The sequence below is a fragment of the Rhipicephalus sanguineus genome, chromosome 10 (assembly GCF_013339695.2).
Source record: "Rhipicephalus sanguineus isolate Rsan-2018 chromosome 10, BIME_Rsan_1.4, whole genome shotgun sequence".
In the NCBI taxonomy this organism is placed as follows: domain Eukaryota; kingdom Metazoa; phylum Arthropoda; class Arachnida; order Ixodida; family Ixodidae; genus Rhipicephalus; species Rhipicephalus sanguineus.
In genome coordinates, this window is record NC_051185.1 from 129,835,818 (window position 1) to 129,906,939 (window position 71,122).

Consider the following 71,122-nt stretch of genomic DNA (forward strand, 5'->3'; position numbering starts at 1 on the left):
GACCAACTGATAGCTGTAGGCCGCCAGCTTCAAGGCCCATCGTACCACTCGAGGTAATGCCTGCACGAGGATCGCCTTGTCTGGCCCAGTAGCCCCAGCAGTGGTTTGTGGTCCGTGACTGCCTCGAACTTTCGGCCCCACCGATACTGTGAAAGCGGCTCGACGCCAACATGAGGGGCGAGCTAGTCGAGGCCCTTCGTTGTCCAGCTGGCTGTAACGCTGCTCTGCTGCGTGAAGACGCCGAGAAGCAACGACACCGGGCGTTTCTGGCCATCCCTTGTCTCGGTGCGCTAGGACGGCTCCTACACCGTAGATGATGATCTACGGTAAGGACGACAGGCGTGGCTGGATCAAAGTGCACCAGCACCGGTGCCTTGGTTGATTAGCCTCTTACTGTGCTGAAAGGCCACGTCCTGCTCCTTATTCCACGCCAATGCTGACCATGTCGAAGCAGGATGTGCAGTGGCTGTAGATGTGCCGACAGGGTTGGCAGGGAACCTCCTGTAGAAATTGATGAGACCAAGGTACCTTTGCAGCTCTTTCTTGTTTCGGGGCTTCAGCGCCTTCAGCACAGCCTTCAACTTTGCAGGGGGCCGCAGTCAGGCTGCCCTGGGAGATGACGTGTCCCAGGTATTCTACACTGCGAACCATGACACGCACTTTTCCCGCTTGAGCTTGAGACCAGCATCCTGAAGTCGGGCCAGAACGTTGTGCAGATTCTGCATGTGGTCCACTGTCGCAATACCGGTGACAAGGATGTCGTCCAAGTACACTACCACGTGCCTCATGCCCCTGAAAAGGTTGTCCAATCTCTCTCTGAGAGATGGCTTGATGCCAAGGCCACGCCGAATGGTAAACGTGTGTACTGGAAAAGCCCCATAGTTGTCGATATTGTGACATACTTCCGTGAGGCCTCCTGGAGCACCAGCTGCTGGTAAGCGTCTCTGAGGCCGAGCTTCATGAACTTCTGTCCACCAGACAATGCCGACCAGAGATCTTCAATCCGAGGCAGTGGGTACTTTTCAACGGTAGTGACGGGGTTGATCGTAACCTTGAAATCCCCACAGATTCTGACACTACCGTCTCGCTTGGGGACTGGAACAGTGGGTGTGGTCCACTCCGCAGTCTTGACTGGTACCAGGATGCCTTCTCGCTGCAACCGTTGCAGCTCCTGGGTGACCCCGTCCTTCAGTGCGAACGGCAGTGGGCGAGGCTTGAAAAACCGAGGCCAGACTCCCTCGGGTACATGGATGCCAGCAATCGTACCGGCGAATGTGCCCACCCCTAGCTGGAACAGTGACTGGAAATCTGTTGGACGGCTCGGGATGTCTTCTACGACATGCAGGGCTGCTTCCTGGCCTTCTGGCAGCCGAACACCCAGTGCGCAAATCCAATTTCTGCCGAGCAGCGTCGGTGACGACCCCTTGGTCAAATAAAGAGGAAGGGTTGCTTCCCTGTTGCCAAAACGAACGCTGACCTATGAAGACTGCCTTCATAGCACCAGACGGCCTCTTTGAGTTCAAGGTCATGCCCTTCGGTCTTTGCTTGGCGCCTGCGACTTTCCAACGCGTTCTGGATACAGTACTGGCAGGCTTGAGGTGGCAAACTTGCCTCGTGTACTTGGACGACATCATTGGGTTTGCCTCAACCTTCGACGAGCATCTGCAGCTCCTTGAGGCTGTAATTCAAGCAATCAAAACCTCTGGACTCACCCTGAAGCCAGAAAAGTGCCGCTTCGCGTATGAGGAGCTCTTGTTCTTGGGCCACGTGATTAACAAGTCTGGAGTTCACCCGGACCCACGGAAAACAGCTGCCATCGCTGCCTTTCCGCCGCCCACCGACAAGATGGCCGTACGCCGATTTCTGGGCTTGTGCGCCTATTATAGGCGCTTCGTCAAAGGATCTTCAAGGATCGCAAAGCCGCTAACGCACCCCACGAAAAGCAACGTGGAATTCAAGTGGGGAACGGCACATGTCGAAGCATTTCAAGAACTGAAACAATGCCTGCAGACGCCGCCGATACTTGCGCACTTCGACGAATACGCCGACACAGAAATCCACACTGATGCAAGCAGTGTAGGGCTCGGAGCCGTCCTAATGCAGAGGACTGACGGACTAGAAAAGGTTGTCAGTTATGCTAGCCGGTCACTATCTAAGGCGGAAGCAAACTATTCCACAACAGAAAAAGAGTGCCTTGCCATCATCTGGGCTACATCAAAGTTCCGCCCCTATCTTTACGGGAGGCCTTTCAAAGTTGTGAGCGACCACCACGCCTTGTGTTGGCTAGCTAACTTGAAGGACCCTTCAGGTCGACTCGCACGGTGGAGTCTGCGACTTCAGGAATTCGACATTACCGTTGTTTACAAGTCCGAACGAAAGCACTCCGACGCCGACTGCCTGTCCCGTGCCCCCGTTGACCCACTGTCACACGACGACCAGGATGATGACTACTTCTTGGGAACCTTCGGTGCTGATGACTTCGCTGAACAACAGCGAGCCGACCCGGAACTCAGGGGTCTTGTGGAATACCTTGAGGGCAAGGCCACCATTGTTCCACAGGTATTCAAGCGAAGACTGGCGTCGTTTTTCTTGCGAAATGACATTCTCCTAAAGAAAAACTTCTTGCCACTCCGGGCCAACTACCTCCTCGTAGTACCTTCATCCTTACGTGCAGAGGTTCTGGAAGCTTTACACAACAACCCGACGGCTGGACACCTCGGTGTTTCCCGCACGCTCGCGAGAATACAAGAAAAGTACTACTGGCCTCGCCTCACTGCCGACGTCACCCACTACGTAAAGACTTGCCGAGACTGTCAGCGACGGAAGACACCGCCGACAAGGCCAGCCGGACTTCTTCAGCCGATCGAGCCACCTCGCCGGCCATTCCGGCAAATCAGGATGGACTTACTGAGGCCGTTCCCGACGTCGACTTCCGGAAACAAATGGATCATCGTAGCTACCGACTACCTCACCCGCTATGCCGAGACAATGGCCCTGCCCAAAGGCAGTGCCGCCGAGGTGGCCAAGTTTTTCGTTGAGAACATCGTCCTGCATCATGGCGCCCCAGAGGTCCTATTACTGACAGAGGTGCCGCCTTTACTGCGGAGCTAACTCAGGCGATCTTGAGATACAGCCAGACAAGTCACCACCAGACCACCGCCTACCACCCTCAGACCAATGGCCTCCACCGCCTATGCTGGCCACCCTCGAGCACAAGACGTGGGACCAATGGCCTCACAGAGCGTCTACCAAACAAGACTATCGCCGCAACATGCCGAAGAAGCTCGACAGCTCGCCCGCCTGCGTATCAGGAACCAGCAGAGGTCGACAGCCGTCACTATAATCTTTGGCGACGCCACACGAATACCAGCCCGGTGACCCTATTTGGGTCTGGACTCCGATACGCCGACGTGGACTCAGTGAAAAACTTCTTCGGCGATACTTCGGGCCATACAGGTCTTTCGACGCTCTAGACTACGATCATCTCAGACGGCTACGAACTCGCAGGCCGTGCACGACAGTCATCCATGTCGGCAAGCCGTTTTTTACGCGTTCAACCTGTGGGCTCTACTCTTTGCTTTTCTGTTGTAACTTATTTGCGTAGACACTTGTTTTTACCCCTTCTATGTTCTGTCACAAGCATCGGGCGATGCATTTTCAGAGGGGGGCAATGCCACGCGCGCTTCTTTTGCTATGTTTTTGTAACTTGTCGTTGCACGGAATCGCTGTCTTGCGCGGAGCCCGGCTGGGAAACGACTGTAGTAGCATTTTGTCAACGCATGAGGTGAATAGTCAAGATTATGCTTGCGCGACCACCAGCTGGAAACGATGCATGATGTGTAAAAGACCGTGTCCCACATGATGAGTTTTAAGACGCTCTGTTTGCCGCATCATCAGTGTGTATTCTATAGATGTCGCCAGTTCGGCCTTATTTACAACATGCCGAAGTATAAGTTAAAACTCAAACTAACAAAACCCTCGACAGTCTAAAGAAGAAATTTGTATCGCCCGCTACCTAAGGCAGTGTTGTTGTCAATCCGAATAACAAAACAGGAAACAAAACCAGCTGAAATTAATAAGAGGATCGCCTTTTTTTACACGTTACTCACATGCACAGAACAGTGGACTCAACAGTCGCACTGTTACGTAACAGGTGGTACTACGGGTGGCGGTGGTTTATTCCCGTCAGTGCTCCCACAGGAACACTACTGTGTGCTTTCATTAATTCATGATTTATGCGACAGATGACCCTGATCATCTCGCAACTTTCGTGCTCGCCCTGCTCGGAAAATCGTTGCATTCGTTCTTCCCTTGCATTTCGGCTGCATGTCATATTTCATGTGACTGTCTACCTGGCCTCCCTTGCCTGGACCACATACGTGAGGCTCAACGTTCGGTAAATCTGACTACACTTTTCTCACAAGGATGTGTGGGTTAGCAACAAAAACAATGCTGTGGTAGATTTTGGGTGTGTCTGTTACAGTTTAAGTTTTCGAAGGACTGAAAAACCCCCTTCCCGATTTAACAAAGTAATTCGAACGTGGTGATGACTTTGTGGGATGCCGTATAGATGGAAGGACGCATCCCAACATAAAACGTAACGACTGTTTATTAGCGTAGTAGCAGCAGCGGGGCGAGCATACTGACGCTGCGCTCAGTCGGGTAGCGAAGGAATGAGAGCTTCCGAGCTTGGCAGCTTGGGTTTATAGCCACCATCGGTGACGCAAGCCTCCGATGACGCTGCGGTGGCGCTGTCCCTTATCGGAGGCGTGGTGCAGCATGCAGCCGTGTCACGCCGGGCTAGCTAGTGACGAGGTGGAGGCTGCGCTGGTTTGTGCGCAGTGTCACCACAACTTCATTAAATTGAGTTCTAACTGTATAAGTGCGATACCTTAAGTCAGTATTTGAAACATTGTCACAGTAAAGAAAAACAGAAATGCAGCTCCACTCAGAGTATCTACCAAATCTTTCCAAATTCCCTGACTTTTCCATGATGATTCTAAGCAAATTACATGACTGGTAAGTCTGCTTGTAAAACTCTGTGCACTGGAAACAAACCCTCGAGTGGTTTCAAAAAAGATGGAGCACTCAGGTAAACTGCAAGCCATGCCGCTTTATTACATTGGCTGAAAGCATCCTTTACAATAAACAAAATATTTAAAAACAATAACTGTATCTACAAACAGAAAAGCTGGTTTATTTGCATTGGCAATGGTTTTACTGTCAAAGATTCAAGCTCTTGCTGCACCATAGAGTCTTGAAGTCGTGTGTCTTCTATCAGCTTTAGCATCTTACGATTCAATCTCGTTCACAAGAGCCAGTTATCTTCTTTCTTTCAACATCTGATAAGTCCAAACTGTTCCTTCAATTTCCTCTCCATGTCTCCTTTCCATCCGATACTGGCACTTCAAACCATGTCGATCATCTTGTCTGTTATGTCAACTTCTGCAACACCACCTCATGTACAGTCGCCTTTATGCTCAAGCGACTCCTTAATATTTTCCATAAGACGTTCCTTGCTTACTGAAAATTCCCACTCCACGGAAGAATTTCAATGTGAAAGGCAATGTGCCATCTTCACAACGGCATTAGTTCAACAAGGTGTGGGTTCGAGCTAGGTGGTACTCCATGATCAACACTTCTTGCGCCCGTCTGTCTGTTTCGTCCGTTGTCTAAGGAATTTTTGCCCAAGAAGTGTTGAGCATTAGTTATTTATGAGAACTTTACCATAGTTACACCCACAGTGTCACTAAGAGCTCTCTTGTGCAATCAAACTTTCACAAACGCAGGGGTGAGATGGCTGAAATTGATTTGGGAGCAGATTTGAGCAGCAAAATTTCGATTTTAGAGCAGAAGAACCCTGATTTGGAGCAGTTAACGGAATTTTTTTATGTCATCTCAGGAGCTTGAAAAACAGATTTGTAGCAACTTGGGGGGGACAAGTACATATTTAAGTTGGCCTAGGATAAACGTAACACAGAAGCAGCCTTTGGAGAATGTATCGCCAGTTATGAACTATACTACCTCTTTAAATACTATGCGACCTATCTAGCCCGGGCAAGAAACGCATGAAAAAGGTCTGCAAACTAGGTTCACTTCATAAAAACGTGAAAAAAGAAAAAAAATGTGATTGCACAAGAATTGCAATTACATAGCAGTAGGCCTTTTTAAGATCAGTGATACAATTTAGCAGATTACTGCTTTGGCTTTTATTTTGATAGCAATTATATGGACATTCTGAACAGGTTTTTGCCGTCGGCATCGCAGTCATGTTCCGTGCAAAGTCCAAATCGATAACATCCCGCGCGCATCATATGTCTTTACCCTTGGGTAAGAGCGTGCGAGCGAGGGCGACGAACGTGGCTGAGGCAGAGATGTAAAGAGCCGACCATTCCCACTCATGCAGAGAGGAAACGCGCCGCCCGTCTTGAAGGAGCACGAAGGAACGCGAGGGGGGGGGTGTCCCTCAAGCAGCAACTGTAGACTTCGACTGTAAGGGCGCGGTCGCGATCTCGGCTGGCATCACAAATGGCTCGTATACCCTTCTAAGTGCTGTGATCTCAACCCTTCTCTCCTTTGAGCAGCCGTATTCTCTTACACCAGCGTTTTGTAGTTACGCGAGATCGGATCCATAAGTGTTGGTTAGCTGCCAGCCTTACTTTGTATAATATTACAATATGATGCTATCGCATTCATTGCTTCACTAGCGGTGGAATTGATTTTATTGCGATAGCTATTATATGGACACCCTCGGCTGATTTTTGCAGTCGCCGTCTGTCGACGCCGTCATGTCCCGGATATGTATATGTATATATAAAAAAGGCACAAAGAAAAATAAAGCAGAAAAGTTCTGAAGTACCGGACCGCGGATTCAAACCAGCAACCCCTCGCTCCCCAGTGTGCTGCGTTAGACAACTCAGCCACACGCCACGTATGCGCCGGCGAAATAACGGCGAGCTATTTATATATGTACCGCTGGTGGTAAGCAAATCTCGGAGGAGCGTGAGCGTGTTTTCTATCACGCAACGCTCCTAATTTTCTTTCAATTTGAAAACTGCCCTTGAGTCGCGCACGACAAAGTGGCCTTTTCTGTACCCACTCGTGATGAGGAAGAAAAAAAAAAAAAAAAAGAACACCGGGAACACCTTGCATCAGACGCCCCCGTGTGGCTGGAGACGCACGGGGTAACTCCACGCGCCACAGTTTAAAAGGAAAAGAAATATCTAAGAGTGTCTGATTCTCGATTGTCGACACTTGCAGAAGCAGCGCTCCTAATTTTCTTTCATTTTGAATACTGCCCTTGAGACGCGCACGACAAAGTGGCCATTTTCTATACCCACTCGGGATGTGGAAGGAAAAAACAAAGACAAAGGACACCGGGTGCACCTTGCATCAGACGCCCCCTGTGGTAGGAGACGCAGAGGGTCACTCCACGCGCCGCAGTTTAAAAGAAGAAGAAATATCTAAGAGCGTCTAAATTCTAAATTTCCCCACTTATTAACCAACGGTTTCATGGCCAATCCCCCGTAGTGGGTAAGAGCCAAGAATTAAGGGTCAAGCAAGCAAGCGTCTGATTCTCCATTGTCGACACTTGCAGCGTGTTGATCAAGCACATAGAGGTAACAACTGTGACAGTTGTTAGTTCACGCTTGCCCTGTGCATGCCTGTGCGTTCATTTAGGGTGTCCTTCTTTGTGCTTCAGCAGCACGCTGCAAGTATCGAGCTGCTTCTGGTTCTTCGTGTGACATTTCGATTTCTTGCTATCGCATTCATTGCTTCGCCCTTGCGGCGAAACTGTGATTTTTTTTTTGTAGATCTGCTTATTTAGCTTTTCAAGCTTCTCCAGAGCTTCCTGTAGGTCAGTGTTTGTAAGGAGGACATCACAATAAGCGCCTTCAGCTTGGCCGTGCTGTTGGCGTAGCGTCAAACCTACTGCATGCTTTGAACAGGCCAGAACAAAGGCGCGCTACTGCCCCTCGTGCCCCCTCGTGCGGAACCGCCTTCGAGAGCGCGGCGCGGGCGCCAAGATACCTCGCCGCATTTACTATCTCATAAAGCTATCTCGCACTGACAATCGCGTACGGTACTGCGAGCATAGCGCCGTTGTAAGCATATTTCACACTTTTATTGGGGAACGACACGAAGGCGCTTCGCATCAGTTCGCTGCCAGCTTCGGCGTGAAAAACCGCCAGAGCATCTCGGAGACGCGCCGTATGCAGGAAGCTAGTTGTTGCCGCGTTGATGCAACAAGGGTGATGCCTCTCTTGTGCACGGTATGGGTCGTAACGGTACGAACACTCCCACAGCAAACGCGCACATAGGTGACCACACGCAGCAGCGTTGATGTGAATACCATTGTGACCGGAGGAGCACGCTACGCACAACGAAGAAACTGAGAGCCATTCCCACTACACATGCCACTTGATAGCGCCAGAAGACACAGCCTAGCGAGAAGCAGCAGCACGCTCGGGGCACGGCAGAACATTTTTGGGGCGCCACGTATATTTACAACTCAGAGGAGGTTATGGCGGTATCATGGGAGCCCTCATTAGAAAGGTGCATAGAAGCACGGTTGGGCGCGTCTACGCGTTTTGCGGACGTCTCATTTTCTTGGTATCCCAGTTGCTGCTCTAGGCGCAAATTGGAAAATCATGTTGTCAACTCTGCCTTTTTTCCCAACGAAGCTGACGTGGGCATAGAAATTCTGGCTTTCGAGGCTGTTTTGGAGCAGTTCGGCACAATTTTTGCGATTTTCATGCTTTTGGAGCAGCTTGGCGCAGGAAAACGGAATTGTATCAAAAATGCGCAATATGCGCAGCTGTCTCACCCCTGCAAATGCACTTTTGCAGTGCTGGTCAAGCACGCTTGCATGTATTGACCTCTGTAGTTTTGATGAACTTGTTGTTGGGCAAGTTGGTGCATCTTAACAAAAAGTAAAACCCTGTGCAACCGCACAACCCACACATGAGCACAGATTGTGTGTCTGGTATATGTGTTTTTGTGTTTTTTCTGTGGCGGCACAGAGGAATTTGTCATGCTGCAACACACGGTGGGGCAGCACCATTGCCGTATCAGGAGGCAACAGTTTCATTGCCACTGAATAAGCTTGACATGGCCTGGCGAGCCTCTGCTGATGGTACTTCTCGCCTAACCAGCATGCTTTCAAGCTGAGCCGAGATTATGACCAAGACAAGGATGCACAAACTTATTGGCGTGAGTAACGTCGTGCTTGGGATTTGAGAGATGCTCTGTGATCTGTAGAAGCAACAGTTATGCACTGTCTCTTTTTTTAGGGGCGAAGCTCCTTAAGGCGGGACCCGTTCGTCCCTCGTAGTTGTCGTAGTCGTAGTGCCTAACCAGTCGTAACGCTAGTACCAGATCTTGACCTCCAAGTTGGTGCCGGTGGGAGATTTTAGGGGCGAAGCTCCTTAAGGCGGCACCCGTTCGTCCCTCGTAGTCGTAGCGCGTAACCAGTCGTAACGCTAGTACCAGATCTTTACCTCCAAGGTGGGCCGGTGGGAGATTTTTCCTGTGCGTTGTTGAACAATAAAAAATTCGCAGCGTGCGCGTTAACTAAAAGCCGAATTCTTCTGTCTCTCATTCCCCATTAGCAGCCATTGGCATGTTCCAGTAGGAAACGTTAGTAGAAGTAAAAGTGTAAGTGTTAGCTAAAAGCCGACTTCTTCTGTCTCTCATTCCCATTAGCAGCCATTGTTTACCTCCAAGGTAGTGCCTGGTGAGATTTCTCCTGTGCGTGATTAAACAATAAAAATTTTGTTCAAAACGCCGTTGATTGATGAAATAAACCAACGAAAGACGCCAGATGTTTTCTAAAAGCAAAACGAAAGAACGCCAGATGTTTCTAAAGCAAAACGAAAAGACGCCAGCTGCTTAACGAAAGACGCCAGATGTTTTCTAAAGCAATGGTTTTCTAAGCAATGAAAATTCACAGCGTACATGTAAAATTAAAGTGAGCTGCAAGTCGTCATAACTCATCGAACCTTTAGTATAAACGCGCCCGATCTCACGTCGGTGATGATGTACTGGGCAGAATTCACGGAAGATTCAGGGTTTACCGATGAACCTCCGCAGCTTCGCCCACTCATCATCATTCACTCCGTGGATATGCTGTGATTTTTTTTTAACGCTTTTGCTTAGGTGTTCACTGTCACTGCAGCCAAAGGAGCGATTTTTCAAGCTCTGATAAAAGGTAAAGATTATTTCCATGACGGTCACACAGACTGCTGTCAGTTTCCATGACCTGGCCAGGTTTTTCAGAAATTCCATGACTAGTCCCTGACATTTCGAGATGTGTCCAAATTTCCTGACTTTTCCAGGTTGTTAGACACACTGTCCACTATTGTGAAACCTGAGGAAGTGCGTAGCACTAGGCACCCAACGATTCCCGTTGCGCTGTTATAGGGGGCATGCACTGAGCCTTGATCCGCAAGGTGGCAACACCATCGCCGTGCCATCTTGGAGGTCTGTTCGCATACGCCGTCCGTGCGTAGGCGTGCAGGAGGTGTTACGGAGGTTTCTAGTCATTTGTGCCATACGGATCTCTGACACAGCACATGCGGAGAGTGCGCGGACCGTCAAAATGGCAACCCCACCGCTAGCGCTCCTCGCGGATGACGTCAAGTGCATACCCCCTATTGTTATTGATGCTAACAATAGTTGTTGTTGCAATGTGGGTATTATGGTATCGTGAGGTTTTAATGTTATGTGCTGAGCGGTAATGTGTAATGACGATTAAATGCTGTTATAGTATGGTTGTATTGTTGCTGGTGTTGTTGCACACAGGAAAGGTGATTGAGTTATTCTGGCGCATGTGACATGCGTGGCAGCTACCTTCTCACGCACCATGGTTGAATTAGTCTGGTACTGTAGAAGTTTCACTTGTGCTTGCTTTACCTTGAGTTTAGGATCGGCTTGCCTGCACTGACGAGCCGCAGCGGTCCTAGCTTTAACGATGCCGGGGTTCTGTTGTCATCCCTTACCTTCTGCAGCTGCTCACTGGGAGTTCACACGGAGACGCAGTGGCTGTTGTTGCTCTTGTCAAATGGTGGCTGCTTGTGAGCCTTCACCTTAGAATTTGTCTGGCATCGACGCTGTCTTGCGCGAGCCAGTGCTCGCTGACGCTCGATGCACTCTTGCACAGCTGGATCCATACGGAGAGTTTAGGTGGAAAAGCGAGGAGTGGTTTATAAAGGTTCCGCGCAGGTGCGGTTGCAACACAGCACGTGCTAATTGGCCGCCAGAGTAGGTGCCAGTGGGAGGAGCCATCGCGCACTTGGCGAGGCGGCGGCGCTCTCTCTTGTGCAACGCCGGAGTCACTCGCATGTTTCCAAAATGTTTTTTGCCGTGTTAAAGTTAATTACAGCAATTACTTCTGTTGATTATATTATTTTAAAACTGGATCTTTCATTTTAACGTGGTTTTGAGCATTGCTAGCCTTTCTTTACTGTGGGCGTGACTACGCCACATGAGATGTATGGATGGACGACAAGCCGGGCCCCTAAAGTTCTCCGCACTTCAAATCATCATGTGGATGCCGTTTTTTAGTCCTTGAAAAACGTGCGACAGGCTCTTGAAATTCTTTGAATATCCTTGAATTTTCTTCTTTGAAACCTGTATGAACCCTGCGACCCTGCGGGCCCTAATTGTTGCTTGCGAGAGGTAAAGCCACATCGGCGAGGCATCTAGCAAGGGCTCTGTGTACCAGCCACATGGCTTTACCAAGATTTCTTGTCTACCAATGGTTGTGCCACAAACAGCAACTCGTTAATGCATTTAGCTGGGCTAGTTGGTACTGATTGAATGCTTCCATATTACTAGCAAACACGCACAAGGACTACAGAGAAAGACACAGGACAACCGCTAGAGGTGATTCGCTTCGTGGAATTCATGCGCAACAGTTGCGTCGTCCGCGATGCCTAGTCTTCTCTGCCTCTCGCCGATCGTCATGCCAAGATGGTTGCCTCGTCCGCCAAGCCGTGTACCTCTCACCGATCAAGGTTCGCTTTTCCGTGATGTACCCGTGCCCCTGGCCGATCGTGGCCCCGTCCCTGAACTCTGCTGACCGGACACCCCACTCTTTCCAATTATTCTTTTAACCCCTCCTTATCTTCCCCCTGAGAACTACTGCTGAGGTGTCATCCCAGAGATAGACAGTTGCAGGGCTCTTATTTTTCTTCCCTTCCTGCTTTTTTTTTATTATTAAGAATCACTCCCCCCCCCCTAACCGCTAGACTTCAACTGAGTTGAAGTCTAGCGGTTGTCTGCTATATACATGCTCTGGCTAGAATAGTTGGACTTTTATTTGTTTCGTTGCCGTGTGATTGTGTGCTTGCCTAGCACGACACTTTGCAAATATTGCATACTATATTTCTCTGGTCTTTCATGAATGCGAGTATAGGGAGGGCAGAAAACCTTTATATGTAATGTGTATCCCATATAAATACAGCAGCTGCTGTGAGGTACATGGTTCCTTGACTCAGCACCCTGATTCTTTGGGATAAATGGTGTTCAAGATATCTTGTATAAAAAGGAAATGTCACATCGAGAGAGTGAATGAATGTTAAAGCAAATCTGGGAAAGAAATAAAATATTATTGGCTGATTTGCAAAACTTCATGTCATTTAATTCTAGTTAAATGAAAATTTTATACTTGTTTTTGTTCTAGACACTTGCTTGCAGTAAAAAAAATGCCTCGTGATTTTCCTCACGAACAGTTGATCTCAAACGTTAGGCGCTTGATGCTCTATTAGGCAAGTGTCTCGTTATGACAGACTCCATGCCTTCAGGTAGTATGCAAGGGAGTTTTGGTCAGCTACCAGCTCGTAAAGAGCTCACGTGCTACATAACGCTAGCAGGCAGAACAAGAGTGTTCGACACTCGCCATCATGACTATGAGAGGGGTGATTAACACTACCAAGTACCCGTTAAAGTGGAAGGCAGGATGACTGCCGCCGTAGCTGAATTGATAGAGCATCGGACGCGTTATTCGAAGGTTGCAGGTTCGGTTCCTGCCGGCGACAAGTTATCTTTTCGTCCAATTTACTTTCTTCACATTTGCATCATAATTACTATAAATAACATCCCCTATACTCTCCTGGGCTTGATTGTCTATTTCTCATTAATGTTGCATCTAACCCCCCCCAAAAAAAGCCGTTAAAATTCACCTTTTGTTCTATTAGGTTTCTAATCCATGCGCATGTTTATTTCCTTGTGAATAAATCTTATTGGTAACCACTTTCTAATACAAAAACGTAATGTACAGTATATTTTTGGTGGAAGTGTGGACAAAATTAGGCAGCAAGCAGACCAAATTACGCAGTCTTCCACTCCAGTGCGAACCACCAGAAGATAAGTAAACTTAATTACATTGTGTATGACACGGTGCCGATCCCGACTGCGGCGGTTAAACACCAGAGGCCTGTGTACTATGTGTTATCAGTGCACATTAAAGAACCCCATGCAGCGAAATTCTATGGAGCTATCCACGATGGCATGCATCAGTCATGATCATGTTGTAGTGTTGGCCATAAAACCCCGGAAATTATGAGCAAGTGGTCTTTCGTTAAACATTTGTTACCCTTACTAGAATTTTTTATTCTATGTAAATGGTGACCAGCATGTTTGATTCAGTCACCAGTTAATGGACTTTGTATAATTTTGCAGCACACCTAGGGTAGTTGTCAATCCCTTTAAGGAATGCGTGGATATTTTCTGCCTGAGAGTGAACCTACTGGAGACTGGCGATTAATACAAACATTTAGACTTGAGAGTCCGTGATGGTGTAAAACCCCTGCCTCATGGCTTCTTTGGTTTTGTGGGGGTTTGCGCTAGGGCTTCCACTGTGTTTGCTGAGCCAGTCTTGGGTGAGGCGCAGGTAGATAAACTGTTAGCGGCCATCCATATCTTCTTTCTCTCATTCCTCAAAGAGGCATATCCACCAACCTACCATATTTTCCTGAATGTAACGCGAGTTTTTTTCCGGATTTTTGCTACCTAAAGTCAACCCTCATGTTACAATCGAATACCGAAATTCTATTTTTTCTTCCTGGACGCAATGAAAAGTCACCCGTCACGTTACAATCCAGTAAATACGGTATGTATTCTTATAGAGATTTACAGGGAAATTCTTCCCCCTTCCCAGAAAACTGGTCCCCCAGCTTTGGGGACGTTAAAGGGACACTAAAGAGCAAAACGATTTTTCTCATATTAGTAAAGTACTCTTTCACGATACCAAAAACACCAAGCTTGCTGCGAGAAGACGCTTAGTAAGCAAAAAAATGTGCGAAAACAAAATGTGGGTGGCGACGCCACCTTGAAGTTTCCGCACCATTCACTGTGACATCACGTTTTTGACGGCGCCTACCCTACTATGCAGTTCCTAATCAGTAAAAATGAAGTACATTGTCCTCTGAGGGGGCCATGGACTTAACATAGCAAGTTTGCTGTAATATTGTTGAGCCAATGGCACCAAAATACGATAAATACACTTTGAAATCCGTGACGTCACGCGGGGAGATTTCAGCGCGAAATTTGAAAATGAAACTTTGAACTTGATTTTGTCCTCTATTAGTAAACCTATGATGGCGAAATTAACGACATTAGAGTTCTCGGAGCGCAATTTATCGATCTGAACCGATTCATTGTTTCTCTTTAGTGTCCCTTTGAACTTTGCCCTTCCTTGGTAACGAGACCATGATGAACTTTGCCCTTCCTTGGTAACGAGACCATGATCTCAACACGAGGCGCCTTATTGCAGCGTGGCACAACAGTTTAATCTATGTTCTAAAGCTGTCAATGCATCCTTTTCTTTCTACAGTGAAACCTAGCTCCCAACAAACGTGGCCAGCAGATCACTGACGAGGAAGAGGAGGCTCAAGTAACACTCCTCAACCAAGCTTGGCGGGCTCAGCTGCTGAGGCCTGTGGAGCCCTGGACTAGGAACCTCACCGACATGCTTCTCCAACCTCTTTCCTTTTACAATAAATAATTCTCAGTTAATACTTGAAGTCATATGCCATAACCAAACCTGCAAATGGTTCAGCCAATTTAATATAGTTGTCACACATGCACTTTTGATTGCAATCGGGGCCGATCCGGATCGGACTTCTTGAGCGCAATTAGCAAGTTGGTCGCTGCTACGCGGTGCAGCCTGAGCCAGATTAAGTTTGGCATGGGCATCAGCCAAATCGTGATGCACGAATTGTGATAGTTTTTGATCGCAATTAAATGTGACCGTGTAGCAGCTCCTTATCCGGATCGAGCCTAATCCAGATCAGCCCTGATCGCGATCAAAAGTGCCCATGCGACACCGGTATAAGACTCACATGATGCTTGCAGAGGATGAACATTCCAGATGTCTTGCGGTAGGATTATGTCCAGTGTGACAAAAGCTCATTAATGAACAATGATTCCTATTGAAGCCCTTGTCTTGTCATATAGAATTTGCCACACAACTTAGGTTACAAAGTAGGGTGCCCTACGATGTCCATGACTGAACCCCCCCACCCCCCAAAAAAAACATCAGCATTGAGTGACATGACTACACAGGTGAAATTAACGAGACACTACGTGCTTCATATGCATAAATAAAATTTCACTTGCGAACTCTTTTCTGTTGTTGCAATAGTCGTCCTGCTACAGCATCTGCTGCGCCAGCCCAAACAAATAATGTTATATTGATTTGGCAGGCTGGAACTAGACCTCACTATGCTAGTTTATATAAGTGTGATGGCACGGCAGAGGTTTGTGGATTGCAGTAATGTAAATGCTATGCGAGTCCTTAGACTGGAGTCATAGAAGTGCCTTGTATTTATTCGTTGCTGTTGTGGTTGTAAACTACTCAATTTCAAACTTCAATGCCACGTAGCTGCCAATTTTCTTCTGTAAATATTTATCGCCATGTACTACCTGTTAGCCATACGCATGCACTTGCAAAAATGTAAATACTTTCCGTAAGCCTGTTTATCTCATAAGCATTCTTTTTGAAAACTCGCCAGACATGTCTTAAGCAGTTAGCAGTTTCAATATGGACAGGTGTCAAAGAGGTTCATGATAAAACGGTGCCCTATTCAAGGTGAGCAAATGCATGGAGAAACTGAATCCTCTTGCCAGACATCTGTCTTAAGCAGTTAGCAGTCTTAATATGGACAGGTGCGACAAAGATGTTCATGATAAAACGGTGCCCTGTTCAAGGTGAGCAAATGCATGGAGAAACTGAATCCTATAGATAGCTTGCACGTGACGTCCTGGACGCAGCTTCTGAATATATTGGCACTCCACTATGGTAGCTTTGATGACAAACAGGTTGCGGTTAACCTGCTTCAATGTGATAATGACAAGGCAAGAACACCTCTGTGCATGAATAAAGAACGGACCTGCATGCGGTGCTTTGATAACATTAATGTGACACTGCAAACACCGTCTCCCCCCATGCTGGTACTCCAACACGGCACGGCAGTTTCAGTGACGCCACTGCAAGCCATCTATTGTCTTTCTATTGCAGATCCTGCATTGATTTCAGTTATAACATCTGAGCTACAAATGACGAAGACTGGCACAAGAAAATATGCCTTTTTGCTGGTAGTGTTGTGCTAATGCACTTGTTTTCTTAATAAAAAGTGCACAACTTAACCAAATTATGGGGCAGTTGCCTATGCTGTCCTTATTTGCACTAAGAGAGCACTTGCAGCCACTTTGCACATATATTTTAGACGCACGCATGTCGGCGAATTCAGGAGACTGCAGACTGGGTGCCTGGGCATCCACAAAACGCTCCCGCGCACGTATAGAGCTCAACACCCTTGTCAGGAACGCTGCAGCGCCGCATTTATCTTTGAAACTTTATTCATTCCATCATTAGGGATGGTGAGGGCTGGGGTCAAAAAGCCTCTTCACGGGCACTACTAGGACCACGACCCCGTACAATTTCAGACTGCATAAACGGCGTTTACTGATAATGCGTGGCTTGAGGTAACCCTAATCTATTTGGACGAATGCAGCGCGATTTAGACGAAGTCAGGAGAGACATGTAAACACAGACGACTCGCCCAAGTCAAGGTAGTATTGGAACCCAAATTTAAACATGCGCAGCTACGAGTGATGCATGACTAGATCGAGCTATTTCAAACCAGACTTCATCGCTAGACGCCACGTGTGCAGTCCCGAACTTGACGCTCAAGCGTTCTACACAAGCGTTGAGCTCTGTACAACTTTGCAATATTTTACTAATATCGCGCGAGCGTTGACCCCTAGTGCCTAATATATGCAAGAAGTAACGAGATTTCCTACATGATGCGCAGAGAGCACGCCCGTGTGCAAGCGCCGTAGGCAGCGCTATTTGCTGATTCGTGCACGCTATCAGCCTTATTTGTGCGATCACATCTTCAGAAAGCCGGTGTGACGCTGATCGTCGTATCGCTGATCTCGCTGCTTCTCTCAAATATCAAAATCTACCGTATCCTAGCGTCGACGCTCGCGCGATATTATTACAGAATTGCACGGGTGTAGGGATAATTATCAGTAACCATAGTTATCTCATACTTTCCGCTGTGCATGCAGAACCATCACAGACCGTACAACACACAGTGCAAGAGAACATTTCGAGTAGCAAGAACGTACAGTCAATACTTACTTGTGTATGCACGACAGCTAGCGCAGTTGCTGCGGTTCCGCTTGATGCTGACGGAGACACAGGCCTCTTGATTTACCGACATCAACAACTTTTTGAGCACGCGCACATTGTTAATTGAAAGTTGGATACATCGATAAACCCATGGCTGTTGAGCTCGCAGCGGTTTCTTCGCCGCCGCAGTGGTCCATATTGTAGTGCATGGAATGCAAGTCAACAGTAGTCACATAATGGCAGTGAATAACAGTTAAACAGTTCAGTGGCGTAGACAGCAGCGCAGCAATTACTATAATTCTCATCAAACCCCGCAATTGCAAGGTCAATTGCATTACCCGCGCTCCGCTGCGGCGCCACGGTCGCGTACGAGCAGCGATGGCGCTGGGGCTGGACTAGAACAAACAGCAATATATGCATTTTTTTTTCTGCTTAGCCGCAGTGTAGTTCTCTTATGCAGTTAAACATGCGCAATGTTTTCAATGGCTTGAAAAAGGGGGTATAAATCGGTGCAGCTACGTAAGAAACGGTTGAGAAGGTCTACTTGTGCACTTTTTACACGTTGAGGCACTCTCCCAGCGACAGGAACGCTTCAATGAGCAAAACATTACAGTAATAACTGTACATGCTCATCCGCAAAAAAATGTCGCATGAAAAAGCAAGTTATCAAATCATGCACCGCATATGAGACAGCGCACAATCAGTTTTCTTTTTTACTACCTCCGTCCTTGGCACTGCTTGAACAATATCACGCGAGAAAAGCTCGCGGTTTACAATTTTTTCGTTCGGGGCCAAAGTAACATGATAAATAGTTTTGAACAACGATTACCAGTAGTCGTTAGATGTACCGGCGCTCGCAATTATAAGACGCGTCCGCGAATGTACTATTACGAAACGCTTTTTCCACTCATAGTGCACTTCATTGCACGACACTGCTGTAACGCAGCGAAATAAACTGTTCTGCAGCGCAGCGCGCAGTCTTTTTTTTTTTTTTTTTTTTCCGCGAAAGCAAAACAAGCTGTTGCATGCGTCACACTTCGTCTGCTAGGTACCCCTTTACGCTGCAGTACGACGCGCAAATGATCACTTGTATGCTAGTTCCTGATCGTAAAATAACAGCGCAAAAGACGACGGACGAACACAGAGACAAACGAGCGCTCTGTGTGTTCGTCCGTCGTCTTTGGCGCTGTTATTTTACGATCGTGAACAACCAACTAGCCCGATTTACCGCCATCATGCTAGTCCGCAAGAGCGACTTATATGAACATAAGTGATTTACTTGCACTTAACAAAATCATCGGTGCATGTTGCCGTAAGCAAAAGTAAACAGGGGGAGGTGGGTTCAAACTCTTCCCGAATTTTTTTCAATTTAGCCACTATATTTATGCAATATATGCACGCAAGCAAATGCATAAAGTGCACAGCTACGGATGAGTCGGAGTTCTAAAGTTCAGGAATTCGTAACACCCACTGAATTGAGTGCGATCCGGGAATGGTACGAGAAATAAACTTTCTCGGGTGCATTTAAGGGGTCAAGAAAGGCTGCAGTTTAACCAGGAATTATCGTCAGAACTTCACTTACACCGAAACCTCACATTGAATGGTGTCACCATCCGTAAATTGAAGGAAACCAGAGGGATGCACACGTACACAATTCACTTCGACTATTTACTTCTTGAACGAACATGATAATGAATACATACAAAAAGCACTGCCCGCTATATTACATGATTCGATTTCGCTAATAAAGAGTCCAAATCACAGCCTAATGTCGCGGCACGTAAAAAAGTCCGAATTTACTTTCGTTTGTGTCGGTCGCCGTCCGGGGTTGCACTTGTGAGACGTCGCCCCCTTGCTATCGACCGCCAAAGAGGGGGAAGCCAAGTCCCTTTACTCGACCAACGCTAACGTCGCCACTACAGTGTACTAGAATCCTGTAGTCGCCACTATCTACTCTCGCTCACCCCTCTTGGCTACGCGTCTCAACAACTTCTACTCGAAAAGGATTCGTGCTGGGGCCGGGAAGGAAGAGAGGCAACGAGCTTCCCTTGTTTACAAACAAATTATTCAATAGTAATTATGACTGACATACAAACAGGCTCTCCGCACACAACACACGCCACACAAAGTCATAACAAAAGAATACAACACTCGCGACAACATTGCAGAATACAGGATAGATATCAATGACAATAAAACCACACGATTAGCACGAGAGCGCGAAGATAATTAGTCAAACTGCGCAACGTCCCAACTCGCTGCTTCCCGTTTCGCTAAGTTCGTGAATATAGAAAAAGGGTGTAGCTGTGTGAGGTTCTGATAAAGGGTGTAACAGTGTGAGGTTCTGATATTTAAAGAGTACACTAGAAAGTGTAGTCGGCATTTGGGGAAATGGGATACATCCATTACGTCGCTCGCACCATATATGTAACGAACGATAACTGCTTACTAACCTTCGCTGGTGCTATAACTACAGGTTGGAATAACGCTTAGAGCGAAAAAAGAAAGTAACTGTACAAGGAAGAAAATGCACAAACCAGCGCTCACACCCAACTGAAAGTTTATTGCACGCGTGAAAGAAATCATATATACAAAAATGGGAGCACGTCGCGCGTGTCATAAAGAGGCACGAAAAGTCAAATAAAGTCGCGTGCTTACAGTCGATTAATAAAGTTGTATTCCTTGTCTTGTAACGACTGAGAAAGTTGACTGACACAAAGTGTGGCGTTATTTGTGACATGATATGCCTCCGAAATTTCTCGCGTTGTCCGATTAGATTGATGGTACAAAATTACTGTGCTTTCGAAGATAGGATTACATTTTCATGACTGACATAGCGATGCCAGATGAGACAGCTCCCTGCAATAAATTTCGATGCTCGCTCAGGCGCGTATTAATACATCGACCAATCTGGCCGATGTACAGTACTCACGGATTGAAACACGACAATTTTTGATTAACGCACACACCTTCCTTTCCATAGTCCTCAGTTCTGGTCATATCGGCGTAATTTCGACTCGAACGCTTAGATCAGAGCCAACATTATCTTTAGAGACCAGATTAGTCGCGACATGACGTGGTTATCTCGAGCAATCGCGCATACTAGTCATTATACTAAAAAATTTCGTGTCGCGTTTGAATCCGTGAGTACTGTACATGTGGACACAAGGAAGAGAAATTTGCGGTTAACTCTTACACAATTTACAAAACAATTGGCATGCCTCTGACCGCATTTTTCTTTGCCCGCTGCAGACCCCTGCGACCTTAATGCGACTAAGCTTATTTTGGGCCGGCAAACACAACCTTCACCCCTACATCGCTTCCCTATACGTTTTTCAGGGCATGCGACTTCTTGTGCATATGTGGAATAACTGCAATATTTCTAGTTTCTTCATTATTTACGAAATGAGGATGTCCGTGTTAATCTTTCTTTGCCATGCAAACAGATTTTCGCAAACCAATACGATACGCAGGATATCCCGCCTCTTTGATCACTTTGCAGCTGGAAACTCTTGCTCATCTCGTGTGCGCAAGTTTTTTTTGTTTTTTTTTTCAATGCCGTGCGTAATCATGACATCACAATTCCTCGTTTAACAATATTCGAATGCGCCGACGCGAAATTATACGCCGATTTCCCTATGCTCCGTAGTGAAACTTAAAAGCATGTATCAAGAAACTGCAAATTATCAGAGCAAGGCATCTCGCAAGTGAATTCTTGTCCCATCCCTGTGCTCACATTTTTGTACAGCGCGTGACTTGTCAAATAAATTTAAATAATCATGTATGCCTGAACACTGTAACAACTCTCTACAGTTTGGTTAAACCCGATCATGAGCCGCTATGACATTAAATGCCATAGCGGCTTGTGAACAAGTAATCATTGAATAAATACGAATTCGGTGTTCCAGCTCACATTGCTCACGATAACACCTTTTGACTGCATGTATCGGCACGTGATTACTGATAACTCGCATGCCGCTTAACTGCTACATCCGCTATACATCTGCTCGGTAATACCTACACTGACTGCATCATGCCTTTCGCATTTCATGCGCAGAGATACATGCAGGTGCGTTCACACATGTGTATTATTTAGCATTTAATAATAGTCAACCAGCGGCGACGCGTTTTTTTCGTTTGGTGCTCCCACGGCGCCAACGAGCGACGGAACAGCCAGCCCACAGCCACGCAAAACCCTCTCCTGAGGCAAAACAGAGCAAAAAAAAATGCACAAGCGCAAAGAGGGCAATTGGCAAACTTTCCATAGATGAGGGGGCGCCCAGGAATTTCAAAGGCCAAACAAAGCGCGCCGCCTCTTATGTCCAACGCCTTATGTTCTGAGCGCCGCGCAGAAATGCCTCTGGCTGTTCCCATCGCTCCCGTTTCCGCCGCGCCAGACGACCACATGTCAAGGTCGTGTTTCAACGCTTGTAACAGGCGTCTTCGCTGCGGTTCCCCGTAGTTGCCGCTTCTTCTTCCTGAGTGTCGCAGGCGGTCATTCACGGAAGACGCGGTAATGAGCCCTGGGAGCAATGGAGGGAAGGCTGGCCCGGCCCGGCGCGGCCGGCACAGGGCTATCGAAGTCGCATGAATGAATATCAATAGGCGCTCCGCTTTTCCCACGCCATAAAACTGAGGGGTGCACACGGCGTCTCGCCGCCGCAGTGACCGCTGCCCGAGGACGCTGCCAACGATCCCGGTGTTTGCGTGGTGGGCCCCGCGAGGACCATTGACAAAAGCTTTCAAGAACCCCGCTGCGGATTGCTGTCTTCGTCGTCTCCGGTGGGAAGGGGAAGGGGTCTTCTTTTCTTCGAGGCGTCGGTTAAGAGAATGGGTGTAAGCACTTTACGAGGCTGGGGGTCCGGTCAGCCCAAGTCGGACGTCACACTTGGAACACTCGCTGGAGCCCTCGGGGCGTGGCCGGGGGGACGACTTGAAACCAGGAACCGGAGCCGCGAGCGTAGCCGATGTGGGCTCTGTCTAGACGGAGACGGCGTCATGCTCTAGGTCAGCTTCATCGAAATCTTGCTGCCCTCTCCCGAGATTCCTTTGTGGCCGAGTGTAGGAGAGCAGCCTCCTGCTCCACCTGTGCACACGATGCTTATACTGAACTTTGCCCGGCGCCGGGACCGTGGGGCGCAGGAGACAGCTTCGTGTGTTCTGCTGTACGATTCGGGAGGACCGCTCACGGGGCCGGCTTCGCATTCGCGCTATCGGCGACGCCTTCTCTTGGTGCAAATTCACTTCGCCTTTAATTAATAAACAAATTCCACATGAATATGCACAGTCATGACAGATGGTCAGTGTAGCACTAATTCCACCTATGCTAGTTAATAGCACGACAAAAACCACGGCATGTACGTGCAAAAGCCACTTAACTGCCATATATATATACATTCAAAATATGGAGGCTTTCTGTTTAAAATTACGCCAGAAAGGGCAAGTGCTCGTACCATCGCGAAATGTCTCGCCGAAGGTCACTTCAGCAAAACAATGCGACTAACGTTACAACGATTCAACGCAGCAGTTACCTTTATGTAATTTTTTTTTTTTTTCGGCAAAGCGCGGACGTCGACGATGCAGGTCCGCTTCACGAGACACAAACGTAATCCACGGGTAAGCAGGTGCCGTTGATGCAGTCACAAACCAGCGCAATACAAGTTGTAACGAAAACAGTAGGCTCAGTCACAAAAGTGGTGTGATTAAACGGTCAACGGAAGCTGCTGCTCAACGCGCACAAAAAGAAAATGGCGGCGCGCAGTGCGACCACTCAAGACGCGCTTAGAAACAAAGACCGAAAGACGTTAGAGGCTAGCGAACGACCCGACCCGACCCTCGGCAAGCGCTGCTGCTGTCGCGAATAGCGAGAAAGGAAAATCTGGAAAGAGCAGGCTAAAGCCAAGAGAGGACGGAAATGGTCACGTGATAGCTAATCCAATGAATTATTGGCTGCCACTTCTGCACTCTTTTGAGCGTGCGAAAAAAAAAATAAAAACGTTTTTATTCTCCCGCCATAATTAAAGCAGCACCAAACAAGCAAACAGCAAGGGCGCCTGTGCTGAGGCGATTTTTGAGGTAGTCTAAAGTACAGTGGCGCAACTAGATAGCACGGCACCCGCGGCAAAAAAATATATTTTCGCGCCCCTCATGATGACAATGGTAGTGATTATTATTATTATCATTATCTATGTGCAAAGGAAAAGACCATCTGGCTGTTTTGGGCAATCGAACCAATGCAATGCATCATACGATAGTCCACAAGGTTAGCAAAAAAGTGAAAGAAAGAATCGACCTTGCCCGTCACTTTACGCGAAATATGCAAAGGTTATGAATTACATACAACCACACAAAAGAGAACGTCGACGTAGGCATCTGAACAGTCTTATCGTTTTTCGCTGCATTACCATGAAATGTATTATTCAAAATTATTTAATCATACATTAAGTCTGCATACTACGGCTACATTTTTTATCAGTGCTAATAATGCGTTCAAAAACTCGTTCCGGTAAACCCTGTTGTCTCCTCGTTGTCGCCTTTTGTGACGCCAGTGCTAAAGTTCATCGTGAACAATTGTTGTCAAGAAAAACGCGTTCCTTGTGTCTCAACGCTTTATTTACATCATTTGGCTATTAATAACACAGAATGAAAGAGACTATACACTGGGAGAGCTATACACTAGGACGCTCCGTAAAAACTAGAGCAGCACTTTTCTGGCTTTCGATGAAGCAAACTGTTTCATAATGACATCAAAGTTGGCACCCTATAATGACACCCTCGGCGCCACTCGATCCTAAGTGAATGTTACAAACGTGCGCTTGAAGCACTTAAAAACGCGTCAAAACACGGCGCCAATCGGGCGCACGCCGCGATACAAGGCGCCCGCAACGGTCGCTTCTTCAAAGCGCACACCCCCTCACCCCTTGCGCTGAAGACGCCGCCGCGACAGCCCGCCTGTCGCTGAAGACGCTCGCCCTTTCCCCAAGCTCTCACTGTGCTACGCACAGATGAGCGATGTCGACGCTTCGCGAACCCGGGGCGCGACCCGAGAGGAATGTGCTTGAAAGAGCTCGCCCTTTCCTTCTCGCCCTTCGAGAACCCGGGCACGACCCGATATAAACGCGCGGCGACGGTCGGTCGATCAGTTAGTCAGTGAGTGAAGGAAGAAGCTGTAGTGGTGAAGTGAGTTTTATGAGTATGGCCGTCAGTCGGTGTTGAACTGTCGAGAGGTCAAGCCGAGGGAGCAGTGAAAAGTTTTGAAGGGTGTCGCCGAGGAGATGTGATCACCGACTGTGAAGAGGAACGACACTTCAGAACTACAGTCTACGTGAAGGTAAGCGTCAAGCTGGTGTATAAGAAAGGACTTTATTTGTGCTGGAATATCCTCAACAGTTTGGATTTAAGTGCATGCGATTAATTGTTCCCCATTGTTTGCTAGATTCATGCGAGTTGTATTGTGATTCGTGTTTGTAAAAATCGGCGCTATCAGGACGGAGCACAAGACGAGAAGGAGACATTGCGAGTGCTGTCTTCAACTGAAGTTTATTGGAACAAAAAACGAACGCGACGAAAACCAACACCATGCGTGCGCAGGAAATTTTGTTTTTGTTTCAATAAACTTTAGTTGACGACAGCGCTCGGAATGTGTCCTTCTCGTCTTGTGCTCCCTCCAATTCGCGCCGATTTTGACAAACATGCGTCGTTTCCAACTAGCCCCTCTCTAACTTACTGTATTGTGATTGAACAAGCAAAGTGTGCATGTTGGTGAGATGCTTGTACTGCCTTGATTGAGAATATATTTCGTTTGTGTTATGAACGCTTGGCTGTGACTCGGTCTTTAGATCTTAACCAGCGTTCGCTGGCGCGCTGAAAGGACCTACCCTTAAACTGTCCGTGCTTTGTGGCGCGTTTCGGGTGGCCGATACGTCAGCCCTTGGAATCTGCCCGGCGATTGCCTCCCCATTAACGGCAGGGGCGTAGCCAGGAATATTTTTCGGGGGAAGGGCGGGGGGGGGGGAGTCAGCTATATGTACCTTCGTGCGTTGCGTGCGTTTGTATGTATGCGTGTATATATACTGAAAATTTTCGAAAGGGGGGGGGGGTTGAACCCCCCTCCCCCCCAACCTTATTAACCCGGACGCAGTGTACTCGCGAATTCGCATACCCGCATGCTGACTGACCACGTCTCTTACAGATGGACGCCAGTTGTCCTTACTGCGACTTGCAATGCTCCAACAAAAGCAACATGAAAAGGCACGTTTTAAACGTGCACAAAGTGAAAAACTTTGGCGCCAGGCCGCCTAGTCACCTGTGCGATTTATGCAGCGAACAATTCTTCACCTTAAATGAGCTAAAGCAGCATCACATTAATAGGCACGAATTCCATCCAGAGTACGAGGAGCACCATTTTCCATCAATCACAGGTAAGACATGAAACTTATTTTGCGCATAGATTCGTTCTTGCATTGTAATTTTACGTGAATGCCAATCGCTTGAAAAAAGTGACAAGGTCAACACTAATTGACAACTTTATCCGATTTGGTAACATGTGCGTTTTTGCAGAATCATCTTTATTAAAAGGAGTTACGAAGCTGCCAATTCGTCGATTCGGTTCAGCAGAATTGTTTTCATGATTCGCAGTTGCCGAGTTTTATCGCACAGTACTCTCATCTCTTATGCCTTATTTAACTTACCGGCGGCCAAATGAGGGCATACGCCGCGCTAATGGATTATTAACTGCGCCAATGCCAGCAGCGCACATCAGCACCAGCCGTCCGACAACCGGTTGCGTATGCTATGCCTTGCGCGGCACCTAACTAATAAAGACAATATTACCTGTTTTCGAGTACAGTAGAACCCCTTTATAAGAGACGTGCACCGGGGAGCATTTCTTTTCCCTTACAGAGGATGTCTCTTATAAGCAGCGTACTATGTTCTCATTTCTAATCAACCCCTATTTCGATGCAGGTACACTGGTGCCTCTTGTAACCATTTGTCTCTTGCATCAGTGGCTCTTATGACGGGGTTCAACTGTATTCGAAACGAATGAATACATGCATCTTTCCGCGTAAACCTAACTGAAAAGGTAGTTTCACGGCATTAAGACCACCACTGCTGTGAAACCACCCTTCCAGGCACAACGTGCGCTCAACGGGCGTCCAGATAACGTCACAAAAATAGCATAAATAACATCGAACGCGTAATTCGAAGGTGTGGGTTCGGATCCACCGACGGAAAGGGTGATTTTTCGTCCATTTTAATCCCTTTCAATTGAATTGGGAATCGTTACACTACAGTAGTTAAGAAACCAAAGATAATAGGGAGTTTTCGAATAGGAGCGCCAAAAGTTTGGGGCCCCAAAGCCCTTTGCGTGTGCTCCCTTTGGGTCAAGCAGGAGCTAAGAGTTTTCGAATAGGGTCTGCGGCGCTTTGGACACTCCCACTATTCTAGGTCACTCTAGTCTGGACCAAGAGCCGTACGTCGCTTCAGCGGGTGCCGCCATGTGTGTTTGACGCAAAGCATTTGGGGCAGGCTTTGGGGCTCCCGCTAAATTCGAGAAATAGCGGCCCCAACGCTAAACACAAACGCTGTTTGGGTATCGCGCATGCACAGTGGCCTCGACGCTATTTCTTTGGGGGGCCCTTCCCCTACATGCGCCTACGAAGGCACTTCAATTGGCGGCGCGGAGTCGCAGCCACGGTGCAGGAACACAAAAAGAGAGAAAGAAAAACGTGGCGGGCGAACACGCCCGCGCGCGCTTTTTAGCAGCGTTCGTGAGCAGACGACACCGGCGTTCTCGTCAGCGGACGCGTCATTTCTTTCCTTTCTTTTCCCCTCTTTCTTGTTTGTTGCGTCAGTACGTGCGAGCTTACCCAAGGAGTCCGCGGCGACGGAGCGAGAAACCGAACGCGCTCCGTGTCCACGCTCCTTGAGACTGCGGCAAAACGAAAGCGCAACACACGCGACTGGTTCCCTCGGCAACCGAAACGGCGACAATTTCCTTGCTTGCCGCCCACACTTGACTCTCCGGCAGCGTGACGTTATCTGGTCGCCCCAAATAGCGGTGTTGCACCGCCTAAATGTTTCTTGCTCCGTGCCCTGAGGTCACAACTCGGGGGGAAGTTTACATATATTGCACCCACCCCGAGGAATGTTGTAGCAAAGGCTACGCGTGAAAACTAATATAACTTTTAAATGCACCGTATTTTCCAGTGCGTAATCCGCCACTCTAATGCCAAGGCCCCTGAAAAGAAATATGTGCACACAGCTCCAGACAATAACAGCACATAGATAGATATCCGTTTTTAAAAATTCATGATCCTTGCTTCAAGAGCTGTTTGCAGCTGCTTGTTATTATTATATTAATTGTTACTTTCTATTCCGTACACAATGCTAACAATTGTACGATGTATATAGTGACTAAAATGCTAAAATTAATGTGCCTATTCACTAAATGCCAAAATATGCTTTTCTTTCATGCACATTAGGTTTCCCTTTTTATCTCAGCCTTGAAAGTTGTGTTTGAATGCTAAGTAATCACATAGGGTTGCCACCTGTCCAGTTTTAGACCAGCCCGGCCGGTTTCTTATATAACCGGCCGGTTGCCAGTCCACACCTAAGAGCGGCCGGCATCGGCCTATCTCTTTTGCCATAACATCGCACTTACTTTTTTTCCGGGGTATTTTATAAGCGCCAGTTCGACAACTATGACAGCAAATATTTATCGTCAATCACCAAAACTCTTACGCTATTAGTCAACCCCTTTTTAAGATCACTGCAAGTGTAGTGATCATTGGAATAAAGCATATTATTGCGTGTGTATGCATGCATGAATATCCGATACTTTTGTGGCATATGCACTGTATAGATTTCAACTTTCGTTTGTGCTTGCAATGCCACTAGTTTGGTGGGTTCAGACGCAAAGAGGAGCTTTTTACGGACGAAGTATGTGCGGTTCTTTTTCAGTGCAGCACACTTAGATCAATACCTAAAACCTCACTTACTTTTAGTACAAGCGTCATTCCAATCACGGGTATTTTTATGCCAGCTATTACACTATAGTCAGGTACAACTTTAGAAGACAGGAGAGGCCCCGCCCAGATGACCGAAGCGCAGCAGCCAATTGCCTCCGCAACTAAAGAAATAGTCCCGCTCAAAAAAGGACGGCCATGTTAGGCATGTTCTCCGTTGGCGGGGTCACCGGCTGTACGGCTCATGACGCCACCTGAAGTGCGCGCCTATTAGTGGAGCCTGCTCGTGTGCATTCGCCTTTGAGGGGAAAATGCTGCTGCCTTCTAAAGTTGTACCAGACTATAGTTGGTTAGCTTAGTGTTGTGTTTTTCTGTACAAGCACATGAAGTATATTTTGCTCAAGGAAAGCATTGTTACATTAAATGACACTGCTAATGCCAAAGAACTTGTTTTCACTCATTGTGTCAACCAGGGGTACGAAAGAGCAAGATACATTGAGCTTTTGATGTATTGAACCTCCTGCATAATAAATTTGTCTTCATTTAACTTCATTTTACATTGTATTGTTGCATATGGTCACTTTGCTGAAGGCACTACCACGTTAGACGAGTCGTTCGACATTTCGCTTCCCGCTAGCCACGTCAAAAGTATAATTTTTCTTTGCTCAAAATGGACATAACCAATAAAAAATTTGTGCTATATTTCTAGCCTTAGATTTGATTCTATTTATGCGAAAACAGAGCGTGACTCACTTCTGAATAAATAGATATTTAATTGCAGTTTGATTAGAACTAATTACTATAACAGGCATAAATTAGCTTATTATGACATTATTTTTGTTGCAATAGAACATCTAGTGCCTTGAAATAATGTCTCGATTTGACGTTTCTATGTATAGTTCTTCATAGGTGGCATCTGAAAGGATTAACATGGAGTCTATTCTGGGAAAGGTGGCAACCCTATAACCACGTAACTTGTGACACTTTGTACTGCCCGTGCATCTGCTAAGCTTTAAGCTGACAGTGGCAGTACTGGAAGCAAATAAATAAAAGTGATGTACACTCAAGAATAAACTGATTCCATAGATTATTTTTTCTTTACTAGTAAAGCCATTTTTTTTATTTGCTAACAACAGGCAGCAGTATTAAGGTTTTATATCAATACCACTCTCCAAAGTACTTGATTTTAAGTTGTTTGATATTACTCACTGTTTGATTCAAATTTGCTTTAAACCAAATAATTGACATTTGAACAAGGCAACATAAAACATACCTGCTGTATTTGCTATCACTTTTAAACAGCCTTCAAAGCCTGGAAGGAGAAGATGGAGAGCAGCACACACAGCCACTTTTGTCATCAGCAGAGGCACAAAAGAATGCCAAGATACTGGAGAGAAGGTCACATACTACAAATGCCATCGTTCTGGAAAATTTCTTACCAAAGGTACTTGAACCTACTTATGTCAGAGAAATTGTCTTTTAGAGAAACCTTTGGGGAATTTGCGAGCAGAGCTGTCATACGTTGAAGTGTACATCTGTAAAAAATAAAAAGGTTATATAACAAAAGTGGCTATAAGCATAGGTCAGCAAAAAAGTTAGAGCTCACTCAGACTGAGACAAAGAAATATATTTTGCATTTAGGGATCACTTAGACTCAGACTCACCAATATTTTCCTCAACTGGACTCACTCGGACTCAAACTCACGAAAATATTACTCAGCTGGACTCACTCAGACTCACGGCCTGATCTGAGTCTGTGAGTTGACTCACGAGTGAGTTTGCCACCTATGGCTATAAGACATGCAAGTTAAATTACATATGCTTGAATTTTTGTGAAAAATACAGATAAAATACAGTGATAAGACAAATATTCATAACCCAGAAAATCAGTACCCACATCTAATCTGCCACCTTTTCTGGCTCGTGCAGAATTCTCGAGTGGAAGTAGCGTTTTTGGCATTGTAGAAGGGTTATTTATTATAAAAACAAGATTTTTCTATTTCGTGTCTTATGCATTGTTCATGGATTTCGAGGATAAAGTACTTTTAAGTAGGTTTTTAAGAGCACAAGAAGAAACAGCAGCATTAGTGTTGCAGCAAAACGGTAAGTTGGACCAGTTGGTTGGGATTCATTTTTTCACTCGGGGACAGCGCAACACACGAGGACAAAAGAGAAGGAAACGGACAACACGGCGCTGACTCGCAATTGAGTTGCGAGTCAGCGCCGTGTTGTCCGTTTCCTTCTCTTTTGTCCTCGTGTGCTGCGCTGTCCCCGAGTGAAAAAATGAATTAGTGTTGCATGCTGTACCATGTTTCATATCAATAAGTAATGTACCTCATATAACATTTTTGAACGGCAACTTCAAAATAATTTTTCAGGAAAATAGAATTTTTACATTGTTCTCATCACCATGAAGCTCACTAGAAACAGCTTTCGAACCATTTGTGCTGCTATGGAGCTCTCAACATTTTTTACCATTCAGAGGTTTTTTTTACTGTGATGCAGACGGAAGCATTGGCAGTATAGAGCAGCGCAACAGGATGATGACACTGGCTGTCCAAAAATGAGTCTACCAGTCAATTCAAGCCTTAAAATGGGTACTCCTGCACAAATAATGCATCAAGGTCATGGTGCATTACCTACATTCTACAGTTAATGTGGACGATTATGGGCCATTAATGGCTCATAAATATAGAAGTTTAGTGACAGAAAAAGTGTGTTCAGAAAGAGCTACATTTTACACATTGTCATGGTACAAAACAAAAACTATGCAACGGTTGCTGTTGCTTTGCACAAATGATGAAAATGTTCAGGGGAACATCCCCAGTTAATTTCACTAAGATTCACTGACCTCAACAAATCAACAAAGTTGCGCTTTAAGGTGATCTTCCTTATGACCTACTTCTGCCTTGTGTAATGCCACTGAAGGCTTGGCTACAGATTTGTGCACCCACAGCAGTGCACCCACAGCAGTGCAGAGCCAATTTAGAGTATCACTGCTCCTTCAGTGATTCTTGATGATCAATGCGGTGATTAAGCCAATCTGGCCTATGTAGCACCTTGCACAGAGAGGCCCTCTACTTTTTGTATATTATCTCGTTTTTGCTGTAAACCTTCAGCTTTAAGTGGACCTGTTGCCACTTTCTTGTCTGTAATTGTGTAGCGTCCCCATATCCGTGCCGCCCACTTGTAGGCGTATGCCACAGGAGCGAAGGAAAGAGACAGCTGAACCAGAATCGACGCCAGCGGGCAACGTGAGCTGTGGCTTCATGTTTCACAGCCAAATGCTGTCTTTGTTTTCCTCTCTTGCGCTCGCACACTCTACCGTTTGCGCGCCGCCCAAACGAGGGCACTACAATTGTTATTTTAGAGCTCCTTTATTTAGAGACTTGCCCCCAGCAACTGATCCTTTTTAACTTTCTCACAGCATGGTTTTTTTAGGGTTAGCTGCAAAGAGAGTAACCGTAATTACAGCACAGTGCCCTTTACTGAATCCAAATTAAAAAGGTGAAATTTGGCATTATGCTTAACATAGTGTGGCCAGAAACTCGCAAGACTAATATCACTCCACAGCATAGACTAAGGAAATACTATTAGTGTTTCCTAATAATATTTCAAAACAAAACTTCTAAGGTTGATTCTAGAGACCTTTCAATCATTTCGCCTTGTTGTTGTTCCTCGTACCTTTAAGGCCACCTCTCCTTTTCGGTTATCAACCTGTGTTGATAGTTGAAAAAAACGTGACAGAACACAGATGCCAATTGCTGGGCAATTGTTCATGAGCATCGATTACTTCTCAGCTACAGTACATCCCTCCAATCTTCTAGCAAATGGAGAAGTGGCTGTTCTTAATATGTTCAACTTACCAAGTCACAGCTGGTTTGTCAATCTTAGGCACGTATGCTAGATGACAAGCTTAGTTGGTTACCAAAGAGTGCCATGGAAAGATAAGAAAGGAGAAAGTAGGCAGGGCGTTCTGTAAAACTACAATTTTTAAAGGTCTCCTCCTATTAGGTCTTGGCTAATAATTTTTAGGGGACTATAAGACGTGAGACTTTATGCATATTTCCCTCAGCCAAAAAAAAAGCACTTGCACAGACCCTTTCAAAGATTCAGTACTTCGTTATTTAATAAAAACCTAACTTTTCCATCAGAACAGCTTGAAGGAAAAAAGGGTGAGATGCCATGACAAATTACTAGCATTTTTTATTTATTTATTTGAAATATACTCCAGGCCAATTTGGCCCAACCAGGAGCGGCAGTACAAATGAAAAAAAAATACAAGGATAGCTTAATACATGCAATGGTGCAATCAAGAACTAATTGATAGCAGTGTGGTATTATATAATACAATAAAGGTTAAACTACAACATCAACAAAAGGCAATAATTGAATAAGAATTAATAACACTCTTATATAGCAAAATGAAACACAGCATCAGCAGGAAAGAAACCTCAAATATAACAAAAAATATGCTCTTCCAGAGACTGAACGAAATTTGGTGACATTATTACTGTATCTGGAAGTGTATTCCAGTCCTTTATAGTTCTGGGGAAAAAACTATTTTTAAGTGCTTTAGTTTTTGCGAAAATTGGTTGCAATGAATGAGGTCTAGTGTGTCTTGTTTGCAGAGTTGTAACAGGACAAAGGTATGGCAAATCAGTTATATTCGAGTTGCCAGGCATTACATTATAAAGAAAATTTATGCGATTAAATTTTTTCCTGGAATATAAAGAGAATATTTTCTTTTGGGTCATGAGTGCACTTGGGGAATCTGTTCTCTTATATTTATTAAAAATAAATCTAGTGGCCTAGTGCTGAATTATTTCAAGCTGATTAGTGTCTTTTAAAGGGACACTAAAGAGCAAAACGATTTTTCTCGTATTAGTAAAGTGCTCTTTCACGATATCAAAAACACCACGCTTGCTGCCAGAAGACGCTTAGTAAGCGAGAAAACGCGCAAAAACAAAATGTGGGTGGCGACGCCACCTAGAAGTTTCTGCACCATTCGCCGTGATGTCACATGTTTTGACGGCGCCTACTAGGGACAACGTAGTTCCTAATCGGTAAAAATGAAGTACATTGTCCTCTGAGGGGGCCATACACTTAACATACCAAGTTTGGGATAACTTTTTTGAGCCAATGGCGCCAAAATATGATAAATACACTTTGGGATACGTGACGTCACGCGGGGAGATTTCGGTGCGAAATTTAAAAACGATACTTTGAACTTGATTTTCTCCTCTATTAATCAACCTATGATGACGAAATTAACGACGTTAGAGTTCTCAGAGCACAATTTATCGATCTAGGCAGATTCATTGTTTCTCTTTAGTGTCCCTTTAAAGTATGTGGGTCCCAAATTTGTGATGTGTATTCTAATTTAGATCGCACATATGCGTTCACAGTGAGCAAGCACACTTGAGGAGAAGCATGATGTAGCCTTCTACGTAAGAAGCACAACTTCTAAAATGTCTTCGTGCATATTTCCAATTTATGTTTAGTCTATGTTAATTTGTCAGCAAAAGTGACTACGAGGTACTTGTAACTGTCAACAGTTTGAATGGGAATGCTGCTGGAATGGTACTCAAATATTCTTGGGGCCTTTTTTCTAGTGATTCTTAGTGAAACTGTTTTCTGCACATTTAACTGCATATCCCAAGAATGACACCAAGAATTTATGTTATAAATTGTTTGTTGAAGCAAATCTTGGTCACTAGTAGAAGCTATTTCTTTAAATATAATACAGTCATCTGCGAATAGCTTTACCGATACTGGTAATGAAATATCCTCCGTTAAAACATTAATATAAACTAAAAACAAGGGCCCTAATACACTGTCTTTCGGCACACCAGAGCTCGCAGGAAGCACTCAAGAATGGCAACCATTAATATCTACAAATTGTTCTCTGTTGATCAAGTATGGTGCAATCCACTTAAGTAATCCGGAAGGCCAATTAGTTTAAAAAGTTTATGCAATAGGTTGGAATGTGACACCTGATTGAAAGCCTTACAGAAGTCAAGAAATAACATATCAACCTGGACATCTTTATCAAGAACCAGAGAGATTTCGTGTACGTTGTTACTAACTGTGTTCTTGTCAACATACCTCCCTGGAACGCATGCTTATGAGGTGACACAATTTCTCCCTCAGGCAAACAACAACGACAGCTGAAGTCGCAAGGCTCAGTGAAATGTGGCCATGTCTGTTTTGCAGCCATCACTGCAACGGAGGGTAAAAGAGGGATCAATGTGGTCTTTCAAAAAACACACAGAGGGCATGACTTCAACATGTGCCACACTTTACTGTCAAACACCGAGAAGGCTGCAATTGCTGGTAAGGGTAACACACTTCACCCTCTAACAGTGTTTTCCTAAAATACATATAGTTTACCCTGAAATATCCAATTATATTGCACTGAGTTACTGAACAGGATCCTGTGAGTTAAGAACTGCAGACTTGCTAGCAATTTCATCATGTACATTACTTCACAAAAGAAATGCTAGTATTAAAATATGTGCTGCCCACACTAACCTGTAAAAGCAAAATATTTTTTTAAATTTTATTTCCTGACTGTAACACAAATATTGTTTTCTCTTTATCACATTCAGCTAAGCTCCGTGAAGGTGTGACCGTGGACGCTGTCCTTGATGGTATAAGGGACAACATGGACGGTACAAGGAAACGCATCCATCTCACAACGAAACAAGACCTTTATAATATACTGAGAGATTACAAGATTAAAAACAGTGAGCGACTACACATGGACGATCATGCAAGTGTGCTGCTCTGGGTGAAGCACATGGAAAATGAGCTGGACAATCCTGTCCTGTTCTTTAAGCATCAAGGGTGGCTAGACAAGCCAGACATCCTTTCAAGAAATGAAAGTGAACTTCTTGACATCAATGATTTCATGATTGTAATAATGACTGAGCCCCAACGTGACCTACTTGCCAGCTTGGGCAGCGATCGCATCTGCATAGATGGAACACATGGAACTACAGGTATGTATCACATTTCTCTTACCCTTATGTAAATAGAGATGAGTGCTATTGCGGTCTCTCTGGACAGTTTTAGGTGGATTGCTATGTTTTAGGTGATGTTTAGGTGATGCTATGTTTTAGGACAGTTTTAGGTGGATTGACACTTCCCCCTCCCTGCTTTCACTAGTGCCACAGCAGTCAAGACCCATAGCAAGCAGCCAATAAAAATAATGCGTAATTTGGGGTGCAGAACACCTTTTAGAAGTACCCATGTGTTATATTCTCACACCCTTTTCAGCTGAAACCAGTTACACTGAACCATACATATATATTTAATTTCATTCAATAAATTACCTGATACTAAAAGACTAAAGAAAAGCTTATTTTCATTATTTACTTTGCAGGTTTTGACTTCCAACTTGTGACCCTACTCTGTGTTGATGAGTTTGGTGTGGGCTTCCCAGTAGCATTCTGCATTACTAACAAGGTAGATCAAAAGGCAATGGAAACCTTCTTCAAATCAGTGCGGCAGAAACACGGAGAAGTGACAGCCAGGGTGTTTATGAGCGATGATGCCCCAAGCTTTTACAATGCCTGGCAGGCAATCATGGGCAACGTCGAGAAGAGGCTTCTTTGTGCTTGGCATATTGATAAGAACTGGCGGCAGAACATAAGACAGCACATCAAGGACAAGGAGCTCCAAGCATTCACATACAAGGTGAGTATGCCAATAGAAAGCATGACCATTTTCACAGCGAAGCTGTTTAAGCTCGAAAAATCCCCGTTAGTTGGAGACAGAAATTATCATCATCATGAACCGGCACGCGCTCACTTCACACCTTCTTCCATCTTCTGCTTCACTCCCAGAACACATACGCCATGTTTGGTGTGGGATGCAATAACCCTGAAGGGCGAGAGAACAAGTACAGAGAGAGAGAGAGAGAGAAAACAAAACAAAGACAGCAAGAAAAAAAGAGAACTTCTTGGTGAGGCAGGATTTGACCCCGCGTACCCACGATCAGAAAGCAAACGTCTTAACTACTAGGCTATCCAGGCACACTAGAAAAGCATAGCACAGCCTTCTATAGTAAGCATAGCAAGGGGTTGGGAAAGGGAAGTGAGGGTGAGAACGCGCCGGTTCGTCCAGCATTGGATGCAATAACTCAGCTCGAGTACAGAGAGAGAGACAGGAAGAAGCAAAAAAGAGAGAGAGAGAGAAAAAACAGAGAGCATGGCAGAAAGAGAAAAATAGAGAGACAAAGGAAGCATAGCATAGCCACGTATAGTACAGTACATCAAGGGGTGACGAGGAGTGATGCGAGGAAAAGAAGGAGGGGAGAGGGTGAAATATAGCATAGCTGTATCTATAGTATAGTGTAACAAGGGGTGGGAAATGGAAGTAAGAGTGAGGAGGCGGGGAATGCCACCAGCTCCACTCTTCCTTCAGTCTTCTCACCACTAATGCGTAGCAGCCCCAACTTTTTAAAATACCGTTTTACTCAACATGATCACTCCTTTAAATGCTGTCATTATTATCAGCATAAATTTTGTCAATTGCAGGAAGAAGGCCACATTAAGCAGGGTGATTCCACGTAAGATCGAACAAACGATGGCTGGTCGACCTCTCAAATTTATTTCAAAATTTTATATATTATTGCCTGATGAGTGGAAAGAAGAGATGCGCAATTTGTTTTGCCGCCAAAAATTTTTTCGAACCACAGGAAATCAGTAATGACGAAGAGGTGGAGTGGAGCGCTCATCCGCTCTGCTGTTTTGGCCAACTTTCGTTATGAATTGCACAAAGTATATTAAAGTTAGGTAGCTGAAATTTGTTTACCTAAATATATGCATGTTTTTGCTTCTGCCCAGGTATTTTTTGTTTTTATGTGTAGTGTAGATGTTTTTATAAAAAAACCTCAAAAATGGCCCAATCGGCAAAATTTTCTTTACTTTGAAGGTTTTTATCTCAAAAAAGCCTTGTAGCAGAGGTACAAAAATTCTGCATTACGTTCTTCACATGCTTATCTACCAAACTGCCAAATCTTGTATTTATATAACTTTTCAGTAAAGAGATATGATCGGGCTAAGTTCAAGAAAACACCGAACAATGGAAACTTCTGACGACAATTAAAAAAAAACCCCATTTTTTAAATTTCTTAAACTTTGTCCACTTATAGTCCTCCACATCAGCTTTCACAATCATTAAAAACATGTTGCATAATGTCGTTGCACTAATAGTTACGGCCTCTCCAATGAGACCCTTAGGCAAGGATGGGCAATTCCGACTTCTTGCCCAGCAAGTGTATAAAATGCAGGCAGGATTGAATTTCTTTTTATTAAAAGGCCAGCAGGTACCTAAAAAGGTGTCGCCTGTACTGAAGACGTTAATTTTGAAAATATGTGGTCACTGCAGCGGCCACGAGTGTGGGGCTATCGAGCAGACGCGCAAGCACCTGAGATGCTCGTTGTAAGAGACGGTGCAGTGAGAGCTCGTTTTCGCGTCCTCAGACCGATTGAGTTCGAAACAGCAACACCTTTCGGGTGACTTGAACGCACGTGCACCGGTAGTCGCAGTGGTCTGGTTAATTGCGTCGATTTCTTTTTCAGGGGGCATAAGAATGTCATCGTTAAATTGTGCGTTCCGTGAAGATCTTTCATTGCAGTGGTAGCAAAAGCACGCATAGCACAAGTAGTCCGTCTCACTGACAGTCACTGATCTTTCGGGCGTTAAACGTTCCTTCAAAGCATTTTTGTCTAGGTCGGTAACTCTGCGAAATTTTGGCTTCTTTGCAATAATTAAAGGAGTACTGACACGATTTTGAGACATCGCAAAAGGGACATTTTTTGCTTCGTTGGTATGCAGTGTCCACGCTGTCCACACACTAGAGTCGGAGAACACGTACAAATTATTTTAACTTGACTTTGAAGTTTTTGTCGCTGAGCATTTGCAAGCCAGCCACACAGCAAGGACATTATCCCGACAAGTCAAGACAGTTCCTCCGAGTTCGCGAGTTCTGCGTCCTGCATGCAGCCCAAATCGTAGAAATCACTGTCAGGGTCACTGGACGACAATTCACTCATCATTGTCTATTGCACCACGAGCAGATGACGGATTTCCCGCTAGTACGTCGCGAATTTCTGTATCTCCGTGACGTCACACTGCTATGAAACGACACTGAGAAGCCACCCCCTCGATATCGAAACCGAAAGTGTCTTTTTAAGGTGTCGCTAATTAAAATATATAGGATGCATTCCCAGGCACCACAATAGTCGTTTTAGGTTTCTCGACACCAGTATTTTTATTTAGAGCAACAATCCGAAATTTTTTAAAATTCGTGTCAGTACTCCTTTAAGCTTCTTGTGCTTCCAAAGGTAGTCTCCACAATAGACTCATTCAGAGCTATACTTTCTCGTCATGAGACGCACAGGAGGAGTAGAGTAAGAGCAAAGCACAAGAAGTATCCGCGCCGAATGAAGTGTGAACAGCGCACCGAATGCGCGGCCAGTTCACGCCGTCTGCTGCCGACATCTAATATAGACAAGCGCATCCGGTTACCGATAGTTTTGCTTTTCTTTCCTTTGACAATCCATATTTTGCTTTGCCACTGGAGCGCCACGTTCATGCTTTCCACTGATCGCAACTGGCGCAGCGCAGTTTCTGTGGCAGCAAATTGCGTGAAGCGAGCGCTCGTAGCTCCCTTATAGAGTTTTCATCTTGCTTCCGTCTCCGCCGTGTTATCAGCGCCTAGCTGAGATGCGAACAGAGGGCGGATAGAATAGCGAAGCTCCAGTGCACGTGCGTTCAAGTCACCCGAGAGGTGTTGCTGTTTCGAACTCAATCGGTCTGAGGACGCGAGAACGAGCTCTCACTGCGCCGTCTCTTACAACGAGCACCTCGGGTGCGCGCGCCTACTCGGTAGCTCCGCGCTCGTGGCCGCTGCAGTGACCAAATAATTTCAAAATTAACGTCTTCAGTGCCGGCGACCCTTTTTTAGGTACCTGCTGACCTTTTAATAAAAAGAAATTCAATCCTGCCTGCATTTTATACACTTGCTGGGCAAGAAGTCGGAATTGCCCATCCTTGCCTAAGGGTCTCATTGGAGAGGCCGTAACTATTAGTGCAACGACATTATGCAACATGTTTTTAATGATTGTGAAAGCTGATGTGGAGGACTATAAGTGGACAAAGTTTAAGAAATTTAAAAAATGGGGTTTTTTTTTAATTGTCGTCAGAAGTTTCCATTGTTCGGTGTTTTCTTGAACTTAGCCCGATCATATCTCTTTACTGAAAAGTTATATAAATACAAGATTTGGCAGTAAGGTAGATACGCATGCGAAGAACGTAATGCAGAATTTTTGTACCTCTGCTACAAGGCTTTTTTGAGATAAAAACCTTCAAAGTAAAGAAAATTTTGCCGATTGGATCATTTTTGAGGTTTTTTATAAAAACATCTACACTACATATAAAAACAAAAATACCTGGGCAGAAGCAAAAACATGCATATATTTAGGTAAACAAATTTCAGCTACCTAACTTTAATATATTTTGTGCAATTCATAACGAAAGTTGGCCAAAACAGCAGAGCGGATGAGCGCTCCACTCCACCTCTTCGTCATTGCTGATTTCCTGTGGTTCGAAAAAATTTTTGGCGGCAAAACAAATTGCGGATCTCTTCTTTCCAATCATCAGGCAATAATATATAAAATTTTGAAATAAATTTGAGAGGTCGACCAGCCATCGTTTGTTCGATTTTACGTGGAATCACCCAGCAATATCTGCATAGCACCAGGAAAGCCCATTTTATTCCCAGAAGTTTCCAAATTTCATCACACCACATAATCTATGCCATACTCAACTGCATTTACCTTTTCACTCATCCTTGAACTCTAACAGACAATTGTTATCTACATCATGTATTACATGGTTTCTTAAGGTGTGGTGAGACTTTGAAAGTGAGTTTCAAAATTTGGCTGTACAGCAGAGGTAATAAAAGCTATGGCTATAGAATTTGCAAGGTATTGTAAAGGTTGACGCAGGTGGCAATGGAGCTCAAAATTAGTTTCAATTGTGTGTAGTTTTTAAATTTTCTACATATGTACCTTTTTATTAAGATCTGCTATCTGCAGAGCATTGCAATTTTGCACAAAGGTAGCTACCAACGCTTTGCAAACGTGGAACTAAAATTGTGAGAGCACGACAAAAACTTTTCGCATCATGAATCGACTCGCCCAAACCTACAAGTTGTTGCTAACAAAAACTAGATTTGTTATGGATTTTTATGTCTATCGATGTATGAAAATTGTCACTAATGAATGTTTTTTTTTATACTAAAAAAACAAATGCACCTAGACAACTTATTCTAGAACCATGTAAGGAAAATACCATTAAGTAACATATGTGAGAATTTTCGTGTGCTTATGCCCTACAGTACCTGAAAAAAGGTACACAAACCTCCAAAAATGTTGTTTTGAGAAAAATGCAGAGATCACATAGGGGTACACCCTCATTTCCTGTCAACATGCAGAAGAAAAAGAACAAAAAATTAATTTTGAATGCGTGAGTGCCCAAGTGTGATAACTTTTCTGAAAGATGGAAGAAATTTTCTATCAGATGCTTACAAAATCCCAAAGTCGAACTTTGTGACCAAAGGAAGTTTCACCCCACCTTAAATTCAACTAAAATGTCACCTACTGCCATTTCCTCCATAATGGACATCATTCCCTTCTTGTCTTTTAGTGTTACACAATCCATTATTGTTACATTGCTTAGTTCAGCCATTTCTTGGCACCAATCAAGCATCATGTGCACAGCAGCTGCCAAAGCAACGCTGTGTGTTTGCATTATACTTCCTGCATGCATGTAGGTTGAACCACGAGAGCAAACCTGTTCACTGGTGTACAAACGTATAAGGGGGCCTCAAACATGCTCACCACAGTAGAAGGCCAATGCGAAGCACATTGGCCGCTACTGCTATGCTTTTAGACTTCTCTTAAAGGACCCCCGATAGCCCAAATTTTGTTTGTGACTTTTATACTTTAATTTGTAGCTCTCTGTCTGATAATGCCAAAATTGAATTGTAAATGCTTGCACTTATCATACAATCAATGCTAATGTCATCAATTATGAGCAATACTGACACTACTTGAAAATGCTCGCCTAACGTTATAAGGAATTAGTGTCTCACTTCGGGAGAGCGCTACAAGACCAGGTTGGTCAAGCTGGTACAGCTGGTGCTGGGCTCGGAAGGCAGCTGTGTCATGTGTTGTCTTATTGTAAGTGTCCTATGGTAGACAGAAAGGCAGGTGTCCTGATTCAAGATACGTGCTCTCGACGTCACTGAAACTCAAGTGCACGTGATGTTATGGCACTTCAACACAGTGTAGCAATACTTTCATATGGTCTTAAGTGGGCTTGTTGAAGAGATGTTACTATTAATTGTACACTAAATTTGAACATCTACAAGTTGACTTCTGAATAATCCCATAGATAAGCTCATTAAAGCATAAAGGTCGGACACAAAAATTTGGCTGCCCAGTGTTTTTAACAAAGCATTGATGTTTCCAATATTTAACATGGCCCACTTTCCCAAAACAACATGAAATAGAAGCTATCCTGGTAGCCAACAAAAAACTGTAAACTGCGGAAACCCAATTTACAACTTCTGCATTACATGTGCAGTATTCTACAAATTTAGCTAGGACAAGCAAGCTTCCACAGTAGAGCTAGGAGAATGACGATCACAATGATCAAGCTTCACCTTGGTGCCAGGTGTAACACAGGGCCCTTTACCTAAAGCAGTTTCAACAAGCTACCATTCAAAATAAAATCAAAAACATGACCGCTCTTCTCACTAACTGTCTGCATTCTCCTTTGCAGGCACTGAGAACACTAATGGATGCCCAAACAAAGGAAAAGTTTCACGTATTAATGAATGCATTTTATCACTGGTGCAAAGAAGAAGAAACTGATGCAAATGGACTGATTCGATTTAAAAAGTATTTTACAGAACATTATGCACAGCGAACCGAAGCCTGGGCAGCCTGCTACAGGCAAGGAGCAGGAATCAACACAAATATGAGATTGGAAGCCTTGCACAGGGTTATAAAATACTGTTATCTGGACGGCAAACACAACAAAAGGGTTGACAGACTGATTTCAGTGCTACTGAAGTTGACTCGAGATAAAATTTTTGACCGACTCATCAAGAATTCAAAAAATGCAAGAACTTCTTTTCAAAAAGCTGCAGCAGCAAAACACAGGATGGCAGAAAAAATTTCTGCAGACGATGTAGAAAGCACTGGGATTCAAGAATGGACTGTTGTGTCACAGACAACACCTGGCATTCAATATGTAGTTATTCAAAAAGGAAATGGACTATGCGAAGAAACCTGCCCCCTTTCCTGTGCAGTGTGCAAGGTTTGTGCACATAATGTAACATGCTCGTGCATCGATAATACCCTCAGGCGCAACCTGTGCAAGCATATACATGCTGTGACTGCAAGTAAGGAGCTTGACTCTGCCAGTGACCACAACACTGCACAGCCTTCATTTCAGGTATGTTTACTTCATTCTTCTCAAAAATATTTCAGTGACAGAAGACCCAACTTGCAGTTAAGATGTAGCAAAACATGGCATACAAAGTGGCAAATTATTTATTGGATACTTGGAGTGAGAATTAGGACCAATACACTATTAGCTGTTGGTAATGTCTGGGATGCCTTTAAAGTTAAAGCACGGTGTGCCAGTTCATCTAGGGGGCATTGTTAGAGTCATCCACTTTTTTTGCGGTACTAGATGTTCTAACACATGTGCGAAATAGAAGCCCGCAAAGCAGCCTTGAAACTGCCTGTTACATTCGAACCAATGTCAAACAAACAAATGCTGTGGTGTTATGACCAACAGGGAAGACACAAATGAGGACTAAATGAATGTGCTCTTCTGCATTCATACTTAGGGTTCATCTTGAACTCGGTTACAGCGCAACACTAGACAAAGACGAAAAGAAGCATACGAACAACACAGTGCCGTGTTGTTCGTATCCTTCGTTTTGTCCTTGTCTAGTGTTGCGCTGTAACCGAGTTCAAGATGAATCCCAACCAAAGGGCCCAACTTGCCGTCTTGTTCCTACTTAGGCTCTGTCAAATGCCTTTTTTCATAAATGCAGACAGCGGCAAGATCAGACACATCATCAAGGTGGAGTTATTAGTTAATATCTGCCACAGGGCATTTGTCATGCCATAGTTCATATAACATTAGACTTTTGATATCTGTTGCATAGGTTTGGTCACGTTGCTCTACTCCATTATCCCTGCTAAGCTTTTCAAGATAATTTCCATGCATTAAAAAACCAATCATAAAAAAAAAGGATATAGCAGCTGTTATCTGTTATTGAAGGCAGAACAGGGTGACATTATACTGGCTATGGTACTAGGGGGCAAGGCAAGTAATTGTGGTGGCTGAATACGAACTTATCAAACATCTGAAGAGTGGTTTTGACCCTTTTAGCATGGAATACGCATGGAGAAAAAAAAACACCCCGGCCCGTGTCATCAAGTATAACGGGCTACAATCACTGTACGGCGAGTATTGTCTGTACTTTGAGTTTTCTGTTTTTACTAGGCACAAGTTTGCCCAACAAATTGTTCTACATTTACAATTCTGACCGCCGCCTTCTTCACTGTCCCAATCACGTCACAATATTAAGTACAATTTCCGTTCATGTGCGTTTTTTCAGGACTACTATATTTTCAGTATTTAAACTAAATGGACACTCAACAAAAACTTTTGCCACCGAGATTTTTTGCCAAATTGAAAGCTTAGAAGCTCAGATTGGTTGGCACAACTGCCTTCACACAGAAACTAATGAAAAACAATGAGTTTAAAGGGACACTAAAGTGAAATAATGAATCGGTTTAGATTAATAAATTATACTATGAGGACTCTAATGTCATCGTAAGTCTATAAGAGAAGAGAAAATTACGGTCAATGTTTCATTTTTGAATTTCACACCGAGGGGAAAACAGCGCGTAGAGACGAGAACGAACAGACACAAGAAAAGACACGCTGAAATCACCGTGTGTGAGGTTACGAATTTCAAATCGTATTCTTATTTTCGTGTGGTTGCCTCAACGAAATTTCATGAAACTTGATATTTTAAGTCTATGGCCCCCTCAGATGACAATACACTTCATTTTCATTGATAAGGAACTACTTAGGGCGTAGTAGACGCTGTTAAAATCTATGATGTCACGGCGTTTGGTGCGGGAACATCAATGTGGCGCCACCACCCCCATTTTCTTTTTGCATGTTTTTTTCACTTAGCAAGCACAGTGTTTTTGGTATCGTGAAAGAGTAATTTACTAAAGGAGAAAAATTGTTTTTCCCTTTATTGTCCCTTTAATGCTTTTTTCACAAACTATCGCGTCCATGAACTAGAGGAGGTGACGTTAAGCTTTCTGAAAAGTGGTGTTCCAACCATGCTCGCTGCATAATTGCTTACCCATCAACATCAATAGCTATTGCCCACGTCTCTCAACCTACCCTGTACCTACTACGGTTCCCAGAACCAGTACAATCGGTACCAGCCACGAACAATGCTCCCAGGTAGGGCACGTCTTTCAATGCCTTTGTGGTAGAGGGAGAGTGGAATGCAAAAAAAATTTGCAGTGGCTTAGCTCGGCTATGCCAGGATATACGTGGCGTTAGCAAAGGTTCAGCTGATTATTCTGAGCTTTCCTGCTTCAATGACACACACACGGTATACGTATTATGTGGCACCTGGCGACGCCGCTTTGCTAGACGTTCCTCCCTTTCCTCCAGTGTCTCCGCAGTACGTTTAGCGTTCCTCTTTTCATTCTTCGTACGCTGAAGCGCTAATTGCCAGGCAACTACTTCAGGATCCGTTGACATAAGCTTCTTGGCTCTTCTGCGCCGTTGAGCAGCATTTGCGCTCTCCTTCTCCATGGCGTTAACCACCATGCAAACGCCAGTCAGAGGCACTATCAAGCGGCACCAGCACACTGTCAGACGGCGACTGCAAAGGGAAGGCGAATAGCTGCGCGCGCCATGGCTACGACGTCACCCCTCTCGAATGCACAGAGCAGCAGCGGCGAGTCGCGCGTGCTGGCGTCAGTCTGTCTGGCCGGCTGCGACGCCACTCCTCCCGCTTTCCGCCACCAGCAGCGGCGAGCCGCGCGCGGCAGTGGTGGAGAGCGCATGAGATGCCGGCTCCGCACTGATCTTCGCGCATGCGCAGCACGGCTCATGATGTCCCACGCGAAATCGGCTCAGGCTAGGCAAGTGTAGCTAACGCTACAAAAGAGGTGCAGAAAGGGAAGCAGCAGGGCAGGAAAGTGCACTGCAGCTGCCAGCCAGTTGCTCATTTCTATTGCTGCTAGTTCCGCCGCCAGCACACTTAACGTCACGGCTGTCAATGCACACGCTGACGTGCAGCTGCCGTGCACTCACAATCCTTCAAATATCTAGCGATGTGATAAAAAATAAGTGAAATAAACACTGTTTATAGGAACAGGCATGTCTTTTGAGTCGAATTTTGATGCTTTCGTTCTTGTTTTTTTTAAGCAACCCTCTAAAAACAGTGAACTACCATTAGTGGCAGCATCAGACTGTATAGGCGGCATGCTTCATAATGTATCTCTTAAGATCCAGTATCGAAACTCAGCTGACAAAAACTCAATGCCAGCTTACTTTGCCTTGTTCTTTTCTTATATACAGTTGTAATCTCAGTGATGTGATTGACCGAAGCTATCTCTGCGCAGCTTCAGGAGCAGCTAAAACCTCACTTTAGAGCGGCAAATTAGCCTCTTGAAGCAGTTACCTGTCACACATTTTCGAACGCAAATATTTCTGTCTCAACATGAAGACATAAATACATATCTAACGAAATTGCTTTAAGCACACACGCATGAATATTTATTTAGAATACTCCTAAAGACGAAATTAGGTTAGCGCTCTTTGTTTTTCTGTGGACACAACTAAGTTTCTTTAGTCCCGTGACTGCGGACCACCTGATATTTCTCAGGAATTCACTTCATATTTGTAAATGAATATGGTTTTCCTTGATGCTTTAGTTACAGCACTAGAAGCATATTCTGTTTAAATTTTTCATGCATTCTACTCACTATCCAAAAGAACTATTTGGATTATGTTTGTACTTTCAGTACAGCCTAGGCATTCGTTGCATGGGAAAGCTCCTGCTGTCGTGCTTTATGGACAGAATCATTAGGATCCTCGTTAACGGGCGGCTAATAACAAACTGGGTTTAGTATTTTAGCAAGACATGTGTTTGGCCAAGTTGATTCATACTTGATGCAAAACAAACCAGCACTAAGAAACGGGTACATAAACAAGAGGCACACAGGAATCGAGCGCCTGTCCTGTGTGCCTTTTGTTTATGTCTTCATTTCTTAATGTTCGTTTGTTTTGCATCAAGGGTTTAGCAGCTGGTCCTCTGTGCCTGAAACCTAATATGTGCTCCACGAAATTTGCGGTAATATGAGGGTGCATATTTACTTTTGAGCAAGCTTTTTAAGATCAACTGTTGCCATGGTTGAGAAGCCCAAACGAGATATACTGGGAAACCGGGATACAGTGCTTTTTCAGCAAAATCCCACAGCCCAGTGCAGCACATGGAATAGTTGGTAGTCTGCCCACTGATGGCATTAAGTTAAAACTTAAGTGCCCTGGATGAAATCTTCTGGAAGTATATTAGAACGGTACTATACAAGTTCTTTAAACAAACTAAGTAAAGTGAAATGGTCTGTTTTACATAGATGCACTGCTCACTGTAAATAGCAAAATCAGTCAAGAAAGACTGTCATCCCATGAACACTTTTACTTGTACTAATTATTACTTTTCTCTAACTTGATCCACAACAACTAGAAACTATTTTATTAAACTTAACGTAACCTCGCAGAATACTCTAACAGAGAACTGTTACTATGGGCGGGATGAAATCATTTGGAGTGGTAGCGACTTTGAACTACATAACACTCGCCTATCTCTCCCATGAACACTCGAAATTACAGTGGTAATATAAATATGGATCTCTGGCACTTGCAGTCTTCTTTTGCTCTGAAAGACTGCAAAAACAACATCTTCACATATGCTCGGTGCAAGATATGTGATCTTTACCAAAATGGAGCAGGATGTAGCAGGTTTCACCTCTTGGTGCAGCTATGATATCACTGTGGTCTGCACTCTTAATGTTGACATAGTAACATGAACTTTAAAAATGGGGCAAAGGCAGCATGCAGAGGTTCTTCTGATTAAAAGTAATAAATGGCAGCCTGTTTACAACAAGAGATGCTACCTTACATGATACGTCAGTAAGGATAACTTATACATCATTTCTGCACCTTTATGACCCTGCAACATTGGATAGCATTATTAGGTCTGCCTCTTTAAGACAGCAGAGTAATGAACACAAGTTCAACCAAAGGGTTTGCATAAGCTCTGAAGGTCAAAATTCAAGGGTTTTCAAGAACATTCCAGTCCCTGTCAAAGGTTTTTCAAGAATAGAACGACATCCCATGTAAGGATTCCTTGCTACAACAATGTTTCCAATACAGTGTAGATAGCTTTACTGCACTACAAACACTACAATAACTTTAGATATGTCAAGCCTTGATAACATTATATTCCTAACATGCACAAAAGCATGCAACATTAATGCAACTGCTGGGACATCTCTTGTATATTAGCCATATAATGTTCTTCAGTTCTTTCATTTTACTTTTTTCAGTTTTTGGCAAACTCTTTGGTTTCACTATGGAGGTGATGTCATATGACAGTTACCTTTTTCTGAGTATATAAGAAATGAAAAATGCTGACAGCACATGAAACCAGTACGAGCTTGTGCAATCTTGGACTGCACAGTATTTCCTATTTACTGTCCTACTGGCGTCACCTGCATCCATTAAAGTGCAGTGGGGTGTGATCTTGCTTTCTTTTGCAGGTGGAAAATAGCCAAGAAGTTGAGGAAAACTTGACAGGCAAACTCACCGCATTACAAGCTATACGACTGCAGGGAACATGCAATGGTTCCAAGCGTTCCCTGCTGCTGCTGGATGCACTCCGTGAGAAACTGCAAGAAACACCTGTAAATGAAGAGTTCACGTCCTGGCTAAATCCCCTCCTAGAAGAAGCCATGAATAAGCTCAGCAGTAATCAAAGCTCTCTGCAACCTTCAAGTGAGCACGCAAACAAAAAAATTGAGCCACAGAAACGTTTCTTTTCTACAAAACGCAAGAGTATACAGTCTACAAGCACATCAAAATTGGCAAAGCCAACATTAAGTGAGAAGCAGTCCCTTGAGGGCATGCTTGTAAGCAAAGATACAGGCGAAGAAATCGTACACCGAGGCTTTGATCATGTGTATTAATTCCTCTCCTTACCAAAATGTTCAAGTGAAGTTCATATGCATATTTCGCTACTTTTTCAATATCAAAACCTTGTGTATGAGCACATATTGAGTTTAAAAATAAAGGGATACTGAACAAAACTTCTGCGCTGAGATTCTGAGCCCACTTGAAAGCTTGTGATCAGTTCTTGCACTCCATCGTCCTGTTCGAGCTGTAAGTACACCTTGAACCAATCCAGAAGTGAAAGGACGACTCTGCCATGTAACAGCGAAAATGTCCTCTGGAATGGGAGTACTGGTTGACCTCAATCACAGGACTTACTGTGTGTTCACTTGTTAGCCATTGCTAAATGTATGTGTATGTGAAACCTTATTCATTGTGTTCTCCCTGTAGCAACCCTCAACAGAGGGCTAACAGTATGGCTAAATAAATAATAAGCAAATAAATAAACTGTTACTGGTGTCACAAAGCATCAGAGAGACTGTCTGATGGCTCCTACTTCAGATCGCTACAACCCTGTTTTAAAAGATTTTTGCTATCTGGCCCTCATTTTGACATTTATATAAAACACATACAGTTCGGGAAACAACTCGCAGGTGCATGCTGCCCGCCGTGTCACTGACAAACTGACTTACTGTAAAATGCCAAGCAAGGCCCATCGCCCTTTCTCGGGAGATCTGAAATAAGCGCCAATGACCGAGCAAGAGCCCCCCCCCCTACCCCTTCTCCCCTGCGACCACTTTTTTTTCAAGACGACCATCGCTTGTGTAAAAAGAACTGCTAGAATGAGTACACTGAATGCGTATCGAATGAAGTTTATGAAATTTCGTTGTCATGTGGCCGGTCATTGTTCACCGGGTATGGCATACCTAATGCACTATACTCCATCTCACAATTACCTTGCAGCACTGCCGAAACTAAGAGGAGTATACAGGCAGTACTCTTGCACAGCATATAACATAGTTCCGGGCATAACTGTTTCATTATTAATCACATACAAGGGCTTTAGCTGTGCTTCTTGCATGACGCGTTACAGCGATACGAAGTATGTTAGGCATGTACTTCGTAAATTCTGAATTATTGTAGCAATTACCAGTTGGTAATCGTAATAACCTCCCTAACCGTGATGACGTACAGCAACATGGCAGCCCCCATACAGCCCAGACCATCCACTTCCATCCGAATTCGTGCTTTTTACTGGCTCTCAACCCAGGCAGCAAAAAATAAGTGGTATAACCTGTCATCGCTTAGTCTCATCTAACGCCGAGGGCAAGGCATCAGGTATATTTTGTTGGTATTATTTAGATCGCTCCTTTGCTTACATGCTGCTAGGACTACCAAGGTGGTGCCAAACCGTAAAATTGGTTCGATGTAAACATAGCAGATGCCACCACAACATTAGCGCTGGTGATGCGTCCACGATGAGAGACGCCCTGAATGCCTAAAATTGTTTGCTGCACCGACAATTTGCTCTTCCGCTCAAGAACAATGCGCGATGGCCGCTGAAGGTGCGTCAAATGAATCTGCAGAGCACTTCAGTACAAAGATCAACTATTTTTCAAAAGAAGCAAGGTTAGTGGTGCTTAACGTGTTTGGTGTGGTGAAAAAAGAACTTGGTGAAAGCACAAGTATGAACGCTGTCATAAAAAGAACCGTGTGCCTCACAAACGCCAGCGAACGCTCCGTATACAAATAGATTTCTGAACATCGAAGAAACGGCGAGGTTGCATCCCCGAAGAGGTTCTTGCGTGGCGCCAGAGAACGCGAACGGAGGAAGAAACTCGGCGATTTTGACTTGAGCGTGTTGCGACAAGTAGTGCATGATCACTTCGAGAGGAATGAAATCCCCACGGTGCAAAAGCTTTCCTCTCACTTCAACGAGGATGAAACTCTGCGAAAGCTTTCCTCTCACTTCAACGAGGATGAAACTCTGCCTTCACTTTCACCTGCATCAATGCATCGCATGCTGAGGAAGATAGGTTCTCGGTTTAAGAAACGGTCTCGCAACGCCCTCCTTATTGAGGCAACTCACATAGTTCAGTGCCGACGCAAGTACTTATGGCAAATAGAAGAATTGCGGCGGCAAGGACAGCCAATTTTCTACACTGATGAAACATGGGTTAACGTAGGGCACACAACAGATAAGGTTGGGTTGACGAGAGTGTCAAAACTGCGGAACAAGCAAAAAAGGCTGGACTTTCAGTTGGCCTGCAGAACCCGAGCGCAAGGGAGCCCGATTGATCGTGATGCGCTGCGGAAACGAGAATGGCTTTGTGCAAGGTGCCGGAGAAATATATCAAGCGAAAAAGGGCACAGGAGACTATCACGAAGGGATGGACAGCCCCCACTATGAAAAATGGTTTGAAGAAACTCTACTACCACGCCTTCCTCCAAACAGCGCGATTGTCCTTGACAATGCGCCATATCACTCCGTGAGGCAAGAAAAGGTCCTCCGCATGAGTAACCTCAAAAGGAAAATGCAGGCGTGGCTTTCAGAAAAGGGGTTTCCGTGGAGTGACAATATGGTAAAGGCAGAGCTGATGAAGCTTATTCAGACTGTGAAAGTAGATGGCAACTCATATCGTGTTGACTGTATTGCTGCTGCAGCCGGACACCTCATTTTAAGGCTACCGCCGTATCACTGTCAGCTCAATCCCATAGAGCTGGTGTGGAGTAATATGAAGCATTTTGTGGCTTCTGCGAACCGGGCAATTAAAATGGAAGCGCTGAAGAAACATGTTGCAGAGGCTATAGCACAAGTAAGTCCGCAGAAGTGGAAGACCTATGTTAAACATGTGGTTGAGGAAGAAGAGAAGATGAAGCATCAAGGAATTACACCAGCCGAAAACAGACGAACACAGGAAACGGTGACTTTCACCGTTTCCTGTCATGAGAAAATGGCACGTGAAATACTTGAGGCCTTTCACATTGCGATGAAAGGCGAAGCATGTTGTAGTGATAGCTCTGTGGCATTGCGCAGAATGGAAGATTTCCTGCAATCTTTTTTGTAATCTCAAGAAGGAAAGGAGGATGCGAATATGACACACAGTAATAGCATGCCATGTTTTGTGTTATGCCTATATGGTTAGTTCGGTTGATGTAAAGAGCGACAGTGATATGACCATGTGACCGCATGAGTATAATATATTTGAGCCTCGCTTTGGTGATTAAAAGAGTTGGTAGTCTAGCCGCTTTCCCGTCTCCTTCACCGTTTCCTGTGTTCGTCTGTTTTCGGCTGGTATAATTCCTTGATGCAATGCACCAACTAGCCCAACAATGAGTTCTACAAGATGAAGCAAATGAACCACATCATTGACGAAATAGTAGGCAACCAACAAGCAGTCGTAGTCAATTTAGGGGAGGACACAATTGAGGAGGAGGAGGACAGTATGGACGATGAACACTTCGAATGGCAGTGACATATAAAAGTTGAAAAACTTTCCCGTAACATTTTCTTTACCAGTTACGCAATAAACATTGCAGCACGATTTTACGTTGAAAAGCATGTTTTGTTTATTTACTTATTGCTCGACTTACCAAGCACCCACAAACTGTAACGGGAACTAAATATTGAGCTGTCGGGTTGTCAGTATCAAGCTACTTTCGGCAGTACCATAACTGAGCCTTAGTGACTTTAGTTGGAAGATATAATAATGCACGCTTCACGAATGCTGTAATATACGTAACGTTAAAATAGCCACACTACGTGTAGATAGGGGTGAGGGGAGTTATTAGCCTTATTTATTTACTTATTTACATTTTCTGGCGTGAAAACAACCTATGTCAACTGTGGAGGGCAAGTACCGAAAAAGCAGGTGAGCCGACGCCAAAGAGACGCCCTGCAGACGACGCAACACGGATGAATAGATCTTGAGGGGCTTTCGTGTTTCCCATTGGCTAAGAAGCCCTTCAGCTTCCACAGTGCTGCAAGGTACTTCTGAGATGGAGTATAGATGGTTCGGAGGAAAGTGCGCTGCACACCAGGCTCTCCGGTGTCAACGATGTACCACCAGAAGACCTTTATCTTTCACACTTTCCTCTCACAGTGCTCTTGGATAGAGTGTCCTCTTTATAATGGGGCGGTGACGTGTGCAACCAGGCTCGAAAAAAAAAAAGACGCGCCGTTGCTACAACCGTCCCATTCGGCGCGTTTGCAACAGAAGTGTAACTTTGTCAACGCTTTAACCAGCGCTTTAACACACCGCAAGGTGGTGCTTTTAGCCACTCATAGCATCCTTCCATATCGAAAAGTAGCTCTCCGACGCTTGCCTGGCTCTCGCACCGCGTTCCGCGCTCGCCCTGTGAGAATTAACGGCCAGGCTAGAGGGATGACACGACGCGCGTAGCGTTCCTCTTCGCGTTTCACGACGCTTTGAAGGAATGCATATCGAGTATCAGTGTTTACTATGCGCTTGTTGATGCCATCTTTGCACGGGATTCACCATATGCGGTGTCCGGGTATATAATGACAATTTCAGCTACCGCAATGGTTAAATCTTGATCTTGGGCGTTAGTCGTCGGTACGGAGATGTGCCACTAGGCGTTAACGTGAGGGCGTTCACATCAAGCGGTGCTATATCTGCCGAACAACAGCAGACATGGTACAAGCTCTCATATACCAACGCACTATAAACAACCAACTACATCGGTGACAACATGTTTCACTTTCATGTTGTCCCGATTCCTATGACAGAGGGATCAGCCATCTTTTTTTTTTATTTATAGTGGCTCTCCGGCCGCCATCTTGAATTTCGGTTTGGGACCGAGCAAGCACCTCCCTCCTAAATCTGGTCGAATTATCCTTCGCCGCATGGGGGAGCGCTTGCTCGGCATTTTACGGTAGTTTTTTTTGCCTCAAAGAATGTGTTCATGCTATGAAAATATACCAACATATTGTTTCGCTCCCCTAATAATAATAATAAATAAATAAATAACAAATTTGCCCCGCAGAATTGTACTCTAAAACAAGCAAAAAACAGCTCCAATACTGTGAAACCTGACGAAGTGTGTAGCACGGGCACTCAGTAATTCCTGTTCATAGAGTTTCCGCTGCTCTGTTTACGAAACTGTGGATAATGTCAATGTTTGAGGTAAGCATGTAGGGTTTCCCTTGCATGAGTAGAATCTTGTTAGGGAGATTCGCTAACTCGGTGTGTGACACGCGCAGTACCTTTTACAGCGAAAGCTGTTATGAGATCGTTTCACCGGCCATTTTTGGCACCGTAGTTGTCCACCGCCGCCGCCGATGTTCGTAACCGCTATCGCACGAAATAAGAAAAAAATATCCAGGATGGAACGGGGTTCGAACCTGGGCCCTCTGCATGGGAGCCCAGTATTCTACCTCAGAGCCATGCCGGTGCTTGAAACTGCTTCGGTAAAAGACCCTATAGAGGCTTCATGTCGAGTAGGAACCACATTAACATATGTAATATAGCATGGTAGAAGAGCAAAATAACTACCAGGCGTCACACAACACAAATCCTGTAACCAGGTGTCACACAATGTGAATTGCGTAAGGTGTGGGTTGTTGAATGCGTCCAACCCATTACAAAGCACTCTGCCATAATTCTTCATCGTCATCAGGCACAGCATCAACCAAGTGCAAATAGGGCCTTACAGGTGTTTGGCGAATACCACGGTTCTCCGCAGAATGACGAATAATGTCATAGTTGCTGCCTGCCTTCTTCAAAAAAATTATAATGATTTATAGTGTAGTGGGTTCCTCCCAAGTGCACTTGTATTGGTTGCCAAGGAAGCCCATATGGCCCCCATGATCCATTTCCTCAGGGTCTCAATAAAGTTCTTTCCCTCTCTCTCTCTCTTTCTCACATTAACGTATGTTATAGAGCGTGGTGGGAGAGTGAAATAGTGACCGGGCGTCACACAATGCGAATTGCGTAACTAGTTGGTCATTTAAAGCTTCCAACCCATTACACAGGGCTGAGCTGTAATTCTTCATCGTCATCAGTCGTCCTTCGGCACGCGCTAATCGCGCGCAATGAAGGACCTCAATAAGGTTATTTATCCATCCATCCATCCATCCATCAGTCGTCGCATCAACAAAGTGCACATAAAAATGCCTTTCAGACGTGAAGCCGGTTCCTCGCTTCTCCGCAAAGTGATGTAAAGTGGCGTAGTCAGTGCTTCCCAACTTCACAAAAATTATGAATCATAGAGTAGTGGGTATCTTGCTATTGTACTAGGTATTAGCAGCCCCAAGTGAGTTTACAACGGGCTCTAGAAATGCCGCTCTTCCAGCTTTCGCTGTGACTGTGCTGCGCTTTCCGCGCAGGCCTAGCATTTTTTCGCTGCATTTTATCGACTTCCTGCCTGTTATGTCAGTTGAGATAGGTGTCATCTGCAGCAACCGCCGCCGGGTTGTTTCCCCCTTCTGACGAAGTGACGAAGGCGGAAGAGAAGCGCTGGTCAGGGGAGTGATTGCGCGCTTTGCGAGGCAGTAGCGCACTCTCTTGAGAAGCGTGGGTGTTAGTCGCATGTTTTCAAAGTGTTTTAGCAATTCCAAGTTAATTATTGCGATAACTTCTTGATTATTTCTGTTAATGACATTATTTTAGACATTGTTTGTTTACTCGAATCCAATTTTGAGCATTGCTAGCCTTGTTTTAGCCCTGTATTTACCACTTGATCTTGAGCGTGATTACGCCACATGAGGTCTATGGATGGACAACAAGGCGGGCCCCTAAAGTGCTACGCACTTAATAAATAAAAGACTTTGCTGTCGTCTTGCTGGGGGCGCGGCAGTTGCATGCCACGTCACTGCAGGCAATGCAATGAAAGGGTGGAGCAAGCGTTCGTACACCCTGAAGAACTACAACATAAGGATAAACACTGATAATTGCAAGTTGTTCCTACAGTGAGTAAGATGCCTAGGCCATGAAGTTGACAAGAATGATTACCACTACAGACAAAGTAGCAGTCACAAAGCAATTGTTGAGTCTGGACAACTTAACTCAACTGAAAGCCTTTTTGGGGTTGATTAATTTCTACTCAATACTTTTGCCTAAACTAGATATGGTTCAAGAACCCCTGCATGGCTTGTTGCGTAGAGAAACAGCATGACATTGGTCGCATCAGTCTCATGATGCGCTTAGGGCTTCTAAAGAAATTCTGACCAATGAGAGTGCGCTTGAGCTGCATACTGTAAAAAAAAAAAAGAAATATGGCGAATGTGTGATGCAATGGAATACATTCTTGGTGGGTGCTGATTTATCCCATGTAGTGGATGGAAAGGAGATGCCAACTGCATCTGTGTCACGGTCACTGTCACATACTGAATGCATCATTTCACATAAAAAACAGCGCTAAAAACGGCGGACAAGAGAAAGAAGGACACAGACGGCGGCGCTGACTGAGAGGAACCATCCGGTTCCTAGATTTGATGTTAACGCTAAGTCCTACACACGTGTGTTGGGCATATGAACCGCGCGCAAACAAGCCAATCCTCCCTTTTGGATCGGCACACTCTAAAGTGGTGAAGCGCGCTATTGCGAAGACTTGCTACACACACGCACTGCGAAGGTCTTGCCATCACATGATTCGGTGCAGCTTTAGTCAGCAAACTGAACGCCTCACTGAGGCTGGTTTCCCGATGTATGTTTTGACCGCCGTTGCTGAGCGTCTGCTCAGGGAAATCAGCATGAGCACTGGGACTAGTGCTTGCACCCGTGCAAAGGAAAAGGGCCGTGACAAACGAAACTTTGTCGTTATTCCCTATATCCACGGCGTCACCCACAACCTCAAAAAAGTGGCCAGCAGGTGCGAAGTTGACTTGGTTTTTTCGGCCCCTGAAAAGCTGGCTAGGTTGTGCAAGGCCGTGAATCCTGGTTCCAGGGGAGAGCGAGCATGCCAGACCAGGCATCGGAACAAGTTCGTTCCATGCATTGAAGGGGTGGTCTATTCTCTACCCTTGTCCTGTGGCAAAAGGTACATCGGCCAGACAGGCCGCTGTTTAAATGAGCGGCTGAAAGAGCACGCTCACAATGTCTCCTCAATGGTTTCGGGGCACCTCGGCATTCATTGCCGAGACTGCGGCTGTTCCCCCGACTTCCAGCATTGTGCAGTGGTCAAGCGTCACCGGGAACAGATGATACGCGAAATTCACGAGGCTGCGGAAATGGCTAGGCTGGGCGATGCGTGTGTCAGCAGGCCTTCAATTGCCCTATCACAAAAAGAAATTGATTTTCTTCAGAATGCTTACACACGTGAGGCTCATGGCGATGATTATGTTCCATAGGTTTTCACTGTTTTTATCTTTTTATTTGTTGTTCCTATATTTGTCAGATACCGTACAAGTATATATTGCGCGGTGCTCGCAAATAAATCTTGTTGTAAGTCAGCGCCGCCGTCTGTGTCCTTCTTTCTCTTGTCCGCCGTTTTTAGCGCTGTTTTTTATGTGAAGTATGTCGTACCAACTCGCCCAAGCAACCACTTTAGATACTGAATGCAGTTATGGCCAGGTTAAAAAAAAGAAATAACCTTTCAGCACTGCGTATGGTGTGAAAAAATTTCACTACCACTTGTATAGTTGAGCTTTTAATGTCCTAACAGACCATGAACCCCTAACTATGCTTTTCGACCTGAAAGAAACTGTGCAGCACTTCATGAAGTGTAGAAATTCAACACAGCCACCATATCTGGCTCTGTGCAAAATGTGCAAACACCTATCATTAAGGGTGCACCTTGACTTTGGCAAGAAAGAAGGGAAATTGTTCCTTTTTGATGTGTACAGCAAGTAAAGTGTGTAGCTCAACAATGGCCATCATGACAGTTGCAGTAATTAGGTCTCTGTTTGCAGCACATGGTCTGCCTTTAGAAGTGCTATTACATTCCAGGCCACAATTTTATGCAGATGGGTTCCAAGACTTCTTGAACGTGCAATGTGTAAAGTACACATTCAACCCTCCATACCACCTGCAGTCCAATAGGGTAGCTGAGCGCGCTGTACAGACTACAAAGACAGCACTGCTCAAGCTGTTGCTGGAGGACAGAGAAAAAGGCAGTACAAGGACCTTGCAGCACAGAATACATAACTTTCTCATGCTAGTGAATAATGCCACACACATTCATCAGGACGACGTTGACAGAATTGTGGCAATTGTAAACCAGATTTTCTCTGTCAATCTGACAAGGGCCATGACCAAAGAAGAAAGGGTGAAACAATAAGCTGATAAGCGCAAATGGAAGCCGCAATAATCTGTAGCTAGTGGCCTTGGGCTGGTCCATGCCATGTGAGATGAACCGGTGAAGTGGCTGCCTGGAAAAGTTAAGCAAGTGGAGTCTCCAACTGCTTATCCGGCTGTTATTAGAAACAAAGTGAGTTTTGTACATGCAGACAATTTAGACATTCTGTGCTTGACATGGGAAACCAACATAACAGGGAAATTTGCTTGCCATTCACATTCGAGGCCCCCTCTCCTTCGCTGCCTGTTGATCAGCTAGAGCCTCAAGTTTAACCAATCTGATTTCACGCAGTTCTTTCACGCATTGCAGAGGAGGCTACCGCTGAGCAGGGGCGCCATAATGTAGGAGCACTCTGTCATGCTTTTGTTCTGCTCTGCCTAGCCTAAGTTTACATCATCGACGATGTAGATATGGGAGGAAACCAGTAAACATTTTGTGGACCGATCAAATATTGTTCCTGTTTCAGGGAATTTCTTATTCGAAAAACAATAGCTTTGAGCTGCATTGAGTCAATGAATGTGCAGAAGTGTTGAGTGTTTTAGTTGGGCCGAACTAGAAGAGCTAGAAAAGATTTCTGCTTTAGTCTCTGATTAACCTTCTTCACCTTACTTATCATACGGTAGCTTGCAGCAATCACAGAGGCTTGCAAGGTGACAAATAAGGTAGGTGACTAGAGCGATTGGGATCCCCTCTTTCAAGCTTACCCCTGATTGACCTACCGGACCAGGGAGATGGTCAGTGTCCACGGTTTTCTGGACCAAGGAGATTGAATTGGAAGTCAGGATAGTTGGGTTTATTCATCTTGAACTACCTTGTACAGCGCAACATACAACTGGGACTGCAAAGAAGCGCATACACTCAGAGCTCTAGGTTTGTCTCTCTATCTCTCTTTTTCTGAGCAAGGATGAGTTCACAGAGTTCTATACATGCAGAAACAGCTCAACGTCGTTATACTGCATGTGAAAATATTTATGATACTCATATGAATCCATCTCACCAACCGCTATAAGTAGCCGCTGCCAATGTGATCGGCGGGCAGCCTTCCTGAATTACGTTCAGAATGAGACACTGTCCGGTCATTCCAAAAAAGTTTAGCTTTTGTTCAGCATAGTAATGCTCTGTTTAGTGTGCACACATCATTTTAACTCTGCAAGATTTCACAGGTTTGTGACGTTGCATACCAAGCAGGTGATTTTATGACACACCAAAAATTTTTGACGAATGGCGAAGAACCAAAGGCCAAAACTATGCTGCACTAAAAATAGTGTATTATCTTAATTTTTTACGCAGTCGTGTATAAGTCGTCATTACGCGATGGATAATTTTTGCCTCATTTGTTGCATCACGTTACAAGCAGGTGCTGTTTGCGTAACCCAGAAAATTTCGACCAGTCATAAACAGCTGACAACCAATGCGGAGTATTTCAATGTTATAATCACCCACATTTCTTCAAAGACGATTCACGCTTACACCGTTTGCATAGGTGTGTCTACTTGGAGTGGCCAAGAAATGTTGCAAATACAAATACTAAAAATAGGAGTATAAAGTATGTACTACGCCTCAGTACCACAAGTTCTTACTTTTTAAAAGATAATTCATGGTTGACAAGTTAGCAATAATAGTAATAATAGTCAAGTAATAACGCATTAGAAGCGCTATTCCAACTAGGGGCAAACAAGGCAAAATATAATATACGCAAACCTGAATATGTGAAGGAAAGACTAGCACTGATTATGGAAAAGAAAAAGCGCAGTCACTATTACCTATATTAAAAACGCAATTATTAGTGAGCAGCTTTTAGACATTAACGAAACTTCATTGAACGATAGAAATCTATACTATTGGGAAGGCCGCCATCGAGATAATTGTATTCATGCATAAAGTTATGTGGTGAACGTATAAAAAATGTTGCTTGTAACACTATGACGTGCATAACATGCGTATGTATGGTTGTCCCAGTGCATGCCACATATAACCGTACTTCTTCTATAATGTTATGAAACACTGCTAAGCAAATTCTATCTCTGTATATGATATATCACATCAAATTGAGTGCAACTTTCCCAATATATATATATATATCAGGGGCGTAGCCAGAGAGGTGGCTTATGGGGCTTCAGCCACCCCCCTCCCCTCCAAAAGCTTTTCATACTGCCATGTACCGCCGACCAAAACAGCCACCTACGCCACAAGTCATCCCGGATTTTTTCTAGAATTCCTTTTCACAGGACATCTTAAACATGAAAGGATTATATTTTGCTAGCGGAGCTTAGTCGGACACGGTGGTGATCCGTTGTGTGCAGTGTCTCGGGAAAATGCATGCATCAGTATGACGATAACGGTTTTCCTGTTTTGCTCGCACCACATCAACTGAATAAGGGCGAGTAAATCATTGTTCGGTAAATTGGAGAGTTATAATTTCCCCGCAGAAAGCACTCTTAGCAAAAAATCAACTCCAGCGCTTGTTAAATGGGTGCCGCAAAGCTATACAGGTGACTTGCAGAGAGGGGGAGAGCCCCTCCTCATAAAATGGAGGGGGCGGCTGCCCCCCCCCCCCCCCCCCCGCCCGACTTGAAAAGCCCTGGCCCCAATCACACAAAGGCAGGAAAAGGTAGAAGTTATTCGTGAATCAATTGCCTCCATTGCAAGCCGAGCACACACCATTTACATCCGCCATCCCCTTTTATGGGTACCTTACATTATATAGATATAAGACATAGATGTGTGCAAACTCTGTGCCATGGCCAGCGTCACTTCTGGCCGTGACAGTGATTATGGCAAGATCTCTTCTGCCCAAGAGAATCACAAGACTTGTATATTTCAGGAGCAGGCAGCTGACTATAAATCAATGTATCAGTAAATGTTTTCACTGAACACACTGAGTACACCAACGTTGCACCGAATATCAACATGATTCCACTCCACACGTGAAGTCAGTCTTGCCTTGCCTCGAAACTTCTTCAGAGTGCTGGTACTGCAATCAGCTCGGTTCTCCGCAGTGCCAGATATCCGACTCCGCAGATCCATCAGGGAACTGGAATGGGCACCTGCATAAATAAAAGATCTTTCCCTAATTCTTACACCGCGAAAGGTGCCGGATTTGCAGGGTTCTGTTTGGTGTCGCAGAAGTCTGTTGCCACACTGAGAAGCGCGAAGCGGGACGCTGGCAAAATACTGAGGAGGGCGAAGCGGCTCGTGGGTTACGTGCGCCCCAATGACACGGGCACACCACGAACGCTGGCAAAATACTGAGAAGGGCGAAGCGGCTCGTGGGTTACGTCCGCCCCAGTGACACGGGCATACCACGGACTTCTGCGACACCAAACAGAACCCTGCCCCGGACTTTTCGGCGTGCATCGTACCAACGCGCACTCCAACCTTTTTAATCAATGCCGTCGGATTACAACAAAGTGAGAGAGCTCATAAACATGTTTCGTGTATAGCGGTCTTAGAATGGCTCTGTATAACGCAATCTAAATCGAAGCATTCAATCTGCGTGACAAATGCTCGATTCGGCGACCTCGAACGCCCGCCGGGTGTCGCAAAAATGGATCGCGTTTTAACCGCCGTGCACCTCCGTAGATTAGCCCGGCAAACGCTTTGGCGTTAAACCTGTCCACGTCAGATTAACGCGCCATTAATTTCGGCTATTTGAGGACTTACCTCGCTCGCAACTCCCATATTCCCCGCGCTCGAGCGGCCCGCCACAGAACACTCGGGCCCGCCGACACCTAGGGATAACAGATCAACTGAAGTATCTAGGGAGTACCTAAAGTTTGAAGAAGAAAGATCCCTAACCCCCTAGCACTGCAATTGTTTGTTTTTTTTCGCGCATGCGCAGAACGGGGATCAGAGCGCGCGTGAATGTCAGGTTCACCCCACTGGCGACTTCCCTAGGGAATTTCTGGGTACACGAAGACGCTAGTTTTGCTCGATGGCACAGGGTAGCCACCATGAAATGTGCTTACACCGCTAACATTGGGCGATGTTTTGGTGGCTTCTTAGTCTCGTGCCGAAAAGGGAGACCCCACTTTAAACTGACATTGCAGCAAGCTACCATCATTGCAGCAAGCTGCCACCGAAACATCAAAACGAGCCGTCGATCAAAATTAACGACAAAATACGGCCGCTGCCTCGCTCTCCACGTGAGATGAGGTTGCAAAGAAGGTAGGCTATAACTTGCATTCATTGAAGTACGCGCCGATTGGAAGCATCAAGAGCAAATTGCAACCGAAGCGAGGATCGGTGATGCTGCCATGTTGCCGGAAATCGTCACGCTCACTTCCGGGCGACAAGCGATTTTTTCTAGTTTTCCAGAAAGCTGCGACGCGACAAGCGACGGCGATGGCACGGCTACGGTCCGTAGCACGGCCGCTGGATCCAGCGGCCGTGGCGATGGATAGCCCTCCGCGACAGCAAATCATGTCGCTCGTCGCATTCGCTCGTCGCTGTCGCCCGAAAATCGCGTGCATGCGGTTGGGGCTTTACTGGCATTACGATACCGGCATTTTTGTTGACAGCAGTAAAGTGTTCTAGAAAGGGGTAGTGGGCTGACTGGAGGCCGTGCACTGACGCACTTTATGTCTCACCTGGTAGATGGCGCCACCACCACCTGCAATGTAAGCGACGCGTTGCTGCCCTCAGCGCGAAGGTTAGTTTGCCAGCGCTTCAAGCACAAACTACTCTTGTGCAACCCCTGTACATAGCCATTTTCGTTGCTTTTTTTTTCTTTTGCGTGAGCATATTCTTGCTTTGGCCGTTGTTCTGGCGCATGAAGTATCACTAAACATGAGCGCGTCATCAGCGGGCGCCGGATGCAATATATGCTGTAAACCGCCAGTTTTGTATTGCAGTAGCGAGCTCTCGCTTAAAAAAAAAAGATCTCGCAGTTTTATTGCGTTGAGATAGTTATTTAATTTATGGGGTTTTACGTGCCAGATCCACTGTCTGATTATGAAGCACGCCGTAGTGGAGGACTGCGGAAATTTCGACCACCTGGGGTTCTTTAACGTGCACTGACATCGATTGCCTTTAGATAAAAGAGACTAATACTTTCATGCTAGCGTTTGTACTCGGTAGTCTCTTTAGTGAGGTCATACTCTCACTAAATAAAACAATATTACTACAAACTTAAGCACCTTACGCGCTCTCAGTTGATATAGTCTCCTGAAAAGTGCAAGAAAATGTGTGGGAGTGCACAGCAGGAAAGACCTATCCTAATCATGCCCAAAAAATAAAAGACCGAAAGTAAGGGTAGACCATGCAATCAGATTTTGCTTCTTGAAGACCCCTCACATGCTTGAAATTATATTTGTGTAAGAAATTGCGTGCAAACACCGCTATCAGTTGAGTGCAAAATTCAGTTACAATTCTGCTGACACTATAATATGCCTCAAAGGTTCATATGCACTCTTTTCTACAGAACTATTTGTCCGCACTCCTGTATTTAGAAAAATGAATTTGTAATGAAGGTGTTGAAAAATGTAGACAACAATCGTTCGCGGAAATAAGTGAAAAGTTTATTTGGTGGGGCAGCACAATGACCTTATATACTCCACAAAAGCCATGCGTATCAATCACTTTCATTTTTTTTTTTCAAAGTGAAAACAGATGGAAAAAAGCTGAAATAGCTTGAAGAGGGCCTTGCCACATTTTGTACTTATCAGCGTGTGCGGCAAAAAGCATGTCTCCTAAAACAGCCCAATAGACGCTAGAAAAATACCAACAAAGAGACGCTAAATATTTTCAATAGCATACTTAGCATAGCGTAAATTTAAAAAGTTCACAAAAGCACATGAATACTCAACACATATTGTTCACACAATAAGTGAAGACACTGAATCAGAAGAAATACTTTAAAAATGACAAATAATAGACACATTTCCATTCAAACACATGCATTTTTATACAGATCTACTGACGTTCTGGTAGATCATATTAATCGCACTGTTGATGGTACGCCAAGGACCAAAGCCACCATTCGCAATTGAATTAAGGGTTTATTGCTATAGTATGCATGGCGAGTGGCGATTAACATACTATCTTGCTTGTTTTTCAAATCTGGCATTTTCTTGTATTTGGGTCAGTGAAACAGAAAAAGAATATTCAGAGAAGATTCATACTTCAAGTTGAACCTACACTTGTAAAATCTAAACGCAGGAACAATAATAAAATTTAAAAAATCTTCTATAGCAAGGAAAAAAAATTTAAGTGCAGCGGCTTATCTTGAAGTGCTTTGCTTTTTGGCGTTTGCCTGCTCTGTCTGTGTTTAGCCCCTTAATGTAAAATGAAGTCGCGTAACAACATAGAATTGGATTATTTTTTGAGAAGCATTGAGGCATGGCTTCGGCACCCAACCTCTTGCCAAAGCCTTGCTTTCACAATGGTCAGCACATCTAAAATGCTGTCTGCACGGAGTTCTTCACATGAAAAGCAGCCCGTGAACAAGCCTTGCTACCAATCTACATTATTCACAACTACAGGAACTGAAAAATGAAACGTATTGACGAAGCAATGCTCGGCCGAAAACCTGCAGCGACGACGAAACACAGCAGCAGCCCTACAGCAGCGGGGCGAAAGGCGCGAAGGCTCCCATGGATGGATGGATGCTATGAGCGTCCCCTTTATAACGGGGCGGTGACATGTCTGCCACCAGGCTCGAAGGCGAAAAAAAAAGAGAAAGAAGAAAAAAAGCTTCCTTGTTTCATGTTGTCCTAATGCCTTATCTACATTGATTAAACCTATGTTATTATACCAAAAAATATAAATTCACGGTCCATCTCTCTGCCTCTTAAGGCAGAATGACCTTATTTTCCCCCATTATTTATTTTTGTACTTTATCTCTACTTTTCTGCCACCAATACTCTAACCGTCTCTTACTTATTTCTATCGCGGACGTGTTCAGCTTTCCATTGTTGTCCCTGAAACCCAAGGCTTCATGTAGACTCGTGCCCACACGTATACCTGGGTGAATATCGCCACATTCAATCAGTACATGTTCCATCGTTTCCTTAGTTCCCCCGCAGCATGTACAATGTTCTTCTTCGTTACTGAATCTCGCTTTATAACTACGCGTTCTAAGGCAGCCCGACCTTGCTTCAAACAGTAAAGCGCTTCCCCTTGAATTATCATAAAACCTTTCCCTCCTTATTTCGTTTTTTTCCTTTTCGGTAGTTACTCAGAGCCGGCTTCTTTTCCATCGCTGTCATCCAATAAGTCCTCTCCGCCTCTCTGACCTTCCGCTTAATGCTCCTTGTTGCCATATCGCCCGCACTGCCAGCCGTATATTTACTGGTGAGCCTCCTAGTTCTTTTTCTCCACTGCGTGTCAACGCTTTTCCTATACAAATACCTGAAAACCTTCTCTGCCCATCTACTCTCCTTCATTTTCCTCAGCCTCTCTTCGAATCTCATTTTGCTCTGCGCTTCCCTCACTTCAAAGCCTGTCCATCCCATATCACCCTTTACCGCCTCATTTGTCGTCTTCCCGTGAGCGCCCAACGCGAGGCGGCCCACCGTCCTTTGATTTACATCCATTCCTGATTGCACCTCTGACTTCATGCACACCACTGAGTTCCCAAATGTAAGCCCCGGAACCATCACACCCTTCCACAGCCCTCGAAGCACCTCGTACCTATTGTATCCCCATAAAGCTCTCTGCTTCATAATTGCAGCATTCCTCTTTCCCTTTGCTACCGATGTTTTCTCTTGTACCTCCATATATCTATCCCCCTCATTTACCCATACTCCGAGGTACTTGTACTCGCTTACCCTCGGTATTTTTTGGCCCTGTATTAAGACCGTATGGTCTCCGTGATCATTGAATACCATCAATCCACATTTTGTTGCACTAAATCCTAATGTTACTAACAGCGCAAAAAAGGACGAAGGACAAGGAAGAAACACAGACAAGCGCTGTTGTTTCTTCCTTGTCCTTCGTCCTTTTTTGCGCTGTTAGTAACATTATGGATCACCAACTTGCCCAACGAATCGCTCACTAAATCCTAGTCCTAGAGCCTCACACTCCCTTCCGCATATATCTGCCAGTCGCTGTATATCATCCTGACTGTCCGCAAATAAGACAATATCATCAGCATAAAATAGACCTGGAAGTTTCTGCTCAACCATCGCTCCGACCTGTTTGTGTGACAAATTAAATCCAATGTTGCTACCTTCTAGCGCTTTTTCCATCCTCGCCATGTACAGCATGAATAACAGCGGGGACAAAGGGCATCCCTGTCTCAGCCCCTTGCTAATTTCAACGCTGTCCTTGCTACTTATTCCTTCCCATTCTATACAAACTGTATTTTCTCGGTATATTTCCCTCAAAAGCTGTACACAGTCGTCACCTATGCCCACTTCCTTCAATATATCCCACAAAATTTCCTGATTAACGTTGTCATACGCCCCGGTGATATCTAGATAAGCTACGTATAAGGGCCTGTTTTCTATTTTAGATATTTCTATACACTGGGTAAGAACAAACAGATTATCGTCTAACCGCCTGTCGATTCGAAATCCATTCTGAAGTTCTCCCAAAATATCATTTTGTTCTACCCACGCTTCTATTTTTAATTTTACTGCCTGCATCGCCAACCTGTATAGCACCGATGTAATTGTTAGCGGTCTATACGAGCGAATGTTATCCCTTTCTCCCTTGCCTTTATAGATTAAGTTCATTCTACTTTTTCGCCAACTGTCTGGTATTTCCCTCTCCTGTAAGCACTTTTCTACGGCTTTCAGCAGTGCTTCTTTAGTTTTATGTCCGAGTTCGTTAATGAGGCTGACGGGAACCCCATCTAAGCCCGGAGTAGTGCGCTTAGGAATTTTTCCTTCGGCCTTCTTCCAATTGAAATTCTCTAGTACTACATCTTCGTCGGTTGCACCCCTTTGCGTACTTTTACTCACCGGGGGAATCCCCTGGGGGAGCTTTTTAAACGAATCGGCTGTTATCTTTCGGATGTAACCTAGCGCTTCATATCCTTCCAATTTATTTCCTCCTTCATCTACCATATGTTGTTGCATTGTGACAGACTTCCTACCCAGCGCTTTTAGGTGGCTCCAAAATATCCTAGGCGCGGCCTTCTTCTTTTCGCGAATCTCTGTCATCCAGCGTTCACTTTCACCTTTAATTTTTGCCTCGACTAATTTCTGCACAATGGATTTTTGCTCTAAATATATTTCCCATATTTGGTTGACTTCGTCCTGTGGCCGCTTCTCCTTTTTTGCCTGTCTGTGCTCCCGTGATGCCTGACGTCGCATCTCGATCGCTTCCCGGATTTCTTTGTTCCACCAACTTTTTGGCTTTTTCTTTCCTTTCCAACAAATAGTTTTCTTCTCTATTTCCATTTCTTTCGTGATTACATGTAGCAGCTCACTATACTTCCAGTCTTTGCCTGGTAGTTCGTCTACTTTTTCCTCAACTCTTGCGGCTATATTTGTTATTTGTTTGTCATTTAGATACGAGCTGCCAAACTTTGATTCTATGTTCTTATTTTCAGTTTTATATCCCATTTGTAATATTATGCGTTTATGATCACTACCCAAGCTGTTAATGCCTTCTTCGTCTATTCTCATCTCTCTAAGTTTGTCATATATTCCTTCTGTCATGAGACAGTAATCAATGCTCGATTGCCTGTTTCTGACTTCCCACGTGATCTGCCCCTCACACTTAGGCCCCACGTTAACTATCTCAAGACTATGTTGCTCGCAGAGATCCAGCAATAACTTGCCATTGGTGTCTGAATAGCCGTCAAGGTCATGAATGTGAGCGTTCATGTCCCCTAGAAGGATTATCTCGGCATCATGACCAAATTCTTTAATATCGGTGCTTATGCATTTCACTATCTCCAGATTCTTTCTCTGCAGTTATTCCCTGTCCACAAGTAAGCTACACCTAGCCACGTTTTCTTTCCACCTACTGTGCCCGAAACCCATATGTGCTCTGAACACGTTTGTTTCACTCTCTCCCATTTTGTTCTGCTATGAATTAGCATTCCAACCCCCCCACCTCTCCTTTCTGATGTGATCCTGTTACATCCTTCCCAAACATAATTTTCAATATGTGGCGGCTCTTCCAAGTCTCTAAGGTGTGTTTCTGTAACCGCATAAACACCTATCTGTTCCTTGTTTAACTGTCCCTCAATCTCTAACCATTTTGTCTTTTTTCTGCCACCCTGCATGTTAATGTAACTAATTGCAACACGCGCCTTCTCCCTTCTTTTACTTTTTCTCTGTTTTTTTCGCTATACTACCTGTCAAAGAGTCCCCCTGGTTGTTTTCCTCATTACAAGCTACCATGGGCACCGAAGGGCCCGCGTGCCCCCCAAAAAAGCTACTGCGCGTCCTGCAAGACGCCAACCCACCTCATGGCCAAGCCTCCTATCGAAGTGTATTCCGTCTCTTCGAAAACCACCCCACCTGTGCACCTCTCTGTTTATTTCCACTACCTCGATGCCTTTCTCTCTACTCATCTGCCATATCTCTTTGTTTGCGTCGACAACCGCTCTTTGCAGGTTGCCGTCACGCACCGGTACCTCCGGTATTGTGCATACCACTATCTGCACCTGAGGGGAAATGGCGCGCATGTCATCGACCCCTTTCGCCAATGTGGTCGCTAGTTCGGCTGATTCGTTACTCAAGACGTCGTTTAGACCTCCCGCGATTATCACGAGGTTACGTCCATTAGACTTAGTTGCGAGTTTTGCGTTAGCTTGTCTCATCACTGATCCCAGCCTATGGCCCGGGAACTTCCCTATTAAAACTCGTTTGTCGCCTCTCACCCTTTCCTTGACTGCTTCTGCGCATGTAGCTAAATTCGAGTCCCCGGCGATTATCACGTGATCCGACTTTTCTGCTGGACTTTCCCGCACCTGGCCACTGCACCTGTTACTAGCGCGTGCTACTGCTGTTGTTTTGTCCCCTCCCGTTCCCAAGACTACTTCGCGGAAGGTGGGTCCTGTGACCCTTGCACCTGTCTTTTCCAAACCTGTTTCCCCCTTCGCGCCTACCACTGTGAGGGTCGATGCCCCATTGTTCCCGCTGTCGCTTGCTTCCTTGTTCCCCGTGGCTACCTTTGCTGGCATGGCTACCTTTGCTAATCCCTCCTCGGCTGACTTAAGCCTTTCCGCCATAGCCATCGTTTTTTCCCGCTCTGTCGCTACCGCTTTCTCCAGCTCGGAGATTCTCACCATGAGCTCATTCTGGGCAGCCATCATTATTTCCATCTTCGCCTCTAACTCGCATTGCTTACACTTGGCGTCAGCTCTCTCTGTCGTCTCATCCTCACAAACCTCTATTTTCCGCCCCATTCCGCATCCTGAACACTTTACGGTCTTTTTGACCATGGCTATAGATCGTTCACGCGGCGTATTAGATACACTTAAAGCTGACGATGGTAGCGCCGCCACGCGGGCACTCAGGAAAACGAAAACTCGTTTACATTTTTTGCGCCGCGGCAACGTACCCTCTACCCGGAGAGTGGGCTCACTACCCAATATTCTAGAACACTGTAACAGCAGCCAACGTTTTCAGCAGGGCAGTGTCTCCTTCCACCGGGTGGAAGGAGACGTTAGGTGGGCAAAGCGTTCGGTTCACCCATATAGCCGCTTAAAACCGGCTTGACTTGGCTTGAAGTGTATAAGTAGGTGGCGGCAGAGTAGCGTTCAGGCCCGTTTGTGTGGCTTGCGTGGTGAGTGTTGGCAGAGGAGGCGCACTACTGTACTGATGTTGATATTGAGCGTGAACTGTGTGCATTAACGAGAACTGTGTGTGTTGTAGAAGTCGTAGCAAATCGTTGCCGCTTTTGTTGCGATGTCCTCCGGTTCAGTGGACCACTGCCAAATCTATAAGCAATGATAACGAGCTGTACGAGCATGAGATAAAGGCCATGTGTTACGTGATTTGTGAAATGTGTCTGTTTGACGCACAGCTTGTACTGTGGCGTACGTGTATGTGTGGTAAGTGCGTGCTCTGCGTGGCCCGTTTGTGTGGCTTGCGTGGTGGGTGCTGGCAGGGGAGGCACGGCACTACGCACTACTGTACTGGTGTTGATATTGAGCGTGAACTGTGCGCATTAACGAGAACCACCTCTGACCGTAGGGACGTGATCGCGTTGTGTATGTTGTAGAAGTCGTAGCAAGTCGTTGCCGCTTTCGTTCCTGCGATGTCCCCCTTGTTCAGTGGACCATTGCCAAATCTATCAGATATGATAACGAGCTGTACGAGTATGAGATAAAGGCCATGAGTTACGTGATTTGTGAATGTCTGTCTGACTCACAGCTTGTACTGTGGCGTACGTGTATGTGTGGTAAGTGCGTGCTTTGCGTGGATCGATCGCTTACAGTTGGAAAGTCATTTGGGCGAAGTGTACTTGAACCATCACTTTTATTTAACGGTGCGGCTAGGGTTACGTCCAGACGTAACTGTAGCCGTCGCAATCGTTACGCCCAGACCAGGGGCGTAGCCAGAAATTTTTTCGGGGGGGGGGGGGGTTCAACCATACTTTATGTATGTTCGTGCGTGCGTTTGTATGTGTGCGTGTATATATACGCATGCAAAATTGAAAAATTTCGGGGGGGTTTGAACCCCCCCCCCCCCTTGGCTACGCCCCTGGCCCAGACGTAACTGTCCACGGGCTCCACGGTGCAATTCTGCCTCCGTGGTTACGCGTCCTATGCGCAGACTAAAACAACACCTTGCTGTTTGCAATCTACTGTCCCTGAGAATATTTGACGTAAGTTAGGGGTGGTCACCTTGTGGTCGGTGTGAAAGGTTAGACGTTTACACCTATCCACTGTAACTGTAACGTTCAGCACGGCCTCTCGCTGAATTAAGCGGCCATACATTCAGTATCTATCACTGTCGTATCACCGATTTACCAGCATCACTTATGTATTGAGACGTGCGTGGTTTGTTTTGCCGGACTGTTTCGCGTATCAGCAGCTCTG

The 71,122-nt window shown here is 45.1% G+C and overlaps 1 protein-coding gene across 1 annotated transcript; it reads left to right on the top strand.

Moving 5' to 3' along the window:
• Nucleotides 1-34,898: 34,898 nt before the first annotated feature.
• Nucleotides 34,899-52,394, top strand: LOC119406737 (uncharacterized). Its single transcript, XM_049420196.1, has 5 exons — nucleotides 34,899-34,944; nucleotides 35,220-35,612; nucleotides 35,996-36,309; nucleotides 48,570-48,713; nucleotides 52,245-52,394. Exons 1-5 carry the CDS (start codon nucleotides 34,899-34,901, stop codon nucleotides 52,392-52,394), a joined length of 1,047 nt encoding a protein of 348 aa, XP_049276153.1.
• Nucleotides 52,395-71,122: the final 18,728 nt, after the last annotated feature.

Bases quoted from the DNA above. Each gene is read 5' to 3' on its own strand.
- LOC119406737 (XM_049420196.1), top strand. From the start codon at position 34,899: ATGTGCCACACTTTACTGTCAAACACCGAGAAGGCTGCAATTGCTG. The intron at 36,310-48,569 runs GTGAGTATGCCA...TTTCTTTTGCAG, and splicing joins TCCAAGCATTCACATACAAG to GTGGAAAATAGCCAAGAAGT. The intron at 48,714-52,244 runs GTAAATGAAGAG...TGCACCAACTAG, and splicing joins AGAAACTGCAAGAAACACCT to CCCAACAATGAGTTCTACAA.